Consider the following 72,089-nt stretch of genomic DNA (forward strand, 5'->3'; position numbering starts at 1 on the left):
CAGGCAGATTAAGAAGTGATATAATGATGACCTGAGGATACTCCTCTAGAAAGAAAACTGGAGAATCTCACTTTTTAACTTAACAGAAAAGGTCATTATGCACAAAAGATGGATCTCAGCAAAGTCAGATTAGCATTCAAGCACACAGCTCTTTTGAATGAAGGATCTTAACTGCTGAAAGAAAAATCTTATCTAGGAATACAATGGATTCTCTCTCCTGTGAAGTCTCTAAATCAAAGCTGGCTGTCTTTTTGAAAGCACAGTTACAATTCAGGCAGCAGCAGTGGATTTTATATTGGGAACACTTGGCAAAATTCTTTGGTCCTATGTTATGAAAGAGGTCAGGCTACATGATTATTATCATTCTTCCTGGCCTTAAATGCTATCAATCTACAAGACATGGACTTAAAAGTCTTACTCTAAATCATTTTACATTCATTTGACTTCAGTAGAGCCATTTAACATGGTTGAAGTTAAGCATGTGCTCAAGAGCATTGCTGAGTAGAGGAGGACTTGCCCTCTTATAACTGACCAAATGCCAAAGTGCTTTGTTGAAATGGTGTCACAAATCTTTGGAGGTCATCAAAGATGCAAATAAGAAAATCCCTCAAGTTTGGTTTTTTCACAGTTTTGAGTTCAGAAGCTACTCTTTTGCTTACAGTTCTTTTTTCCCCCACGTAAATCATCATGTACTGTGCAATGGAGCTGTCTCTTCCTGGCCTGTTTTCCTGCTCCAGGATTTAAGGACAAGTCTGCATCCTACATGAATCAGCAGAAGTAATCCCAGATACATTAGAGGTTTGTATGGACGGGCCATTTCTGTGACAGCGGAAAGGCTTTTACCTTCTGGGAGGCAAGCCACTGCTTTAGGAGGCGTGATTAGCTCAGCCTAACCTACTTGAACAAAGTATTAACAAAGCTACAGCTTTTATTAGTGTAAACTGTAAGAGACTGAATCAGATCAAATTCATGCTGCATGCCGTGATTGTAGAGGGCTTTTCCATCAGAAATAATAACATTTCAAGCACTAAAACGATAGTTTTATAATATCCTCATTCACACAGATTGGTTCTTCATTTCTTCAGTTCAAAAGGAATTCAGAGGATACAAAATTATATTTAATATAAGGACTTCCTGACCTAAAACAAACAAAGAAAAAAATCAGGCCTCAATTTTCAGTGTGTGTTGTGTTTTTTCCACTTTGGTAGCCATATTTTTATGTAGCATTTATTTAATTTCAGTCAAGTAAAAAAAAAAAAAACACCCCATGCCTTTACTTTCAAAAGGCACCAAAACTCACAAATTCTATGATAAATCTTGTTGTGCTTCTTTAAAGGGTAGCTCAATTTTTTAAAAAATGTGGTGAGGTGTATTAGTCAAGTCCTGAATTTCACGTCAAAAACAAATAAATCACCAGTGAAAAGCAATCAAGTATTTGGTACTGAAAAGACTTACTGTAATGCAAAAATGAAATACAGCTTGTGAAATACTACAGGAAGTGCTTGTAAAGTTCATTATCACTTTTCATATTTTCAGCAATTTCAAAAGCCAGAGAGAATGAATATACTTACTTTTTATCTCAATCTTTCACTTTGCTTTACAGTTCCTGCCAGGCAACTTGATCCGTAAGGCTGAACTGTAGAGGCATTCCTATTAATTTAGTTATTCATCTCAGCTACAGTGTGCAGCGTTGATTCCTTCTTAGGCTGAATGGTTAAAGTGAGTGTTTGCAGCTTTGATTTACATCTCGCAAATTGTATTATTTATAGAAGTTTTGCCCTAAAATGGCTAGCTAGCAGAGTTCAGCAAAAGTTAAAATGACTTAAGCCTAATGTTAGATTATGCATGCTATAGAGCGCTGACTTTTGTCTCTGGAGAGCTTGGTTCCATATTTACAACAGAGACCACAAAGAAGTGCAAGCCAGAATTCAGCCCCAGTTAAAGTAACCCACAAACATCTCATTAAGTCATTCAACACACAATATCAAAAGCTCAAAATATGGCTACACACTTGCATTTTCCTGCTCCCTGCACAATTTTAGCTCTGAAATGGTTTTCTACTGTTTCAGGAAGTGAAGGCACATTGTGTCTTTGATACCCAGGTCAAACAGATCCTCAAAAAATGTAAGAGCAGGGGATGACTAGAGTCAAGTACTGCTCAGTAAACATGAAAATTAAGAGCTGCTTTTTAACTAATATCACCTCACTGATCCAATTTTACAGCACAGCCCCACAAACTGAAAGAGGACAGGGAAAGTTGGAAACTGGAAAACTGTAGAAATTCCTTAAAGGGAACAGTTTTATGCCAGCTTCACCATTAAAGGGAATGTAGTCAGCTCTAATCATATTAGGATTTTCATTCAGCCCCAGGATGATCTCTAATTTCTGTGACAGTCTTGTGCTGGGCTTCACCACAGAGGTGCTGAATAAGTGAGAGTCTCCTCAGCACTCTCTCATCCTGAAAGGAAAGAAATGAAAGGAAAGAATACCTTATATGCCAAGTCAGCTGCCTGGAGACACAAAGTAAGATTTTCGCTGTCTTGGATAATTACATATAATTATGTTTTTCCACCTCAATGTTTCATTTCAGACTTGGCCATGAGAGAAAGTTCCATATTTCATTGCTGCCTTTCTTCAATTAACAATAATAAAATAAGGTTTGGAAATGTCTCCTCATTCTGGATTTACAAAGTCAGTATGGAACCAGGCTAAATTATTTGAGTCGAAGAGAGGGTTCTCTCCTTAAAGTTATGCTTGCAAAAAGAAGACTGGTTCATTGCACAGTGTGCTTGCCAATGACTTGTTAGACCTGAATTACTTTCCTAACCTGATCAACGTGTAACTTCTTACAGGTCTAGTGAGATTAATCACATGGTGACAGACATAGAGTTGTCCCTTGCAGGATATCCTATAGGTGAGGTGGAAAGGACTTGACCTTCCATAGGGGGTTCCTAGGGGAGGATGGCAAAACACATTTACAAGAACTTTCCTCCTGCCACTAGATCTCTTAACAGCTGATTACGTATTTTCATCTTAGCCTTTTTAAGAGTATATCATAATTCACCCTTTCTTCATAGCAGATCATTTCCCTAATTGACCCAAACTTTTTACTGTGGCCTGCAGACTTCTCTCAGCACAGATGAGCACAAAAAACTGTCTGTTGGGGGATCAGGCGCTTTTTCTGTGGACACTCATACGACATTTTTACTCCATGGGCTATTCGTAGTTCAAGAACATAGGAAAGCACAATGCCCTTTTTTCTGAAGGGAACGGTGCTTCTTTGGCATATTTTGCACATTACCAAGCTACTGGGCATACATTCCAAGTGAGTTCGAATGTCAGAGCTACTACATCTAAAGGGCCACATTAAAGAGATCCAAAATCAGCCCAGTCTTTTTATATAAAGAGCAATAAAAGCTCTCCAACTTAACCTAATAAATTACTGTTATAAAAACAGTTTTATGTAATGTGCAGAAGTCTAAGAAAAACTGTTTTAATGGTTATATAAAAGTAAGATTTGCAAATCTGTGAATATAAGTTAATGTTACGCATTTTTCAAGTAAAGGGGAAAAAAAGAGTGACTAAAAATTGCCAAAGTAAAATGCAGAATAATGGACTCTCAGTTTCATTTTCATTCAATTAATTACCTTGAAAATGAAAAGTCTGTTCTACGAAGTTTGTTTTAAAAGTTGGATTAGTTTAACTTTGGAAGTCGAGTACTAGGAGTCAAGTGCTGCGCCTGCACGTTCCATGACCAGCTGAAGGAGATGAGAACAGACAATGATTGAGCAGAGCTCTCATGAGTAGCTCACCACACACACACACAAAATTTTGACTATGTTGCTGTCAATGGGGATTTGGCTGCTGACTTAAATGAGGTCAGGGTTTCCTAAAAAACTCTAAGTCAAATTTGTGAGAAAATAAATCTAAATAATCATCAGAAAAAAATGAAGTTTTGGGGGCTGAGTTTGTTTGAGATTTAATTCCATTAATAGTTTTTGGCTGAAAAAGTAGGAATTTGTTTAAAAATTGTAAAGTATTGAATTAGCTTCAAACCCCACTTTTTCTGCTCAGAATGAATGAAGGTTAAATAATGAATAAAATTGCCCATCTGAAGATGTTTCACTGTGGTTTGTGAAATCTTTGTGTTTACACAAATGATGATTTATTTAATTTCCTTGTTTGTCATTTTACCCCCAAATTTCTCTTTCAGTTTGACAGAAATTGGCAATCTCCTTTTCTTTTTGATGATAAGACTGAGAAGTCCTTTGTCACAGAACTTCACATAACTCATATATGATAACACACATGCACCTAGAAACACATTTTTTCAGCTTAGTGCTGAAAATTGCGAAAACTGACTCCTAAAGTCAAATATTTGATTAAGACAAAATAAGATATTCAGTAACAAACCCATGAAATAACAATAAGAAGGAGGTTCAGAATTAATAGGTATGTGGCTTAAGCCTGAATATGCATGGTAAGTCACAGTGAAGAGAAGGTGACCTTCTATGCCTAGGCACTACGGTGTGTGCACATGCAAACACATCATACCTAAAAACCCGGAGCTGGCTTGCCTACCTCTTTTGAAAAGCAACACCTTTTCAAAACATCCTCAACCCAGCCTCCACTTTGTGTTCTAAACATTTCTGGAAGCACTTTTTTTTTTCTGTGTTGCCATTTTTGCACCTAATTTTCAGCCACTTTTTAATAAAATGTAGTGTACAGCCTATATAGACATGTTCTGTAATTCTGCGTACAGAGCTCAGTGCAGCAGCGTTCCTGTAACTGACTGGCATCTTGGCCAGGGTGCAATGCAAATATTAAACAATATTAGATGGCTGGGTTAGCTATTGCTGTGATTATCCTGTGATCTAGACACCTTCTCACCGTCCAAACTTTTAAAAAAGTTTCCATTCTTCATGGTGCTACGTATATTTTAAACACCTGCTGTGCCTATTACCTTCTATCAGGAATTATATTTGTAGGTGTTAACCAAGCCCGTGCAGGCCACCAGTTATAAAAATACTGCACATTGTTATCTTGTTTTCCCTTCTCTGGTGGAAAACAGCTTTAGTCTCTTAAATGTTTCCCAAGCATTGTCCTATCTCCAGAGCAATGGTATACTTTCTGTGAGGAGACCCAAAGTGTCCAGTTTTACAGAGGAAATGGAGCTAGCACCTCATACAGTCTCCGAACACTGGAACTAATTTGGATTTCTCTCCTCATTCATACACTCAGTCTTCTCCCCCCACTCTGCTCCACCTGTTTTCCCTTTCTACTGAAGTCATACAATGAACTGATGACTGAAAATTTTCCTATCCACAATCCTTGCAATTTCTTTCCAAGTCAGGGCACAGCATGATAGCTGCACTTAACTGTATTTTGATTTTTGGCCCAAATTCAGCATGGTACCACCCTGTACAATCCACCAGAGTCAGTGAGATTACACAAAGAGGAATTCAGTCCACTACTACAAAGGCTTCAACTTCTTTTCCCAAGTCAGAATGAACACTAATTGCCTAGAAAACTTTCATTTCATTTGTAGTATCTGGCAACTTTAACTCTCTCTTTCCTTATTTTGCCTGTTTGGTGTCTCCACCCGCTGTGCAGTGCTGCTTCAGTTCCTGAATCATCTTCAGCGTCATTCAATACCTTCAACGTGTTGGACACTCACAACTTCATTCCCTTCCCTTCCCTTCCCTTCCCTTCCCTTCCCTTCCCTTCCCTTCCCTTCCCTTCCCTTCCCTTCCCTTCCCTTCCCTTCCCTTCCCTTCCCTTCCCTTCCCTTCCCTTCCCTTCCCTTCCCTTCCCTTCCCTTCCCTTCCCTTCCCTTCCCTTCCCTTCCCTTCCCTTCCCTTCCCTTATCAGCTCACCAGTTCACTTCCCCATACATAATCTAGTTACCTCCAGGCAGTGTCTCCCCACTGGGGACCTCTCTGCACTCCCATAGCTGGGAATCCTCCTCTTCTGTCTTTCCCTGTGCCCAGCTAAAAACTACCAGGGTATCCTTAAAGTACCTCTCCAACTCACTGGCCACTCTGAAAACCCAAGGTGTCTCCTGTATCCCGAACAGTGATTTCTTAAAACATGACGCTCTCCTCCTACCGGCTTTAATGACCAAAACCATTTCTGGCTCATGCATCCCTTTGTAGGCACTTAACCCTCTTAGTGTGAGAATCCCAGCAGCACCAGGAAGCCCCAGTGTGCCTGGTGTTTCACACAGAAAATCTGATGTGGAACTTAGCAGGAGAGAGTGCCTTGCCCCGAAGGACATACAGTACAGTCTCTAGAAGGGGTGGGAAAAAAAAAACCAAACTCAACAACAATGGAACCAAGACGATGGCTGAGAAGAAAGACCAAAATACAGGGAGGTGATGTATCCCAGAGGGTAATGACAGAGGCAACCTTTCTGGGGCCTAGGTCCTCGCTTCTCCAGCTGAACCGCAAGTATCAATAAATAAGATTCACTTGCATGTGACTAAAAAAACAATCAAGCCACAAAACTCACAAGCCAAGCTCTTTACAGCTGAATTTGTGTTTGGATGGCATTGAGCTGGGGCAGTGCCCCACACATTGCTCAGGAGTAAGGTAAGTGCTGAGGATGGGCCGAATTCAACATGTGCCACATCTGTTATTTGCCAAGGAGAGGCTGCTGCATCTGTGGTTTTGCCACCAGCTCCTCAGAGCAAACACGTTCACTGCAATATTCCCCTGAGCAGCAGCTGCAAGAGGATCACTTAAAATTGCATAAAGCATTAATCTGAACTCTGAGACAAGTTTGGTACCGCACAGCTGGACATAAGCCAAAGTGTCCCATGTAGTAAAGGGGAAGGGGGGAGGGAAGAAGAGAAAGAAAGGAAAAAAGAAAAGACAGTCCTGTCAGTGGTTTTAAGCTGCCACATTTTTTTTTTTTAAATGGAAAAATTGTTACAAATGGGTTCTTCAACATATGTTATTAATTTCATTGTACTGGCTTCTTGCCGGTTAAGCATCAGTCCTGGTTTCTTTGCTTTCAGTTTTAACTAGCAAAACTCATGAGGTCATTAACGAAAATGGACATGAACTTTTTTTTTTCTTGCACACAACTGTTATGGAGCAACTGACTCTTCTGAAGGCTTTTATTTAATAAAACTTCAGCTTCTTTTTTTTAATAGGGAGATGTGCTCCTTAGCAAAACCTGGTGTTTCTACTATAAACAAGGCAACATGTGAAGGTCTTCAAACACATTTACTGGTACTGGCAAGAGTAACAAAATCAGAAACTTTAAAAAACACTCATAAATGTTAAGTAACATTTCATAAAGCTACACTGTGATTTATTTTGCTCAATATGTATACGTGCGAGAGACCAAAGCTGTACTGAAAAATAACAATGAAAGAGAATGTGATTTGATAAAAATATCTACATATGGAAATGTTGATTGAATGTTATTAATGTTTGATTTGGCTTGCAGAGAACTGCAAAATCCACTTGAATAAAGAATGCCATTTCATGGATTTCTGTGCAAAGCAGCATCTCCCACATTGCGAGAGCTGCGCTGAGCCCTTAATCCAGCGTGTACACTTGCTGTAGGTGCAGGCAGGGAACACAGGCTCATTTGATGAAAGAACTGGTTTATTTTGCAAGTGGAAACTGGCATTATTCACCCCAAGGAGTGGAAACAGAGATTTGGAGCTGCCATGAAAATGGTGCTCTTACTGGTCTCTAAGGGTGCTAGTGGCACTGTGCTGTTGCACCCCAAATGCCTGCAGTCTCCACTCCCTGTCTGCTTTCCAGCCAGCCCGTGACAGCCAAGCCCATTGTGAAGTCCTCTGCAACCACTGCTCCCAGTACCCATCTCCAGGACTAAGCTGAAGCCTGTGCTTCGTAACAGCAAATGAGAGGAGAAAAAGTCCCCCCTAAAGGCTTGGCCACACTGCCTCCTGCTTCCCATCTGCCACATACATGTTGGATGGTGGGCGTTGGACCAGCCTTGGTAGAGGAAGCCAGAACCAATGTCCAGCAAACCTTACGTATCGTACCTATCTACTTCATTTTACCTGTAAAGAAACTGTCCTTTAGGAAAGGAAAAATAAGTCTTGCAACAGCAGGCATAGCCTCTATGGGTTATTAGTACATATGACAAATTGAGTACTAAATAAATAAATTAATAATATTCATATTCATCAGAGCTGCCAATATGCACAAAAAACAAGGCTGGAGAAATGCATGCTCTTATTACTTTTATGCTTGTCCTTAATTCCCCTCCTTCTCCCCTGTTGTTTAGTACATGCTCCTATTACATCATGTCTAAAATTAGATTGCAGGATCAGGCTTTCTTTGAATTATTTAGTGCTACTTTCTTTAGGCGAGACCAGGAATTCTGCACGAAATGCCTTTTTTCACTACTTTTTATGTCTTAGCCTGATCCTGCTGCTGCCGAATGAAAGAATGTCTTTTTCTTGGCTTCAGAGAATCTTGGGCTGGGCCAGGCGGCCAGAGACCACAACATGGCATACTTGTTAGATAAAGGAAAATGTATGTGTGCATGTATAAATAGCTGATCTGCCTGCTAGAGAAGATGAAATCATGCTCAGACATTTCCTTTCTAATTAAAAAATTATGATTCAAATGGAACCAAAGTTCTCCTATGCCTGAGCACCCCTGCAAATTACACTAGAAAGAGATAAAAGAGTACATCTTCCTACTCTAAAGACACAGATAGTTAAGGATATGCAGATGTAATCTAATAGCCACGGCTCTTGTTACACACAGCTATGCATGCATACACACAAATGTATGCACAGTTTCCAAGAAAGTCTCTGGCAGTATAGGCTTAGAAAGTACAGTTTGGCCAGATAAAGGCTGGAGATCACTACCTTAACCGTCTACCTCTTCCAACAAACTATTTCCATAGCTTCTCTGTAAGTACATTAAAATGTTTTATTTGGTGGAGAAGGATGAATGAGAAATTAAAACTTCTACTTAAGGGTTTATGTAACTTCAGCTTGAATCCATGTTTTACTCAGAGATTCCTCTGTGCCTTAAATTAGATGCCCATGTTCCATACATATTTATAAATGTAAATTTTCCCCTCCCCTCAGATGATTTGTGAGAACAGGTACTTTGAAGTATAATGGGGCATTTCTAATAGATTCCTATCATTGCATGCTCTGTTCAATTCCTGGTTGCTTTTCTTTCGCCCTCAGGAATATTGCTGGTCTTGAAAGTCTCCCCAAAAGTATCTGGCTTCTAGATCCCCTCAGCTGATCATGGCAAGGACAGGCCAAAGTAACAGGTGAAAAGGTGGTTCTCTCTCACTTTAGTTTTGATTGTCTCAAAATGCATCCATGAGAAGACAGATGTTTAGGTGAGGTTCGAATTTCTATTAGTTGATCAAGATTTACCTCATGTAACTTTAGGCACTGAAAGTTGATTGGCTAAGGCTGTGCCTACATCAGCATTTCGGTTGCAGGCAGCAGCATGGTTCTGAAGTGAATCCTCGGATCATCGCCCCTTAGTGCACATTGGTTAGGTTTGCAGAGCAGTTTCAGTGGGTTGAAGTTGGATTCCTCTGGAGAGAAATGAGACCAGAAGCTCTGCTTCTAAGAGCAAAACGGTTTCCAACTCCTAGCAGGGACATAAGGGTACTAACCCCAGACTGGTCCTTTGGACAGCTCTGAACCACAAGCAGGAGCTCAAGCAATGCATGCAGTGCTGGTGCTGCGGCATATGCACCAAAGCTGCTTTGGTCTCCTGGTCTGTTGCTATTTCATTGAGATACGTGCTAATCTGACACAGCCCAGCTCTCAGCTGGCCACGTCAAACCTCCTCTGTGGGCAGTAGAAATAAATAAGCAGAGGCAAATCATCATCCTTAACTGCAACAGATACCTCATAGAATCATAGAATCACAGAACGGTTTGGGTTGGAATGGACCTCAGAGATCATCTAGTTCCAACCCCCCTGCCATGGCAGGGACACCTTCCACTAGACCAGGTTGCTCAAGGCTCCATCCAACCTGGTCTTGAACACTTCAAGGGAGGGGGCAGCCACAGCCTCTCTGGGCAGCCTGTTCCAGTGCCTCGCCACCCTCAGGGTGAAGAACTTCTTATATCTAGTCTCAGGACAAGATAAATGGAAGGGATAAACAGCTTAGACGTACACAGTGAACTTTGGTGTTGTGAATGAAGACAGTCAATGCATGGCCCACATGCACAATTCTAGATATACTCAGCAACAGGTGAGGCACCAGCTGCAGACCACTCACATGTGGTGCACAGAAGGAATGATGATGCAGCCCTACATGAAAGGAGGGGACATGACTCTCAGGGGAACCTGTGCTCAGGGTCTGATCCTGGGACCCCACACACAACTGTGATACAAGTTTGGAGCAGGACTTGTAGAGCTAAATTCACCCAGGAACAAGAAAGGACTTCTCTGTCTCTAGCATTGTAAAGGATCTGCCCATTCTTGACGCCTCCTGCACACTTGACCCTTGTAAGCCTCAGAGGAAGTACTGCACTTCTCTCTCCAAGTTCCTTACAGCTGTCAACATTTTACTGAAAAGAGAAAAAAAACCCTCAAAGGAACAAACATTTTATCTAATTAAGCACATATAGAACCTATTTGCATAGATAGAACCTATATCATAGAAGTTATATAAAACCTACCCTATATGAATATTATAACATACAGAATAAAAATTCTCTTTTCTTTTTTATTTAAATTTAGCTGCTGTGTTTCAAATTTAGAGAAGTAGTTTTATAGTTTAATTTATCCTATGACTAGTTATGTTCTGTTTGAGAGGTTCTACATTATCTATTTTCTGGAGCTTTAACAACTCAACCTAGCCGTTGCCAAGTATGTAAATATTGCAGCAATTACACTTTCATTACCCGTGAAAAACAGCTTTGTAAGGTTTTGAATGGATGCAGTTCTTTGCTGCTGAAAGTATTTTTTAAAACCCAGGAAAATATTTTTTGTTATCCCTTACTGTAGTAGTGGTTAATATGCACTCTAAACATTAAAGTTTAATAGAAAAAAATGACAATATATTTGATTGATTATTTTATCAAAACATTCCTTTTCTGATCTCAGAGGAAGAGTGAAACCAATTAGAAATACACCAATGATTTCATCATCTATCAAAGATTTATTAGATAACATATTTCACAAAGAAAATCTATTTGTCACATATGCTTGACTAATCTATTAAACAGGCATGACTTCAAAGGATACATAGGTGCAATAACCCGTTCACACAGAACCAGTGGTAGGACTGGGATGTAAAACTTGCAAAGTTAAAGAAAGTGGCACAAACATATGCTACAGAAAGGAGAAATATCTACATATGTGGCAAAAGGCGAAGTCAACTGAATTTGTATTCTGGCTATGCATAGTTACATACTGGTTCTGGCTATAAATTTTTTAATAGATGTGCTGCTCCTTCAAGATCAAAAGTTTCTGAGGAATGTCCTGATTTTAAAAACATTTTATTTCCCAAGGGAATGACAAGATACATTTGCTTTTGAGTTTTGCCACAAAAATACATCTTTGATTTTACATGTTATATACTGGAATATAAAGATTAATATCTGAAACAGAAGGAATTGAAATCTACAGTTTCCTTGACCTACAGATGTTTTTAACAGCTTGGTTTACAGGATATATTTTAATTTTCATTCTGACTTGAATCAAAATTAATTTAATTATATTCAAATTTTGCAGATTTAAATTCTGACAGGTTTGGTTACTCAGGCATTAAAGCACTTCTGTTTTAATAGTGTCCTTTCCTCATCCCTAGGTGGTGTGTAGTCAAGAAGCAAAATGAGAAAGCATTGGCCTAGGTGGTACCATTTTGTTTCTGACTTCAAAATACAGCAAACATGACAAATACACTTTCTTCTCTGTTATGGGAGGGTATGTCCTATGATATGCACTTTCAAATTGTACGTGGTACTATTGTTCTAACTCACAGTCATGATATCGGGTATGATAAAGTGGCCTAATAACTCATGCATTGTACCTGGGACAATATTTAAACACTTGAAAACTAAATTATTCCTGTTCACATTGTCACTTGGTCTCTTGCATGTTTAAATACTTTGCTGTTGAAACGCTTTCTGTCATATTTTGGACTGTACCTCATCTAATCTAGGACACTGAGCACTGAGAAATACATTGTCCTTTCACCTTTGAACACTTGGAGTGAAAAGCAGAAAAGTGAATTACTCTCGCCCTAACAGGAAGTATATTAGCGTTGCCTACACAATGTGTCATTTGTCTGTGCAGAAGGAGGATCACAGTGAGGACAGTGAGGCACAGTAGCTTAATCTCTTGAGCTAACAGCACAACTTTCATGCACCTTGACATTATCCTTTCTGGCCTGAGAAGGAACGGTTCAAAATTAAATGAAACAAATGAAAATACTCAGGCTCCAAAATCTGTATAGATTTCCTGTTCAATAACACAGTGTGAGTGAGTGATCAATACTTTAATTTGCTCATTTGTGAAAATGTTCCTTTTTAGATACTGGGATCTGTGAGTATATTCATAGACACCTTTGACAATAAAAGTCTCTCTGGTATTCACTGCATAGATAAGTATACTGAGAAAAAAAGGGAAGATCCTGACAAGCTATATGTATATAGGGTGTTCTAGTGCCATGATTTCAGCTCATCTACATTTCCACTCAGGAGAGCTGGTGATGATTGAGAATGTCTGAAGCCAAAGAAGCACCAGCACCTGAGAGAGCGAGCTTGGTCAGGCTGTGAAGGGCTCTTACAGGACATGGCATCAGCAGCAAGGAGGTTGCACTGTCAGAGGACTGGATTTAGAGTGTGGGCATGTTCCCACCGTGCTCCTGTTGCAAGAATCAGTTTGCAGATTGCCTCCTGGAGATCATCAGGTTTTCACTGGAAGATACTGAAATACATGGTCAGATTTTGTTTGGGAACCAGACGCCACTGACTTCAGGATCCTAGATCTCATTTACCCTTTTGGAAATGCTAACCTGCCTCTTTAGCTCCTAACATGGAGTCCAGCTTCTGCAGAGCTCAGCAAACAGGGCTGGAAACCAGGAATAATCTAGAAAACATACGTGAAATCTGAAAGAGAAAATGTGGCCTTCAGCAGAGAGGGACTGCCCTGCGATCGCTTGTTACATTTTGCTTTTCACTCTCTTCTAAAGATGCATTACTTTCCCAATGTTCAAAATAAAGAGATATTTAAATTAATCCAAGTAATAATTTTTAATTCCCATTCATGGCAGTGAATGGGTGAAAAGAGAGTTAAGTAGTTTCAAACTTCCCTGCAGCTCAGCCTAGCTAGAAGTCTTCATATGCCTCCTGCTCCTGCAGACATCCCTGGTTTTTACGCCTCCTGGAAAACTTTCACTGGCATGGGATGCTGTAAATGCTCATTTCAGTGCTGGAGGCCTGATGCCTGTCCCTGGAGAAAATGTCCTGACTCATCTTGGCCAGGGTTTGAACACACAGCTTTTGGACAGGAGCTTGAGCAGATTAAAGCATTAATTTGTCTAACTGCCCCAGCTGCTGGGCTTGAAACCTTAGGGCATCAGCTTAGTTTACTAGGCATAGCATCTCTATGTACTTTTATTTCACTGCTGTTTTATAGCAGGGTATTGTCTTGTACAGTTCTCCTTATCTACACTTTTAATGGGTGTTTATAGTTTGTGGCAAGCAAATAAATAAAACACCCTTTTAGAATTAGAAGACTGAAATGTAATACATATAAACCAATCAAGGCAATCCTACAATCTGACAATGATTAACCACAGCAGCAGCAAAGCAAACTGCTTGTATGTATTGGAATTAAAAAAAACCCCAAACAAACAACAAAAAACAAAAACAAACCAAAAGCCCTTCCAACACTCTTTTTCATACATTAGTAATCAAAACTACTAAATATACCATGTGTTAGATTAAGCTGATTGTCAACAATCAAACAGATTTCATTTGCATGAACTTCGAAGTGACTTTATGTTGACGGCGCAGCGTATGCGTGTAGTCCTGAGGCCCTTCGGCAGGACTATGCCACTAGCTTGCCTGGGTGTGCTGCCTGAGCACTCGCTCAGCTTTGCCTGGAATGCTGTGGGTTTGCAGTCCAGATGTATATGTTGTTAGTGGTTTGGGGATTTTTTTCTTTTTTAAGTGAATGGGGCTCAGGGAAAGCAAAATAAATATAGTGTTTGCATGTAAAACCATGGGAGATTTTGAAGTAGAGTAAGATCATTAAAGTAAGAACAACTTTTCCACCTCCAGTTCTCTTAATTGACTGGCTCAATATTTTCTGTCTGAAAATGATTTATCAACAATGAGATCCTTCACAAAAATGTGCCAATTACCATGAAAACTTGTTGAGAAAACAATTGGGTCAGTTCTGCTAATTTTCCCTGTTAAAATGACTCATCAACAGGATTGTTCAAAAGTTACTGGTTAGCAGTTTTTCTAGTTTGGAGAGAAGGAGGCTGAAGGGCAATCTCATTGCTCTCTATGCCTTCCTGAGGAGGGGACGTGGAGAGGAAGGTGCTGATCTCTTTTTGGTACCTAGTGATAGGATGCATATGAATGGTTCAAAGCTGTGCCAGGGCAGGATTACAGTGGAGATGAGGAAGCATTTCTTTACAGAGAGGGTGATCAAACACTGGAATAAGCTTCCTAGAGAGGTGGTCAATGCCCTGAGCCTGTCAACGTTTAAGAGGCATTTGGACAATGCCCTGAATAACATGCTTTAACTTTTGGACAGCCCTGAATTGGTCAGGCAGTTGGACTAGATAGATGATCATTGTAGGTCCCTTCCAACAGAACTATTCTATTCTATTCTATTCTATTCTATTCTATTCTATTCTATTCTATTCTATTCTATTCTATTCTATTCCAGCATAAAATAAAACTAAAATCAGGATGGAATATGTTATTTAGAATTTTATTTTCAAGTGAATATCACATTCAGTAGAGTTGAAGAAGCTGAATAATAAATGGACATCCAGATCAATATGCTGAACATTTTTACTTCAGGGCATTTCCACCTTCAAAACTTTCCCACTTGTGCCCAACTTTAGGCAGGCTGGTAATTCTGACTTACCTACGTCCTTGGCTATGGGCAAACCTTTAGATGTGTCATGGAAGGTTGTAAAAGTATTTTCTGTTCCTACGGCTATTAACGCTGCTCTGCCTTCTGGTTGTAGTGGGCCCTGCCTTTGCAGATCAGAGATTTCCAAATAATATTAGTCACATTTCCAGGCCTCGCCAGAGGCAGAAATTTCTGGAAAACTCAAAATGTGTTATTAAGCACATTCCAACTCTGCTTAACACGTCAGGAGTGTGGATAGGCACCATGCTTTTCACTGAGCTCCAGAATATCCTTGGGTTTGTCTGTCATCATTACGGGCCCTGCAGTCACCAGCAGGAGCCTGGGGGAACAGGTGCAGGGACTCTGCACCAGACCACGGTATGGAAAGCTGATGTGCTCTCTGCCATACAGAGCACTTTCCATTAGCAATTTGAAAATCTCATAATTACTTCTTACTATCTGCACTGATTTTCAAAGTCTTTTCAAACCAAATTTACGTGTGCATCTTTCATAAAATAAAAAATACGTTACTCCTGTGTTCTCAGGTGCAGTCCCCAAAGCATATGTTCTCCTGCCCTTGTGCCTCTCAAGTCCAGACACTAACACTGTGGACTGTCTCTCACATGTGCTCTTTCCCTATACACTGTTTTTTCATTTCCAACATCTGCCTCTGCTCTCTTTGCTCACTTCCCCACACTAGGCAAAACTCAGAGTAGCAGAGGGTTGGGCTGGCTTGGAGAATGACAAAGCTGGGACCCACTAGCAGCTTGCTCCCACTGGGGTCCCTCAGCTCCAAGTCCATGAATGGTCCAGAGGGGGCAGACCCTGGGACACAGAAAGACTGAGGAAATGGCAGAGAAACAAGCGTCCTTGTTAGGAATAGGCAGTCACTCTTCCTAGAGAAAAAGGAGATGGAAAAAGGAGAAAAAAAGCTGTCCCTGCTTGTAATGCATTGTGGGATTTTCCATGTGGTTGATGATGGGGAGTGCTACCTCTGCTAGGTATAATATACTTGTGAAAAAGAAGTTTACCCTTGCAAGTCAGCACAAATTTACTTGGGTGACTTAATCAGTCTTTCTTCACTATATTGGTTTCAATGCATTTAACTTCTAAGCCATTTAAATTGCAAAATGAGTGAGACTGTCCGAGCTGCCAGCTGTATGTGTCATTAAGTACCACAGGGTCATTGTTCAAAGAACCTTTGAGTGGAAAGTTATATTTGTGATATGGGGCAATAGATAGGGTAAATAACTTTTTTTTTTTTTTTGAATTTAATTGGCTAGAATATTTACCGAACGTGGGTATGGTCAAACCGAAAGTGACACATGAACGGTCTTTAATAGGAATCTCGATCTTAGAGAACATCTGTTGGTTTCATAAAGTTTTGGGTGTACAACAAAGGAATAAATAAATTCACATATGTACAGCTACAGATATAGATAGATAGATAGATAGATAGATAGATGGATATATATATGCATATCACCATGTAAGTTCTACATAGTGAATATATAGAATTGTAATTCGGCCAGAGGAGAACAAGGAAAGTATGGTGGTGAATGTTTTTGATAGCAAATGGTTTTCACATCTTCCCACTCTTGCCAACATTTTGCTGCTCTTAAGGCATAGGACTTACTCAGTTTTTATTTAATGCTTACATCACTAGAGTCCCATTCAGGAGAACATCTGCATTGAGTATCTTTACTATGAGTCTCAAGCATGTTAACTAGTCAGTTTTGTTGCAATGTGAACATGCAGAGGATCAGATACAGTCAGGAAGTTTAGTAGCAGATTTTAAAAAATGCAGTTCCCAACAGTCTGGCATTAAGTTGTTCCCCAAAATGGGCAGCCTCCCCACTTTCTGACAGTACTATTTGGTGCTCACAAAGGGCTTTTACAGTTGGTTTCTGAAAGTTGGAGGAGTGACTACAAACAAGCTTTTCCTGCTTTTGGGGGTTCATTGCTCTCATGCAGCTGTTGTTTTAGCCTCTTGTAGAAATAAATTTTAAAAATAGGCACTTCCTTACATATAACTGTTCACAGTATCTGGAATGACAGGGTGGGCACATTACAGTAAATGGTGTTTAGAAAGAAATGTTGTGAAAACAAAGAAAGCCACATAGGAAAACACTGACAAAACCATACAAATATGTGGCTTATCTATTTTGACTATTTGCTTTCTTTATGTTTTGGAGGTTTTCACAGAACGCATGTGACCCTCACTTTCAGGCACACAGTAAGTAGTTTCAGGATTCCCCAAATGGAGAGAGTAGTCTGAAAAACTGTGAATATAATTAGATATGGAATACTTTTAACAGCTGGAGGGATTTCACACTTACAGTCCAATTTACAAAACTTTGGGCTTGGCACAGTTTCAACACTAGCACTGGAAGTAATAATTTTGCTGGCATTTTTTTGGCTCCTGAAATTATTTATGTCTACACATATATCATTTTAAAATCACACACACACAAAAAGAATACTTCTACCTGGTTAGTGATAAATGAGCAACTTTAGAAGCAGTGTCAGAAAGAAGTCAGGAAAAAACAATCCCACACAAGGCCCATACTTAAAAATTACAGCTAATTTCTCTCCCTGTTTATAAAAGGTCTTGTGGAAGTTTCCTGTGTTACTGAAAGTGTTTCAAACGTTCTTCTGATACTATAATGAGTTAATTTGTATGAGATTTACAAGGAAAAAATATAGCAAGTAGCCAGCACATCAAATACAGTAGCTAGGAAAGCAGATTTATCAAGTATGTGAACCAGATACCATTTCTGAAATGAGTTCTAAAAGAAACGAGAACAATAACAACACAACGAACAGATGGTTATACTGGTTATGTTCATGTCTCTTCTTGTTCATGTTTTATTAGCAGAATAAGAAGTCTATACAGGCTCTGAATTATCTTGTAAGCTGCCATCTCAGTTGTTCTTGTTCTTATAGCTCCCGTGCACATTTTCCTTTCACTTTTGAGGCTCTAGAAGCTAAAAAGTTCACCTTATCAGAGTACGTTAAATATCAGTGTTCCTCTCAAAGGGAGAGGGTTATAGCTTATAGCTCTCCCTAAAACAATATCTTACTGAATTGGAGTAATGACTGTGTAGCATCCCATGGCTGTTAAGTCTCAGTTATAAGAAAAATACCTGTTTACTTCTTTGACAGTCCGTAGATCACTAATACTGATGAAGAAAAATTAGAGTGAGCCAATGACTCTGTGATAATACCCATAACAGCGCTTTTCAAAACATGTGCCATTCCTGGAAAAATATACCATGTAATGTCCTGACAGTTGTGCACACTCACATTTTGCATTACATAGATAAATATTTCCAAAATAGTTTTTACAGAGATACAAATGTATGTTCTATTTGCAGCCAGTGAAAGAGGAAGATATTCACATCCTTCTTCTAAGGTTTGCAGAATAGGTTTCTGGCTGCAGACTTCTAAGGTACAGACCTAGTCTCCTCTTGAAGGCTGTGGAATAGGCACTTGAAAAGAGGGACTTCTTGTGTTGTACAACCTCCTGCAGGTACATGGTTATGCACTCAGAATCAGTCTCCTGGAAATAAGTGACTTAACGAATGGTTTAATGCATTTACAGTGATTTTTTTTTTTTTTTTTTTTACTTTATTTCCCACCTGCTTTACATTGCTGGTAACTCACACACTGCCTGCTATTTGGAGGAAGAGGGGCTCACTTGCTCCATCCACTAGGGTCTAGCCTGGAGCCTGTGGGATTTAGCTTTTTACCAAACGTGCCAATAAGAGGCATGATTTTGGTGATTCAGACAGCTACCACAAGGAATCAGTGTTGCTGCAGGTCATTTAGTGCCACACACAAAGTAACCATCCCATAGTGAAATCTCTGGCTTCACCAAGCCTAGGTGGGCTTCATATTGTCAATGAAGTGCTGAGAGGACTGAGATGCCTTCAGCAGTGCCCCAGGATGCACGCTGCCTGGGCTTTGTTCATCCTTTCAGAGAATGCTGACCTCTTATCAAGCTTTCAGCTGCGATGGATTTCATTAAACTATTGCATTACGAACAAAATTAGGTTTTCCCCTAAAGACACAAGCATATTTCTGCTTCTCTCCCCATTCCATCCCTCCGGAAACTTTTAAATTTTGCAAAACTGAATGCTGTAATGAAAAAACCTTACTATTCCAATACTTTCCTCTATACTGCCAAAACATCTAAGTCTACTATTAATCACCAGGAGGGCTTGCCCCAAATTCCAGTTAATTACAGCAACAAACATGGGCTGTAAGCATTCATTAACACCTTAGGTAGACAGGAAGGAGGACATAAGGACAAATTCCTTGTTGATCCATATGTTTAATATATAGCTGGTATGTTATGTTAAGAATTACATCTTAACACTGTGGTATGTTTCAAAAACAAAAACAATTTGGGTAGTCTGAAAAGAGTTGCATTTGAACACATATTGACAGCAGGACAGTTTTATTGCTAGAGAAAAGTTACTACCAAAAAAAAAAAAAAATCCATAAAGAGTTATTTGGGTAAAATAGATATAGGAGTAGGAATTTCACAGTTCTGCAAAAATAAAATAAAAAAAAAAAGAAAAAAGCATATATTTGTAAATTTATGTCTGTCACATTTGGATTATTGAAACATTCATGCACCTGATACAAAGTCCTCTAAAACCAATCTCTCCCCAACCTCTGGATAAAGTGTGTAAAATCAAACACACAGATAGCTCTTTACCAGATTGGGTTGTAAATAACTAGACTACCCGCTCCTCCCCATATCAGATAGCTTTAGTCTCTTTCCATGGGCCTTTGCAGACTTCATCTTAAAAAGACACTTCTAGCAACTCCAACAGGCAGTTGAAAAGGAGCCTCCAAGGGCTGTAATCTTACTACAGCAGCTTGAATTTGGGAGTCCCCTCACCTGCATCCCCCCTAGCATCTACCAGCTCCAGGTACCCACCCTGACTGTGCCTCTGTGCACTTGGCACAGAAAATCAAGCCAACCTTGCCAAGTTTTCTCACCTCTTAGCACAGACACCCTTGTAAACACTACCTCTCCCTTTCTGTTTTTATTTTAGCACCTGTAAGGGGGGAGGCGAAATACAAGATTTTCCCATGCCAAACAAAGGATGGATTGGGTGTCAGCTGACAATCGTCTCTACTAAGGAGGCACCATCAGGAGCTGGCGAGATCAAACACTGGGAGGAAATATGGTTGCAATATTAATAAACACCTGTCTGGTATTACTGTACCTGCTGGACTTCTCTCAGCAAGATAATCAATCACCTAAACCTGGCAAAACAACCTCCTAAGCCCCATCACCATATGCATTACAAGGTCAGTCTGAACCTGTTCCAAAACCTGTGCTGGAGACCCTGCAAACTCTAGACATGGGCTTTTGAGGCAAGGAGAGATGGCAGTTCCTGTCCCTCCCTGCGACCTGGGTCAAGACAGAAGCACACGGGAGGGTGTGAGGCTTACAGGGCACAGGTGCTGCCCTGCCCTCCACTGCATCGGGGAGGCAGGGGCGCAGGCCTGGGGAGGTGCCTGGCACCAGGCGCTGGAAAGGCTCATCCCCTCGTTTGTGTGCATTGTGGTCCAAGGTGTCTGGAGTGCTAAAACTCACTGGGAAATGTCATGGACACCCTCCAGTTCCTTGGGGGAACTCTGGGATTACTTCAAACACATTATTTTGCAGGATCAGGGCCTGACTTGGCCATCCACTCCCCTTTGTATAAAAAGGTCACTCTCTTGACCTGGCTGCAGCCCCTGTGCGAACCTAGTGCTGCCAAAACATGCTGCCCTCCCACTTTTATCTCACTGTGTGGACAAACCCTGATTTGCTTACAGAAATAATACTGGCCCATTAGAAACCCTTCAGTCGTTAAAAATCTTGATTCAGTGTTTAAGCCTGAGATCAGGATGAGGCCTAATGCGTGTGGAGTGGAGATTATCCCACATCTGCCAACCGTGGTACGCCAGCATCTGCTGTGCACCTGGTGGGGGTTATGGTCAGATCCACCCTACACATCCAGTACAGCAATTCCTATATTCCCTTCTCTTACTCAAGTGGCAGAACGTCATCAAATATATATTTCTAAGACAGATTGGCCCCTAATTTGATAGCATGCACGGCAGCCCCAGCTGAAGACAGTATGTTAGAAAAAGCAACTGTGACAGGCTCCCGCAGCCCACATGCAGGGCTGCTGCTGCTGGAGGTGCAAAGCCTTGGTCCGAGCTGTACCACCCAAATACACGTGCCCGGGTGAGGGTGTGTGCATGGAGCGTAAATAGTCTTTTGCATTGGCCTGATGTGCAGGCTTATTGTCTCTTGAGAAATGGCATGAAGAGGCATCTGCAGGAACTGAAACTAGCAAAGGACATAGGTTAAGATACAATTGTTTCACCAGATCCCAGACTTTATCCATTATCCATATTTCTATCCATATCCATACTGTCTATGTCACTCAAATGAGCCCTCTGTTAGCCCTTCCTTCTTCAGCTGCACACAGGAGTAGTGCAGTAGCCCCATGGCAGAATATTCATTAACACAGAACTAGTGTCCTTTGTTTCCCTGCGTGTGCTGAGCATTTTTGTTTCATTTGCACGTGTGGTCTTCCAGGCTTCTTTCTGCAGGTTCAAGCCCGCAATAACTAACTCCCCTTCATCTGCAGTATAGTAGGCTGCAGCTATTGTAATAAAATAGCTGTGATCTTCAGCAACTGCAATAGAACATTGTCTTGAGATCAATTTCCTTTTACAATAAAGTCTTGGCTTTGCCTCAGCATTTATGAAGTGGTGGGAGGCCGTTATCCATTGAAATTATCTCTTTCATATACTATACCATAAAAATATGGCCCTCTATGTGTAGTGTTATAAAGGTATTTGACTGACTGACTGACTTTAACCACCCAAGAAGAGTAATAAGTTCAGTAATCCTCTGGAAATGCACAGCCTGGAGTACGTTATTGCAGCTAGTATGCAGCGTACTCTACAAAAACAAATCACAAAAACAATTAGATTTGTGCATTTACAATCCTTGATTGATACAGCCTTGACATAAATCACAGAGTCAGAAAAATACACTGCTGGATTAGCAAACCACATTATAACAGTGTGGCTTGCAATGTTATTTTGCTGAGATATTTATGATACCAACAAAATCAATGACAGTCTGAAGCAAGTTACTGTTGTTACAGGGTGCTATGAATAGACTGTGCATCTAAATTTTTAGTGTGTAGAAAACAAACACAACCAGGTTATAACTTGGAAAGGTATCTCAGCACAGATTCTTGGACCTGTGTCCAAGAATGGCTAGCCCAATGAGGCCTAAAATTGCACTTGAAGAGAAGACTTTTATCAACGCGCTATAGGTGTATTCTGGTGCCAGTAATGGACCGAGGAGGGACACAGAAAAAGATCTTCTTCAAGCATGTAGCTTCACAGAAATGGTGTAAAATGCAGAAACTGGTGGAAGTCCCAGCAGACTTCACAGTATGTAGCCAGACTGCTTTGAAGTTTGACCACGGTTCACATCATTACATAGTCAACTCAGCAACAGAGGCATTATCCATCGGGAAGCATTTCTACATAGCATTACTGTTAGTCCTCCTTCACACTGCAACTCCCGTTGCCCACAGCACAGTATCTTTATTGTATCCCTGCATCTCTACAGAAGTGAGCAATCAGCAGGAATGCAGACTGAAAGCCTTTCTAGACCCACAATTCTCCTTGAGGCCATCATACCTAGAGAGCAAACATTAACAACAATACTGACTGAAGGAGTAGATATCTTCCAAAATAATAATACTACTTTTATTATCATTTATATCAACCCAAAACTGCAGTGTGCCATATCAGCCATCTTAAGGCCGTGAGAAGACATCAGGAAGGAGGGGAGCAGATGCATTGTATGTTGGTTTCAGAGTGCTTTGTAATTACATGAGAATATTTTAAGACACAAGTTGTTAAAAAAAATCAGAGAGCTTATCCTGTCCAAGTCACAAATTATCCAGTAGTCAGAAGGCTAGTGTATCCAGGGGGTTGCTACTTTCAGCATCAGCTGTGTGAGCCAAAGTTTTACAGGAGGAGACAAAGCAATTGCTGGAAGAAATGTTCAGAAGAAAAATCACAAGTGGATATTTGGAAGTTGGTAAGTTACATGGGTGAGTAAGCAGGACACAATGCCAGTCCATCCAAGGCCACATCATCTAGTTTATACATAGCCTTTAAAACTGTCCAGATGGTTTACAGTTCCCAATAAGCATCTCCTGTATTTAAGATCAGTCACAGCTTTTGACTCCTGGTTTTGAGAGCAAATAAATGGTAGTCTGCATTGAGGGTGAATTAGACAGGGACTATGTGAGATAAGAGGTTGGCTGTGTTTCTGCTGTTGTGGACTACAGCCAAAGAAGGAAGGATTATCACTACTAATACAGCATGGGACTTTGAGATGGTCTATCAGCTGGAGCAGAAGAAAATGTAATCCAAACTCAAAATGCTGAAGGGTGGTAACTAACATGGCCTGACTTTGACAGTGTCTGAGCAGGGGTTCTGCTGGAGATCACCCTTTCAAGTCCATGCTAAACTGCTCTTTCTCCACAATTTATGCTTCAGCAGCAGGAAATGAACATTTGAAATTTGGCCTGCAGTTCGAGGTAAATAATGCACTTTCCTCCCTTTCTTTTGCTTCTGCCAGAATACAGAACCCTGAGGAAGAGGAAGGATTTTACTAGCAATATTTATTATTGAGTCAAATCTCTTCATATTTTTACACTTTGAGGCCAGCTCCATAGCCAGCATAAATCAACATAGTTCCTTCAGGGTTGCATTGTTTTGCTCTGCTGATGAACCAGTCCAACAAGAATAGAAGAAGAATAAAAATAGAGATTCCTGATTGCCAGGAATAGAAGAAAGTTAGAGTAAAAAAGGCCAGGAAAATAGAAAGTGTTGCTTATGAAGTTTGTGTATTTTCTCAGTATTTGCTTGTTACAGTAGAAGCCCTGCAGGTCAGCTTTGAGTAATTGAGAAGCTGCAGCATGGGATCAATTAATCTAGTACTGTATTTCAGGAAATAGTTTATCCATCAGTTTCTTTACAAAACAGCCTGACAGCTATTTTATATTCTACTCATTCCACTGAATCTGCGTAGAATTGAAATCCTGCAGCCATCTCTGTTAATTTTAATCCCCTGGCTTCACTAGACTGGTTATAAAGCTGATGACTGTAACGTGTCAGTGTAATCAAGAGTGAGGACTTGGTTCTTGCTGAAGAAGGTATTCTTAATATGATTTGATAGTCTCAACATTTTTGTTTCTGGACAATTTTATTATGTGAAAATGATCTACTCTGTAATAGGTGTGGTCAGCTGAACTGCATGTGGAGAAGATGCTCTACATGGTGCCTGAACGCCAGCGCACAGATGATGGAGATTCTCTCTCCATCCTCCACACACAGATGTGCCTGAGGCTGTTTTAAGAGAGAGCAGTTTGGTTAAGGATGGAATACAGCCATTTCCCATAATGTAATACAGTCAGAAAGATCCCCCCAAACAATTTTTTATCTCCCTTTTTTATAGAGGTTTGGCCCGGCTGCTTTAGCGAGGTTTCATTTGCAGAGCATTTTTCTCTTAATGACAGTCCCCAGAGTAGCTTCAGCTGTCTCAGCAGTATTGCGTCAGGAATTGTGAAGGAGCTTCCAAATTTTGTGGAGACTTAGGCCATGAGTCCCTCAGAACCATGGGCTCTGGCAGTTTTCCAAAGAGCTATAAACATAACACATCTCTGGCTACACAATCAGTGATTTTCAGGGCTGTGTACAGAGGACTGGATCTCATGATGTGATGGCTTCTGAGCTGCTCCTGTGTGTGGCAGCAGTGGCTTGGCCGCGGTGTTTAGCACTCCATGGATCCAAATGGGGTGGGAGCATTCTCCATCCTAAAGAAGCTATGTAAAGCTAAGCAGGGGTGTTTGTGCAGGTTGTAATCACTGTGATATTCTTCAGAGCCATTGCCCAAGAACTGTGCTAGAAATAAACCTTGAGTGCACACGTTGCACAAAATCCTACTTTATCCACTACTACTATACTGAAATATCTTCTCTTGACCTTTGATGGGAGATATTTCCCATTTTGCTCATCATCTTTGAGCTAACTTGAGATCTGTGGTCAGATATGCCTTAGACCAGGTTGGTAAATCTACTTGGTTCTTTCAGAACTTGAAGAGGTACTACTACTGTACACTAATGACATGCATCTCTACAGATACGTCACTCACTGTGTCTATAAATTAATAAGTTCCTATTTACCTGTTCATGTAAAGGGAAGAGCTCAGATAATAACAATTTGCAATCAGTTTTCGGGATTTGATTACCAGGTGTTGATACTTGCTAAAAAAATTAAGTAGATAAATGAAACAATGGATTTTGACAACATAAACTTTCATTGAGGGGCACTGCAGTGCCCAGATGTAGGCACTTCACTGCTAAAGGAAGAATAAATTTTAGATAGTCTTTTATTACACGAGGCAAACAGCTTTACTTTCTCCGTTTAGCACATATACGCAAAGTCTGCCTTTGTACCACAATGCTACCACTCTCTTGGCAGCAATATTAAAGAGGTCCCCCTGTTTTGTTGGATATTAGTACCAGGCTGAACTCTGAAATGTGATTTTAAAAATAGAAAGAAAGTTAATTATTGCTGGGAAATTTTAATTGAGGCTGATTAAAGGAAGCAACAAAATATATTGACTACTAAACCTCACTTCGTGTTTTAAGTGTGACCTGTAATGGACTCCCCCAAATCATTACGTGGTCCCTCTAAGCATTCCAGGTTTTTCATTTGAAATTCATTAAATGTTTGTGTGTCTGATTTTTGGGGGGTTTTCTGAAAAGTTTTATAGTCACAGCTGCACTAGTTATGGATAGTTTTATAGTGCCTTGCCCATCAACTGGCCCACATGTCCAGTCCACTTTGTTTGATACCCTACCTTTCACAAGCATTCAGCAGTTCTGGAGGTGTTCTTATAAAGCTGCCAGTAAATGTGCCAGCTGGACTCATTTATGTACATGAGCAGCCTCATTCCGGCTGCCTTACAAAGAGCCAGTGGCAGTAAATCTGTGGTCAGTCCATATATGTACTTTAAAGTATTTTTTTACACTTCTGAAAAGAAAATAATAAAATATTGCTAAGCTTTTTAGTAAGTTATATGTGGTCTTCAGAAGAACTTGAATACTCCGTGGTGAAAAACAACCTTCTGAGAGTCCCTTTTTCTTTGCAGTAAATTCTTTATGCTATGCAATTAAAGCCGTTAGAAAAGTCTGCTCTTAGAAGCACACTGATGGACTGCATTTTTGTAGAAAATCATGTGAACAAATTGCTCATTATTTCCTTTTGTGACTGGTGCAGGTGCAACATGAATAAAGGACTTCTTGAAGGCTGCAAACACCTTCTTCACATTGCCCAGGGAGGTTTGGCAGTAAACAGGGCTGGTTTAAAAGGTTCAGATGAGCGGCAGAATGAGAAGGTGCACACAAGCCACCATGAATAATACATGCAACAGTAACCTCGACAAAAATTAGCACAGGTGAAAGGACTTACAAAGGAAGGAAGAAAAAAAAAAAAAAGAAATAATAAGAAGGAACATTTTTTTCAGCATCTTCAGATTTACTCTGAGACATTCTCAGTGTAATGACAGCATGTCAAGAAAGGGAACCGCTTCTCGCTGACCCCACTGGCCCACCTGCCAGCATCACATGACTCAGAAGAGACTCTTTCCTCTCTTTTCCCATCCTTTTTCTGGATCTATTCACAGTTCTTCTTTGCTGTGTGGGAATGTCTCAGTGCTGACTTCATTTAGTGCAAGGATTTATTAATGTTTACAAATAGAGATTCCAGTCAATCCCATCCAAGAAGCTTCCTGCTATGAGGGAATTTACTTCAGCACTTCTAGTTAAAGCAAAGTTGCCGTGATTTCCATTTCTTTAGGTTAATGAGAGCTTTCAGCTAACCAACTGTGTTATTGCTATAACTCACTGGTGTTTTTTACCAGAGCTAGTTTTCAAATTAATTCTCTGACAACAAGCCTACTGAACACAATTTATAGCTTCATGGCAACAGTGGACTTTCCTGCTTTGTGTTTTACCACAGGAATATTTACAGCATGTGTCACTGTCTCCTCTATTACCCTACAGACCAGTCTTTGTAGCTTTTCCTATGAGATAAGTAAGTGGGTTCAAGCTTCAGCAAGGAATATAGCTGGGATCTTACCAGGACAGCTATCATGGCCATCCTTTTCCAGTCATAGTTCTGTGCAATAAAAAGATACTAATACGCATTATTGGTGTCCGTGCCCTATTGCAGTCCTAGGACACTTCTGCTTTCTGACAGCGTACCTTGGTGTCTTCCTCCTCAGTCTAGAACTTGTTTTGATGGTTACTACCAACTAAAAATAAAATGGTTACAACCGCCATATGGTATACTGCAAAACATAAGAAGCATTAAGAAATGAAACTCAGAATTTCCTAAAGCAACCTAATACTCACTTTGGTTTGGGGATGTATTTTTGACTTTGTTAAAATGTATTTTCTGCAAGCAGCTGTCCTGTGTTCTGGGAGCCCTTTCCAATGCTTCAAATTTCATAGCAATTAACAGTTGCAGGGAACAGTCAAAATACAGTGCTGTCAACCCGTACAATCGTAAGTCTTTCCTAACCCCATAGCTTGTAAGTCATGGAAATTCATGCTCTAGGAAGCTTGGAGCCAAGCTGACCTGAGGGCATGGAAGCAACCAGCTGTGCTGCCAGCAAAGTGACCTGAGTCAGGAGCTATGGCCAAGCCTACAGATCCTCAAGCCTCTTCACTGACGGTCATGCTTCATGGTTAATCCAGGCATCAGTAGCCTTCTGCTCATCACTTGCACGTCCAGGGACAAAGTCTTTTTCCCCAGCTTTCCAAAGGAAGGAAAGAAATACTTCAGTCTGGCAAATTGAACAATTCTCATTTCTTAAATAGCACCAGTAAATCTGTATCAGTTCAAAGTTTTGTTACACGGTCCCTTCATTAAAAGTGTAAGAGAGGTGACAGAGAATTGTTTTTCTTTGTCAACAGTTTCCTCCCAGCATCAGAAATTACTTGGCAACCTGTTTCATCAGGTGGAGAATTCATAGCCTACACATCGTACTCAGATTGTGCCGTAACAGTTCAAAACCACTTCCAAAATCACTCCTCTCCTATGGTTATTTACTGCAGAGATAATGAATAGGTTCTCACTCTCTCTTACTTTCTTAAATCAAGCTAGTTGGTTTTAACATTAACTCCCTTTTATTTACCTTTCTGCCAAATTTAAAAGATTTGACCTGAGGTGTGGAGCTAGACTTTTCATATCTTCTTACTAGTGCAATGTTGTTTGGGGACTAGTTACATTATCATAAAGAAATGCAATAGAAACTTTGTGTGTATGATATTAAGGGTGCAATGTCTAGACAGAGATCGGGTGCCTCTAGACCTGTGTCTACTATAGGGATTGATAGAAAAATGAAATCTCTTAGTAAAGCTTTCCTAGAAAACCACGTAAGCATTAATGGCTTTATTTATGGTGCTAGTATTTTAAGCATAATATAATTGTGACTTCAGCCATTTAGAATAGCAAATGAGTCAGGGCCTGATGCATGACTCCTACAAGAAAATGCAATAGATTGTCTTGTTGGTATTTTGGGGCGCAGGCGGGGAGGCTTTCTTTAAAAGAATACCTCTTAATCTGCTTATGTTATTAATAGAAAGGTCATCAACTATGCCTAGTACTGATATTTTATTCCTAGTTTAACTGGAAATTTTAAATGCTTATGTAGTGTGCCAATTAGCTGCTGAAGAGCAGCCAGGAGTGGCAGGTGAACATGGCAGGGCATGTCAGAAGTGACTGAATTTTGGAAATGGGACGGCTTTCTTAAAATAGATCAACAACATGAGTCATAAAGAGGTTTCAGGGAAACTCTAACTCCTACTGTTACACCATGAGGTAGAAACCTCTGTAGGGTCCCAAGGCTGAATCCAGGAAACAGCAAGGTTGTGAGTATTGGAAAAAGCCAGTGGAATAGACTGTCAATGGTTTTGTACTTTTTACATTGCTGTGCTTTATCAGAGTATATGAAAATACTTTGTGTAGATCAAGTAAAACATATTGTATTGATTTACGTGCCTCATGTTTGGGAGGACAAATTCTGAGCAGCCAAAGAAACTATGCTGTATTTGAACAGTTTTGGTTTGTATGGAAGTGTGGACACCAAAAAAAAATTGGAAATTTGAGGAACCTGAAAAATGCCCTAGAGCACATATTTATGTTTGGAAATATTGCAAGAACATAGCAGGGAGCTGCCTGTCCAGAGGCCAGGTCTTACAGAAGAAAAACAAAAAATATTTACAAAAGCTTAATGTGAATATGATGACTCCCCTAAAAGCCTAATATGAATAAGATGCAAGGGACAACTTGCTCTGGGGTCAGCATGGCTTTAACTTAAATGTCAGTGTAGTAAAATCTATGGCTGACATTTTCAGAAGGGGTCATTGGTTTGGGGTGTCTTCAGAGCATTACCTTGGTACCCAAATTCAGCATCTCAGTGTGTGGCATCCCAAACCAGCAGCTGCATTTGAATCATGTTCTTATTCTTCTTTCAAAAAAATTCATTGCAGTGTAGGGGCTGTTAGATCATAGTTCTGTTCGTCATTATTGCTGACTTGCTAACATTTCTCTCATGCAACTTCTGCTGCAGTGGATCTAAGGTTTATTATTATGACATAACCTGGAAAACATTTTAGCTTTTTTTCTTCTCTTGGCAAGAAAATGCTCCCATTCTGGGATGAAAAGATAACACAAATGAAACAAGACAAGGATCATTTCATTTGCTAATCTGAAGTGAGAGATTAATGTTGTACTGTGGACCAGTTCTAAAAAAATGCAGGGTTTTACTCTGTTTTCAGAACAACACCTGCATCTGCTGAAGTGTGGGGAGAGGGAAAGGATCAACACTGATTTTCCAGTCTCTTTTATGGAATAAAGGTAGTGCTGTCATGTTTTGCAGCTTAATGACTGTAGGATTTGCATGTCACTACATCTTGTCCACTGTCACTTTGTTAAAATCAGAGTGGAAGAAAGCAAGAGAGAGCCCATTAATTGCTTCAGCTTATTGGTAGTAGACATGCCTTTGATTTTAACTTTTTATTTAAAAACTTTAAACAAAGTTACTAACTTTTGCTAAACTGTAAGGACAAAGGGTTTCTTCTCACTCTGGCGAGCAAGGGAGCAGTGAAATATATTGAGCCAGTGTTCTCTCTGTTACATTACTCATTACTACTGGGTCCAACCAGTTATTGAGCCCAGCAGCTGATAAACTGAGATGAGTTCAAGGCCAGGCATGAGTGCTTGCTCAGACACTACTCTTCAGCTTTGTTGTCCAGAATATATGATGGGCCTTTCTGAAGCAGAGGTTTACAATTCAAAGGTGCTCTTGGGACCCAGCATGCTCCTCACTGCCATGCTGTTTGTAAAAGATGTGTTGTCTGGTGCTGAGCATTGCAGATGAAACTCCCACCTGGAATCTTGCATTATTAGTGCCTAAATTAAGCTTTGTGACAGGAGATTATCACACAATAGCACAGCACTAGCTCTAGGTCTTGGGTGACCCTAGACCTGGGAATGGGAACTGCAAGGATGGACCAGAAAGGGAATGTGATAGTTGTAGCATGCCAGCCTCGCCCCAAATCAGCTCTCACAGCAAAAACACTAAGGTGAATGAAATATATTGCAAGCCAAAAAAAAAAACCACCCCCCCCCAAAAAAAAAAAAAAAAAAAAAACCAAACAAAACCACTACTACCAAAAAACCCTAGAACAGTTCTTTTACTTAGAGAGAGAACAACCTGTATAGCTACCAAAACTTTAAATCAGATCCAGTGGGCACTTCCTGAAAATGCAGTTTCCCAACTGGCTTAAACTGATCAAAGTGAGTTTTGCTGCTGGAAAGGGTGTTACTGCCATTTCGCCTGACTCTGCTCACATACTTCCACAGCCGCCATGCAAGGCTGTCTTCAGGTTACCACATTCTTTCTGAGGCTACGTTGAGATTTGACATGTATAACTCCCATTCCTGTCTTTGAAGCTTCATAAATTAGATATTTTTAAAAAATGACTAATTTTAATGCATCTTCCCATGAATTACCTACTGTCTTCCATCTTACCTTCAGAAGGCTAATATATTGAAGCTATAACTCAGATGAGACATTAACTTGTAAGATAAAACAAAGCACACCAGCTACGTCTAATATTCAACTCAGCTCAAAGTCAATTTTTTATTCACTGTGAAGAAAATGCTCTCTGTTATCTGAGTTCCAGCTTCAGTGTGTAAATTGCTATACACTGAAAATCATATATTCAGTTTAGACCAGGCTCTGGTCTTACTTCCTTCTAAAAGCAAGGCTATCTTCAAAGTTGGATTGCTCAGGTCTGTGTCTAGTTTTGTTCTGAATATTTCTAAGAACAGAGACTCCACAGCCTCTCTGGGCACCGGTCCCAGTGCCTGGCCACTCTCATGGTGATATCTAATTCTTACTTTCATCTAAGTGGAATAGCCTTTGTGGCAACTTGTGCCCATTACCTCGTGACCTTGCGGAGGTGCTCTTCTGAGAAAAGCATGGATCCATCTTCTGTATAGTGCCCTATAGGTTGCTGCAGGCAGTATTTAGAGACCTGAGGCTTCTCCAAGCTAGACAGACTCAGGCTCTCACCCTTTCCTTACTCATTGTGTGCCACAGCCCCCCAACCACACATGTAAGTGATCAGCTGCACTTTGTGCAAATACTTGAAAAACATCAGGTGGTTCATTACTAGCTCTTGAATGAGACTTGACACAGAAGGAAGTAAAGAGCCTTGGATTCAGGGTGAACATTGCCAGACAGAGGGACATGTGATAATGTGAAGGGGGAGAGTGCTCCAAAATATCACAGAGTCACAAAATCACAGAATGTTAGGAGTTGGAAGGGACCTCGAAAGATCATCTAGTCCAATCCCCCTGCCAAAGCAGAACCACCTAAGAATAGGTCACACAGGAATGTGTCCAGGTGGGTTTTGAATGTCTCCAGAGAAGGAGACTCCACAACCTCTCTGGGCAGCCTGTTCCAGTACTCTGGCACCCTCACCATGAAAAAGTTTTTCCTTATGTTCATGTGGAACCTCCTATGCTCCAGCTTGCACCCGTTGCCCCTTGTCCTGTCATTGGACATCACCGAGAAGAGCCCGGCTTCATCCTCCTGACACTCGCCCTTTATGTATTCATAAACATTGATGAGGTCACCTCTCAGTCTCCTCTTCTCCAAGCTAAAGAGACCCAGCTCCCTCAGCCTTTCATCATCAGGGAGATGTTCCACCCCCTTCATCATCTTTGTGGCTCTGCACTGGACTCTTTCAAGCAGTTCCCTGCCCTTCTTGAACTGAGGGGCCCAGAACTGGACACAACATTCCAGATGGGGTCTCACCAGGGCAGAGTAGAGGGGGAGGAGAACCTCTCTCGACCTACTGACCCACACCCCTTCTAATATACCCCAGGCCTTCTTGGCCACAAGGGCATTGCTGACTCGCGGTCATCTTGCTGTCCACCAGGACCCCCAGGTCCCTTTCCCCTGTGCTGCTGTCCAACAGGTCAGTCCCCAGCCTATACTGGGACATGGGGTTGTTCTTGGGTATGTTATGCAAGTTCTCTTGTCTTGTGCCAACCTGGGCCCTCTGCCGTTGTCACTGCTTCCTACAGCACCTCACAACTGCAGGAAGAAATTTTTGCATCTGTGGTGCAGTATGGCAGTTGCCAATGTGGATTTACACAGGATGAGACAGACTAGACACAGAACTGCTGGCAATCTAAAGTTTTGCTGTGAACAAGCAGGGATCTCCTGTCTATAACCTCATTTAACCTCACAGGAACATTAAATATTAGAGAACTGGGAAATCCTGAACATCCCCATAAGTGTTTCACCTTTAACCTGTTGGTGGGTCTGATTTTATTCAATCTTAAATAAGACCAGGTTTGCCTTATATGAGGAGCTAATACGATAACTAAGCGCATTTTCAGCACAAAGGTGCAAATATCTTTTTCATTGTTCCCTCCAAGTCTTCCAGAAGAACCACACTGGGCAAGAGGCATTCAATGTCAGCATTTCAGGGGTTCACCGTTAACAATCATGGCTGTAGATAAAAGACTGGTTGGCAAGTGACACCCTGTCACCCACTGCTGTGTCATATCCAATATCTTACATTAAGGAGGCTTTAGGGGAAATAATAATAATTCTGAGGGGAAAAAAATTAATAGAAGTAGAGGTTTGGCAAAAATAAATGTTTTATCAGAAACAGCCCTTGCCAAGCATAACATTTTCTCAGGAGCCAATCTTGGCAAAATGAATGTTTTATCAGGAGCAGAAGTTTGGAAAAAGTAACATTTTATCAGAAGTGGAGACTTAACAGAAAATGCCTTTTTATCAGGAGTGAGGACCATGGCAATTTAAGGAGAAAGGCTTGCTGAAAGTGGAGTTTTATCAGGAGTTTTGCTTAAGGAAAATAGTGTTTCATGAAGGGCAGGAATTTCCAAAAATAATGTTTTATTAGGGGGAGGAGATGGGTGAAAATAACATTTTATCAAAAAGAAGGGGGGAGGGATGGATTCAGTGAAAGTAGTGTGCTAACAGCTTCTACTTTCCAATATGGGCAGCTTTGCTCCTGGAAAAACATTATTTGCACACTGAGTGCTTGTCCTAGCTAAAATGCTGGTTTTGACAAGCTGTGCTGCTGATAAAATGTTATTTTTGGCAAACCCACCTCTCAAAAGATGTTTTTAGAAAGCTCTCTTCAGAGAGAAGATGTGCAAATTGACTACAATACCTGCAGCAGAGCCAGGTACCTCTGTGAGACAGATTTTCATCTGTTTATTAAATCTCCATGGCTTCCCTTCCACCTTTTGCTTTACAACGATGATGTTGATGCACAGCACTTTGGATCCTGAAACACTGTTCTCCTTCCAAATGTAGACCTCCTGCATCATTTTGTTTCCCTCGGCTGCTCACTGACTCAGACTAGTTGACTCTTCTCCAAGTGTGTGTTATGCATTCTTTCCCACTGGGGCTCTCTCCCCACACCTGGAAGATTGCTTATGCCTTATTGCTAACTCCTCCAGTCAGAGTTTGACACAACTGGGCTTTAGATGTCCCTGAATGCAATGAAGGACTCAGTGGCAAAAGCCACATGGAAAGGTCTTCATTGCATCTTTTTCTGGTGGTAAGAGGCCAATCACAAGAGACCAAATCTCCTGCAAAGTGCACTTTCACAAAAAGGGGCAGGAGAGAGGAAGGAAATGACAGGTTGATCACTTAATACATCGTCATACCTCATCACATCTCAAAGCCATGCTGTACAATACATTCATCTGCTCCCTAGTGGAGTTCTGAGCAAGTACCCATGTCAGGAGTCTCCCATACATGTCATCTATAGTTATCAGTACTATAAAGGAACTAGGACCATGCATGAATGTAGGACTACAGCCTCTTAACAATTTGTTGCTTGAATATAAAAGTTGAGATGGCATGTAATACACTGGAAGAGAAGAACATCAATCACTATGACCGGATGGATGGGATTCTCCACAGACATTGCAGGAATTTGCAGGGCATCATCAGAATCACTCACTGTTTGTTTATAGTGTCACTGAGCACCAGTAGGGAACCATGAGAAAGGCTGACTCAAGAGCTATTTTTAAGAAAGGTGACAGGTGTGAGCTGGTTGTCACAGGCCACTCTGTTGTTCTCCCTTCCAGGTACTGTAAGACACTTGCACAAGGAATGAAATGGCTGGCCATTTTGCGAAGAGGGGGCTCTGAAGATGATTTCAATTTGAGCTCTTCTTTCAAAGCTGTAAGAGAAAACGTCCTGTAAGGAACTGGTGAATGAAAACAGAGACGCATATGTGGTGCAGTGTATTAGCTACTTCTGCTGAAAACAGGGTATGGGACATGTGAAGCACATGGAAAATCCCATAGAACCGACCATGAGTACCTTAATATTCTTACTGTCATAATGAAAAAAAGGATGTCCTCCAGTGTTTCAAAACTTTCCCAGTGCGCATCGGCCTTTCATCCAGGTCCCACTGAAGCATTTCCACATATGAATATTGTAAGTTGATGTCATTGCATTAGAGTGATTGTGCTTCATTTTAGCCAAAGTCACCGTGCAATAAGTGGTTGACATATTACTTAGAATCGTAGAATCATAGAACAGTTTCGGTTGGAAGAGACCTTCAAGATCATCAAGTCCAACCTTTGTCCTAGCTCTATCGATACCATTAAACCTTGTCCCTAAGTACAACATCTACCCATCTCTTAAACACCGCCAGGGATGGTGACTCCACCACCTCCCTGGGCAGGCTGTTCCAATGCCTGACAACCATTTTGGTAAAGAAATTCTGCCTAACATCCAGCCTGAACCTCCCCGGGTGCAGCTTAAGGCCATTTCCCCTTGTTCTATCGCTTGTTACTAGGGAGAACAGACCGACACCTGCCTCGCTACAACCTCCTTTCAGGTAGCTGTAGAGAGCAATAAGGTCTCCCCTCAGCCTTCTCTTCTCCAGGCTAAACAGCCCCAGATCCCTCAGCCATTTCTCATATGAGACATGCTCCAAATCCTTTACTAGCTTGGTAGCCTGACTCTGTACTTGTACCATGTTCATCTGTATATTGTTGAGCTACTAATGATTTGTCACTGTATCCCCTGCTGGTTTATACTTGGACTCCACATGTGAGAGAGGAGGAATTGCCTTTTAACAGCAAAAAACTCATGTAAGATTCAGTTTTTCCATGGGTGAATGCATCTAGGTAGTTAAGGCTTTCAGAAGAAACCCTAGATGTTTGAATCCATCTTTTGTGACTACCAACAGCAACTGGAAGAGAAGTTACACACAGAGCAGGGTAAGGTGAGTAACGTCTCCTCTTGGTACTAAGTAGCAGAACAAACTAGGGGATTGGAGGGTATGGGTTGACTAAGGAGGGTTCAGGAAAACTACATCTGGGTCTCCAACTACTGTAGTTCACTTCAGATTCAAATTAATCTCATACTCCAAAGCAACTCTTACCTGAACCCATTGACTAAATTTGGTTTTCAACTTGAAACTCTAGGAAACCACTGTCGTGGAAATCTATTTGTATACGGCTTCCACCAGAAGCAGTAAATTCTTTTCAGTTCATTGGAGATTTTGCCCAGATGATGTTAACCCAAAGTTGCCGCTGTGGCATTTCTGTACACTTGCCCCTGACAGAAAGCTTGGCTTAGTTTTTCTGGACACCCCATTTGTGTCCTATGACTCCCACCAAAGCAGAGCATTCCCCCAAAGGCTCACCTGCAGAGCTGGGCTGTTCCCCGCTAGCATTGTACAGGTATAAGTTGCCCCTGAAGTAAAGTGCCCTGCCAATTTCAGCCTCCATGCTAAAGTGTCTCTAGTGAGCACTCTGCTCCCCCTCTGTGGCTCTGCTCGTAGCAGAGTTTACTCTGCGCTTCCCTTAAACAGGCAAGAGAGCAACAGGTGCAACAGCAAGAGAGCATCTGTCCCGGATTTTTTCTGCTGGGTTTTTCAGTTATTATAAAGAACTTATTAATAACATTAGACTGTTGTTGTTTTTTTCACTTGATTTCCAAAAGGTGATTTGTAATATGGTGAGAGTGATCTAGCCCTGTGCATGTATTGAGAGAGGCTGGAACTATTTGTTTCAGGTTACACGAATACTTTGCTTGAGCAGAACCAAAGCAACATTTTGTCTTGGCTGCAGAACCAAAAATAAAAGAAAGAAAAACCTATTCACCACGTAAACCTAACCCCAATGTCAAGTAGCTTCTGTCAGAAATTGTTCGCGGGGCTCCTTCCTTGCATAGGATCTTTCTGTGCATCCCCAGCTGCAGTCCTATCATAGTCTTCCAGGAAACACCGTGACAGAAGGACCTGCAAGACCTTAGACCTCCCCACCAGAAATGACTCTCAGCCTGATGCTGTGTTTATTATAGTAAGCTATGTCATTGACCTCGGAGGGACAAGGGCTTGGCTCCCTGCTATTGAAATCACCACTGATCTGTGTCTAAGAAGCTGCTGCATTAACAGCTAGGCAGAAGATTTTAACAGCTGCGGAACAATTGAAAGGAGAATTCATAGTAACATTTAAAGAAAAAATGTCGTTACATTTTTTGGAGAACGTAACATTAAAATTCAGCCTTTGCTCACTTTCATCATAATGGTATCTCAGTTGTTTTCAGACTTTTCTAAGTTTCAAATAATAGTACTTCCTCCCTCTCAAACCTTGTATTTCTCAAACTCTTAGTGTTGTAATAACCCACAACGCAAACTTTATATTCTGTTCTCTTCTCCTCCCTCATTCAGGCCTTTTTGTCTTCCCTAAGAAACCGCAACACAAGTAACATTCACGACTTGTTTTTTCTGCCTATAGTTGTCTCCGAAGAAAGTAAAAATGATGCATTTAAACGGCTGATAGAGACCATAAAGCTTGGCCTCTAGCTTTGGAAAGCTTCATCCTCCCTCTTCTGTAAATGCTACTTTCTTCCTGTTTGTTTGTTTGGGTTTTTTTAAAGGAGCTTTAACTGCAAGGAAACTCCTTCAGGAAGGGGCCTACCATTTTCTGAGAAAGTTCAAGCAGTTTCACAGAATCACAGAATGGTTTGAGTTGGAAGGCACCTCAAAGATCATCTAGTTCCAACCCCCCTGCCATGGCAGGGACTCCTCCCACTAGACCAGGTTGCTCAAGGCTCCATGTAACCTGGTCTTGAACACTGCCAGGGATGGAGCATCCACAACTTCCTTAGGCAACCAGTTTCAGTGTCTCACCACCCTCAGGGTGAAGAACTTCTTCCTTGTATCTAGTCTAAACCTGCCCTCTCCCAGCTTCTAACCATTACCCCCTGTCCTGTCACTGCAGACCCTTGTAAAAAATCCCTCCCCACCTTCCCTGTAGGCCCCCTTCAGGTACTGGAAGGCCGCTGTAAGGTCTCCCCGGAGCCTTCTCTTTTCCAGGCTGAACAAGCCCAACTCTCTCAGCCTGTTCTGTTTTCAGCCTAAGGATCTACTGGACATGACTGTTGCACAGTATTTCTGTAATAACCGTAGCACGTTGCTTAGCAGAAAATACCGAAGTGAGCGATACATACATATAAAGATATTTTTTGCTGTAAAAAAAGCTCAGCCTACGGGCGGGATGGTGTTTCCCCTTGAGCTTGCTGCAGGCAGCAGAGCTTGGTGCCCCTGCTCTGCAGTCCCACATCTCCATCCTGGGCAGCAGCCCCACTGCACACTGTGGTGACTACAGATAGGATGGCGTTTTCCCCTCTTCCTTTGAATGTGCCTGGCTTCGGGGCATTAAGTGAGACCATTAGTGTTATTGAACTTAGCATTTGGTGGTTTATATATGATAAAGGGGTTATTACACAGTGATCCCTGTATGTTTAGATCAGCTGTGGCAATCAATCAATGGACACTTTGCCTTTGACAGCACATGCTTCCATAAAAAAATTCTCTGGCAGAGCCCTGTTAGCTAGTAATGACAGAGTAACCTCTGTCAAGTAATATACTTGATAAATTTTGCATGTGCTGTTGACTGACAGAAGCTCCGGCTTCCTGTCTGACCAGCACACACGGGCTTCAAAGAGCACAGAAACCCCTTTCTTCTCCCCGAAAGGAGCGCCTGAAATCCATGCGGGTAGAGTCAGACATGCCTCTGAGGAAGGAATAAAACAATGCCACACAAGGGAGAGACGCTTTTATGCCTTTACGAAGCTAAACTTGCTCTTTCCCCTCTCCTTGCCTTTCCCTGTCACCCACAATTACCCGAGACTTGCCAGCTTCACGTGCTTGGCCATGCAAAACACCCGCCTGGGCAAGTGGTCCGGGCTGAAGGGGTAAGCCTCCCTCCCGGTCCTGCTGGCCAGGACTGCCTATCTCTGGCATCGGTGGGGCTGCAGCCGTCGCCCCTTGTTTAGTCTGGGTGGAGGCGGTAATTGTCTGCAGCTGCGGCTCCGGCTGCCTCGCTTGCCTTGAGTAGCTCCAAAGGTACGTTTGTGATATTGTCGGGTGAACAGGTCTGCTGGGCTTTTACCTTGAAATGCCCTGACCATGTGCAGAGATGCACAAGGGGATTTCTAGCCAGCCACATTCCTGGTGTCTTCTCACCATTGTGTCCAAGCCAGGGAGCCTTTAACCCTTCCTCTGTCAGCTGCTCCTTCAACATCGGTTTGCATTTCACCATAGATACTGATGGCTGCCTTTAGCAGGTTATGAAAAATTAAATTTCCATGTGACCAAGCTCAGCTCACATGAAGGAAGCTTAAACCTGTTTGCTCCCTCACTAACCACGTGTATCTGTTTGTTTTGGAGAGAAGCGGGTTTCATCATTTGCTTCCACAGGGACACAATCTGATTACGTAGGATTAAGCCTGAAAACTACCCTAATGCTAAATTCAGTGATACATAAAGACTGTTAAGTGAGTATGTAATCTCAGCTCCCACACTTGGCTGTATAGGGCAGACCTGTGAGGGAGGAGCTCGCAGCAGCACCCCACTGTCAATTACTGTATGGACTAATTGGAGTGTAATTTAAAGGGATTCCAAAGCCAACTTGTCAACAGGTGTTCTTGAGAGTATACTAATCAAAACAATCCTGTTTATGGAAATGTTATTTAAAACCAACATGTAGGCTGCAATAATAAAGTCACACAGTTTCTTAATTGCAACATCACTTGGTGAAAGCTGGCCAGAATGAGAAAATATAAACCTGGACCCCAACTGCCTCTAAAATGCTCCTTTAGTATTCATATAGATATCTGCTAATAGCAGCAGGAGTTCTTCTGGGACTATCAAAGCCAAACATGTACTGAAATAGAATCTAAAATACTATCTAAATGTGACTTTTCTATGTCTGTATTTTTTATTTGTTATGAGCATACTTTAGGCTTTCAAGCAGAACGCAAAATGATGACACTGGCAGTTAAATAATACTCATCATCCATCTGTCATTCATTTGGTAAAGGACCACTACAGAAATTATGGTATAATAAATCCTAAAACTATATTCCTCCTTTCTTTCCCTCCAACTTAAACTTGGAAATCATATCAGAGAAGTTGCATGTGGAGATTTTAATTATGAACGGAAAATAATATCTCCACAATGAATAACCATAATGAAAAGTGCTAAACTTTGGAAATGTAAACAATATAGGAATTCAAGCCAGCCTTAAAACTTCTGAGACACAGAAGATTTAAAGATGAATATTTCTTCTGGTGGGATGTAGAAATCTTGATGAGATCATTTTATTTGGTGAAGTATGTGGTTGCACAGAAATAGTGCTTCATTTATTCACAATGGGAAACCATTTTCATTCAGGAAATCTAAAAATTGTCATTTCAAAAACATGTGTTTGAGGAATACATTCATAGTCAGGTCAGAAGTAATTTCTGATGGAGACAGATCTTTTGGAAAAGCTCACTTCAATAATTTTCCTTGCTAAGTAAAATATTGAGTGTGTTCATGTGATGACTAATTAGGGACATTTCATCTAAGTATTCATTTTATGGAGCTTGAAACAGTGAGGAAGGATTGTTGTAAGTGAACTTAAACTTTCCCTTAAAATATAGGCTTGGGGGTAAAATTCTGTTTTTTTCTAAAAAGAGTATAAGCAGCATGAATATTTCAACCCATAATTAAAAGTTTACTGTTGAGTACATGCCTATTGTCTCTCCTGCTGCATTTATCATCTTACAGAAAAAATTCAATTTACTACCAAAGTGTCCTCTGCTTTAAACAGTCTTAACATTTTGAGAGAGTTATAAACTGTTTTTCCCCATCTTCAGTCTGCAAATGTGGTTGGAATACAGTTTTAAGCAGGATGAAGAATTAAACAAACAAAAAATAATGAAAAGTCAAAATATGCACACTGCGCAAAAACATGGTCAAATACATTTTGCCTTGTATAAACTTCACCCAGTCTATGTGGGTTTTAACATATTTCCATGACTTTAAATAAGAAAACATCTTAAGCATAGCCCATGGGAAACCCAAGCTTGATTAGTTTTACCTTTTACTACAGCCTGCAGAGTGTAAAACACAGCACATCAGAATTGAATTTGTCATCTCCAGACCTCACAGGAATTTTAGGAACTAAATAGTTAGGAAGCATCCTGGTACTTCTCTTTGCTTTAATCATAGTAGAAGTTTCAATTTAAACATTCAGGAAATCTCCCTTATTTAAAGCAATCAACTCATTGCTGACAGGGTCTGGCTTTACTGTGTTTAATTTTTTGGCATCATGCAAAACTTGATTGGTTACAGCCAGTGTGTGAACAGGTCCTCTCCCTTCTCCTCCTCCCCAGAAAATGTAAGATATCCCCAGATCTTTGCTGTATCATTCTGAGCTCTACGCATCCTAGAATGTGTGCAAACCAATGAGATATCAGTGCAAAACCTCAAATGGAAAATGCACATAATAACTGATACAGCCAAGGAAAACCTTATTGCCAAATAGCTCTCCTACATCTTTTGGCTGCAAAGGCTTAGAATCCATTTTGTGGTCCAGTTATTTAACTTTTTTGACCTTTATTTTGCATATGCCTCTTCTCATCTGATTAGTCGTAGATTCACAACACATTTCTGAGATTGCAGCCTACTCTGTATGAAAGAAGAAAGTACTCACCTTCCTTGCATCTTTGAGCTATGGTGTTGGCATTCACACAAATTAGGTTGCACTCTTAAAGAAGGAACCCCTGGTGAGCCCTGAGACTGTATCAGGTCCAACAATTTAGGATAGGCATTGATGTTTGACTACAAGGTGAGATGTAACTCCTGATTAAAGACTGTTGGTAGGTTGGGCCATAAGTAGGTTATAGTATGCTATACTACGCTGTTGCAGTTCCCACAAGTACTTCTGCAATATAGATTTTTTTTAAAAAAATGTATTTCCTTATACATTTCCTCAACTTCACCCTCAGATCTAGATCCGAATGCAAAACCTAGGACCAGAAACATGGAAGGTATTGGTCTAACTCTTTGAAAGACTTAAACTTCTATCTGTATCTCTGAAAGCCGTGGAAACTTTCTTCTTCTACAGGCAGGAAATTTCTCACCTTTCAGTTGTAGTGGAATTGTTACAAGTGCTACAACTTATAAATGAATCAACATAATTACAGGTATCAAAGTCAACATGATAAAATATCCATAAAATGCATAAATATTGGTAACTTACACGAATAATAAGACTCTAGACCCTAAATCAGGAAAAGTTTTCAGCATATTGACTACTCAGGCTTATTTCTTCGATACCATTTTCCCAGTTTGAAGTTGGTCTGTCCTCGACACTGCCTTGAATGGGGGACCTGTGTTCATCCAATCACAACTAAGAAGATAATGTGAACTAATCAGAACAGTTCAGAGGAGTTGACATTTCCTAATGTGAAACTCTGCTGCATTTCTCACCTTGCAGTAGTTCTGTAAGTCTTGCTTACAGCTGCAGTGGATTATTTCTTGAGGCCAAAGTCCAGGTAGCTCACAGGCTAACATTTCAGGTCAGCCTGGCTTCACCTGCAGAATTTAACCTTTGCAAATAAGCATCTCTCTTCATTTTTCCTTCTGTTTTTTCCTGTGGTCATGTTCACAGATTCTCACCTTTTGCATTGTTTCTGCACATGCTCTTCAGCTTCTCTTTATATCACCCTAAATGCAAGTTAGCATAGTTCTCTGTTCCCTGTATTGTCCCTGTCTTTGCATTTGGCAAAAGTTTATTAAACAGAACATTACAAATAACACCAGATCATCCTCATCTCCTGCTACCTATGGGACTGACTGTGAGCTCAACACAAGTAGAACGTAAGAGTGGTATAAATCTTAGAATGTGCTTCCTCTCTTGTTACATGGTACCAGGCTGTGAACTCACACATGGCTTGTTCAAGTACTTCTACTCTCTTGTGTGCCTCTTCTCCTCATAGGAGCTAGATGAATTCAGCATTGGTTTGCTTAACTACTTTTTCCAGCTGTTGATGAAAAAGAAACCAGAGTCCCTCCTTCAGGCTAGCTTGAACACCTCAAAAACCAAGGGTAAGCAGCAGTTCTCAGCATGTACCTTGGCAAAGCTGGGCAGAGTAAAGATCAGGACCAGTCTTCTGGGGAAGCGTGAAGACTCGCTGGTACGTCCTCCAGTACGTACTTGACATAGATCAGTACAAAAGAATTGCCTTACAAGTGGGAGGGCAGGGAGACTCCTGATGCATTAGAGGGTCTTGCAGCTTGCATGGGGTGTGAAAAGCAGGCTGCCTGTTCTCTGCAGCCATGCCCTTGCATGAAGGGCAAAGACAGCATCTGTTTTCTTTATGAAGGGTCATCCATTACAGCAGTACTTCCCAAAGCAAAACCAAAATACATTAAAAAAATATTTCAGAGAAGACAAAAGAAAAAAAAATCATTCATGCAGCTTCTAAGACAGATCTGTGTCATGATCTTCATGTGGTTTAAATCAGAAGAGCAAATAACACAGTTAATGATGTTAGGCTGAAGTCTAAATCTGATCAATTGCACCTTGGCTGTGGTGCACCCAGATGAGACATCTAACATGGTATCCCTGTCAGTTTCCCTCAGATACTTAGCACATGCCACTAAAGGTGAAGGAAATGGACATGCTGAGCGAGTATCACTGCATTACTGGCTATCTGCATTTTTTTCCTTTAAAAGTCATGAACAGAGAATGAAACGCGAAGGAGTATAGCCATATAGCAAATAGTAGATGGCTATATTTCCTGAGCGAACATGGCTGGAGCTACTCAGTGCTTCTAGTTCAAGCTTGTGTAGCTTATTTTCCTATTAAGGCTTGATCCAAAGCTGAATGGACTCAATAGAAATATTTCTTTTATTAACTTCAGAGCGTACTAATGCGACTGTGATGATATATGTCTTGGTAAGCACAACAAAGGAGCCCATCCACATGAGACAGCTATCATGGGGCTATTGATGGAGAAAGCCTGTGCAATGACAGGCTCATGTTTGTCACTGGAGATAAACTATGTACTAAACATCTTGGCAGAACCTATATGAAAGTTTTGGCCAGAGATAGATTCATGTCTATTAAAATAGAATTAGTATTATGTATCCTAAGTCCTTTCACACTTTTGGAGTAGAGATGAACCTCCTGCTTTATGACTCTGCTGACCAGTTTTGCATAAAATGTCCAAAAATTAATTTAGGTTCCTGTTTCCAAGAGGCTTAGCCTCAACTTCTGCATTCAACAACTCGGTAGCTTGTTATTCTTTGTTCTGAACCAGTAGTATTTGGCTCTCTATCCTATATAGATAATATTGAATTGAAAGGTGTGAATCTGACAGAATAAAAGAAATCTAAGCAGAGGTTAATAAACAGAATATGCATCACACTAGGAATTAAGCCTCTATGGAACAGATTTACAGTATGGTATTTCTATGAAGAAATATATCCATATTAAATAACTTGAGCTTTAGAAAAAGAAAGCTGGAATCTTAATAAAAGCTAAAAAAAACCCTCACATTGTAAAGATGGAAATATCTTAACATGAAGGCTTGTGGGGTAAAATTTCAATGCTCCCAATAATTATTACATAAATCTGGATTAAATTCTCTGAAATCAATGGATTTGCTTTGTTAGTACAACTGGGGAAGAAAATTGGCCCAACGGATAGCCGATGTTAATGCACATCTATCCAGGCAATTTCAAAATAAAAGAAAGGTCTGAGACATTAGATGCAACCTCTTATAATGATTAATACGCAAGTAGATTGGTAGGTGCAAACTTACATCTCAGATATTGCGTTTGGATTCCAGAACAATATCAATAAATTTATTGCAAATACTCAAGATTTAAGAGAATATTGCCCTTAAAGCTGTATAGAGAATAGCAAATAATATTTTTAATTATTTTTGTCATATTCTTTGCTGTACAGAAAAAGATTTTTCACACACTAAATAAGCAACATCAAGACACCATATAGAAAAATTGCAATCTACAATAATCCAGAAGCAAATTATGAAGTAAAGAGAAAGCTGAAAAAGGGTAACACAGGAAACAGGTATATTAAAAGGATCACAGCATAATACTTTTAGATATTTTTTGCCTTTTTACGTTTCCTTAAAAGAAAAATACATATGAATAAACTGATTTTTGTGAGTTACGTAGTAAATAGAATTAAAAAAAATACTAAAAAAAAAATTTTAAACATAAAATAGACTGAACTACTTTAAGCAGTCATTTTTGTAGTTTTCATTTAAGTCTTAAGGGTATAAGCATTTTTTCTTTGTGTACATGGCTGAATGTGCATTTGCTTGCTAAGAGCAGAGAGGAATTAGAAATTCTTCTTGAATATTAGACTTGACTACCTGTGGAATTTATTTCTCAAAGTATTGAGTGCCTGCTAGAATCAAATTCAGAAACAAAACATACTTTCTTTTTTCAGATGTGTATTTCTGTATTTTCAGCCTGTTGTGGGACAGTTAAAGCCAATTTTCATAGGCTTTGTCCAAGTGAGTTAACTTTGTGGAACTTCCCACTGACTTCATGTTGTATCACTCAACACCTCCAAAATGCAGGCTCTGAGGATCTTGCCTGAAATAAGCTCTCTCCAACAGTCAGGCATGCAAACTCTCTGTATAAAAACAGAGACTTTTAAATGGATTAAGTTAATGAGAAGAATCACCATCAGTAACTGAGTTTCTCAGTTCCCTTCAATGTCAGCAGCAGTAAAAGAGGTCCTGAAATCCCAGGATATCAGGGAGTAAAGCATTTTTTGTAAGGAGCTGTAAAGCTGCCTGCTGAGAACCTGGTCAGAAACAAAGAAAATGGCAGATGGACAGAGAGATTTGTGGGAACAAAGCTGGGCTGGGCACCACTTTGGTCTAAAGGACAAACCCAAAAAGGGCTGCACCTTGTGTCTCTGGGGATGGCAATTCCCAAAAAGATTAAACTTCCTCAAAGGCGTCTTTCCTGCCACCGCTTTGGCCACAAGCTGTACAGTTTACCCTCTGTGTTGAACTGAGAATACAAAGAACTCAAAAGATGGGGGCAACTGAAAAATGTGGGTCACATTCCTCTGAGCTCCAACCTTTGCCCATGAGGTCCATATACTAATAATTCACTTTGTAGTAAGACATCTTTATTAAGGTCAAAATAACACTGGAAAAAATACATAAATCATTCTTAAACTGAAGAATAATGTCAAGCAGGGGAATAAATATAAATTGACACATAAATTACAACCACAATATATGTATAAAATCAGCAATACAATGTGATTTATGACAATACAGCCTGTGATCCCACGATTCAAGATGCTAGTAGGTCCAACAAGCATATATAATTATAATAAAGCCAGGTTTTCCAGAATGACCTCTTTGGAAAACATATTGTTATTATTAGGTTGCTAGTACATTCACTGGATGTAAATCAATCTGTTCACTGTAGGTGCTGACAGTGGCAGTTCTGGACATGACAAAATTTTATGATACCAGAGCATCAGCAGTCCCACCTGCAGTATTCATTTATTATTTGTATGTTTGGGGTTTTTGACCAAGGCAACTCCCAAAGATGGTAACTTTCTGCATTCTTAGTGCGGCCTTCCCCTTATTATACAGCCTTTTCCTTTACCCCTCGCTCAGTATTAACTACCTGCTGCTTTGCATGTCATTAACTTGGATTCTTCTATATGAGTCAAAATCGCAGTCAGGTTAAAAAGACATTTAGTCTTCTTTTTATTACTGGCTGGAGAGGTTACAGTGTCATTAGCTGACTTCAAGGCAATGAAACATATAGCCCTGATATTTTATTACAGTGAGACCTTATGGTATATTTGAGAACGGCTTTGGGAAGACCTGTGCCAACAGTCTTCTAAGTCAATGATGCAATTTGTTGCTAGAAGGCTTCCTTTCACCAGGGCACAAACACTTATCAAGGACTAAAGTTTAGCCCATTCCAACAACCCAGCTCTCTGGGAGAGGCGTCCTTGGCTTGCCAGTGTTATGAAGCTTAGGCATGGGTTGTGCAAAAGTGGAGGCTATGGGGACATCTTTTTGTGGCTCACTTTTATAGATGGAGTTTGCAGGGGGGATGATCAACCCAAATACACATCAGTTGGAGGGATGAGGCTGATAAGCAATTTAGCTGTCACTGGCCTCAGTCCCATCTACGCTAAAATTTTTTTAAATTGCTCTGAATGCTTGCCTAGTGCTGGCATGTGAAACAACACTGTGTACACGGCCCAGGGGATCAGTCACGTCACCTGTGTCACACCAGTGTCACACAGAGGGCAAAGGAGGCAAGATTGTCTGCAGCAACATCCAGGCAGGGTGTCTTAAGTATCCCCGCTCTAACCTGAGAAAGTAGCAGTAGATAATCTCCCCTCTTGGCTTTCCAGAACCCTTTGGGTAGGCCATAGTTAATTTGGCATGGCTGGAGGAAGGACTCGCATGCTGTGAAGCTGGCTTTCCCTCCCCTACTTATATGTCCCAAAATGCACCCACACGCTTGTGGTGTCTCTTTGCTCCCTTCAATAGGAGGGAGTTCCTGGGCTTGTGCTGGTGACTCCCAATGAGTTCAATGATTCAAACTGGGAAACAAAAGAATTAGAAAGGTCAGTCAGTATTACCACCATCTTTATTCTCCCGAGTATCCAGAGTTGTTATTGTCTTCATGTGCTATGGTAAATGGACTCAGTAAATAACTTAGGCCATGCCCTAATGAGTACTTCCAAAGGAGCCCAATTTAATTAAATTACAAGACAAAGACATAAAGGGAACACCATCCTGCTCTAATTCAGAACAGTTATGAATTTCATTAGTGAATTCTAGAATGGCTTACAATTCTGCACTTTGGTTTTGGAGTTCTGGACAATATCCAAAGTAAAAAATAAAAACCATTTTCTTGTCTAAATACACCCTCATCCTAGCTTCCAACTACACATCAAAAGATCCCATGATTTTCTTTTCAAAAAATTAAGGTCTTAGATGTACAAAACATCCCTCCCTGCGTTCCCATAATCCTCTTGCTGCCTGCTCTGTGGCAGGTTTCACTGCCCGCCCAGTACTGGGGTCAGCTAAGCAAAGCAGGTCAAAATACAGCAGCTTGACTTCAGGGACTTTGACAGTGACCTGAAGGGTTCATTTGCATTTTGGGGGGTTCTTTTAATTTTCTTATAGGCTGTAGTGAATCTCTTTCTTATAGCTGTTATTTTGGGAAAAAGGAGTTGCATTTTTGTTTTTCCTGAAAAGTTTCACTAGTAAAATGCACGAAAACAGAGTGAATGAAGCTGTAGATAGAGCAAATTAATAAAGAAAACCCTGCTATGGCCTTGAAAAACTTCATTTGCTCCCCCACTCCCTCTTTTTTTCTTGTTTCATCAAATAAAAGAAGTTATTTCTTTCTTCCTTGTTCCTACTTTAGAGTTGTTTTTTTTTTTTTCAAGGACAGCTGTTTGTCATGCTCTGAAGGTTAAAGTTGGACTTAAGCAGCTTACCCTGCAGAATGAAATGTAAAGTGAGGATTTTTTCAGCACATAGACAAGTATTTTATATACTGTGATTTTGTTAGGAGGTTATTTTTTTTAAACAGTTCATAAAGTGACTGTGTTGTGACCGGAAATTATTTCTAGAAGTCAAATACTAGCTACTTTTTCCCTCCTGTTCTCATTTATACTTTCTTTATAAGTTTAGTGAAATAAATACTACTGAAAAAACCATCTTTTTGGCTTCACTAATAGGAACATAAGAACAAATTAACTGAAAGTTAGTGAAGTTTCACTGCGTTACCCGTGGCTGTGTCGATCTTTCTGGTCTTTGGGTTTTTTTTAATTTCATTGTGGATATTGTGATTTTCTTTCCCTTGTCTTTTAAAACTTTTTTTTTCCAGCAACACAAACTGAAGGCAAAGGTACAAATCTTTGAATTCCCTGTGAAAAAAGTAATCTGGTTTCCATCTTTCTTTTCCTTCCTAATGATGATGATGATCTTACTCCTTTTCTGTAGTTGAAAACCACATTCGTGGCTACCAATCAGTTGCAGGCTTTCAGCCAAGAGTCACTCGTGTCTTCAGCCTTCTATGCCACTAATGATCCCTAAAATCCCTTTGGGGTTACAATATTTACACCTTCACCCCTAGATAGCTAAGGAAAAATAAAGTGGGCAGAGCCTGCTCAATTATTTTGGCATTTAAACTACTTTCCCGCACTGAGAGTGCAGGCATATCAGTTCCACTTATAGGAAAGTTAGTCAGTAATGAAGTCATCAGTGTCTCATGTCAGTGTAACGCACTGAGCTGTCAGAAGTTGTCTGGTGGCTCTTGCTCCTCTCTGTTTTCCTCTGTCACTATTCTATTCCGTCTTCCAACTTCCCTTCCACTCTGACTGTCAGGGAAACTCAAGCTAAAGGCTGTTTCACAAACTCCAGCTGTGCTACTGAGATGTTTAACATCTTCTGTCATCCCAGGCATTGACATGAATGAATAAAAACATGGTCTTACAGCAGAGAGAAGTAAGGGAAAAACTTGTGGAAGCGTAACAATTTTTAAGGCTTACCAGCCTTAGTGCATAATTCTCATTTAGTCAAAACCTGGTCTAGAGCAGGCATACGTCCTATGATATTTTGTAATGCACAAAGGCACAGCTGAAATTATCTCTATCAACACAATCTTAAATTTCTCTTATTTAGAGCAAAGTAAAGCAACACATTTGCACGACTTCACATCATCCTCTGTGCAGGCATTCTAAGGACCTAATTAAGATTAACAGGAAATTTTGAGAAACAGCCAACAGAAAACAAAGCACCAAGATTTAAAAAAAAAAAACAAAAAACACAACAATTAAAAAAGAAAAAGATGAGGGGGAAAATAAAGGATTTTTGTCACTCTGGAGTAATTTAACAGCAGCAAAACCAATTCTGTTCAGTAATTTTTAGACTTGGAGAGTTACTGTGTTTTGCGAGATGGGAAGCAAAAGAAATGACAAAATCATGTGCTTAAAATGGTGTAAAAATAAGTGAGTAAGTGTTGAAATGAGAAAGACTCACTTTCTACCTGCCACATCCATTGTGACTCCCTAGCTATTCTCTTCTGAGAAGGAATCAAAATGCCCATGGTGACTTACTGTCATAAAAAAAAAAAAAAAAAAAAGATAATCTGACAGATAGATACTTTGCTGTTTCCATTATATCATTAAATCAATTTGGAGCTGCTGCAACCCGCTTTGCCCAAGGAAGGATATATTTCTCTGCAAGTCTTGTTTCCTAGCTTTATTAAACTGTGAATACAAGAATCACGCATGACCTGCAAAGGGTATAAGGTCAGCTGGGTTACATCACTATTGGTATGTGAAACAGCTGTCAAAAGTCCAATAACAATACACTCTGGGAGATTATGGAGCTGGAGGACTCTAACATATGCAAAGCACAGAGGGTGATTTTTCAAAAAGAAGTGTGTACTGTCATCAACATTGGAGAGTGGAGTAACTAAATTCCTTCAGTGAGTTTTCAAAATGTACCTTGTAGCACTAAGATGAAAGCAACGGTCTTAATTCAGACTTCTTTTTATTTAAAAAACGCAATTTTTGTAGGAAATTATTGACAGTTTCAACTTTGTAAGTAGCTGAGTCCTGGTAAACAAGTTATCAGTGCTTTTAATGTCCTATTAAGCACTATCTCCAGGCTATTCAGAAGTCTGTACTACTTCTGCAACTCCAATACTGTGAAACAAACAGTCAACTTTCACTGCTAGTTCACCCAAATTTTGTGACAATTTGTGATGCGTTTGCAAACGAAGTGTTCTGATCAATCGTACAAAGACCACGTAACTAAAGTAAGAAAATTTCCCCATATTAATAAATAATTCAATGTAGTAATAATAATTATACCATAGTGGAGAGTTCAGTGAAAATTAGAAGCAAAAAATAGACAGTAGATATATTAATTAAGCCAGAACAGCAAAGGCCCATCATACAACGTCAGTCGCTAGCTTTCGCTGAGGAAACTGTTCAAAGTGGCTGATGAAATTTCAAGACGACTTTTCAGAGTTCTGTGTAAGTCTTTGCAATGTGATTTTGCTACACATTAACCATTGCATCAAAATTGGTGGTGTTACTCATGCCCTTAATTACCCTCTGAGAAAGCGGCTTTCATTTCTTAATTGCCAGCAGAATCCTAATTCAACGTTCTTAGAGAAGGTTGTCATTTTCCTTTCATTTGTAATCTGCTTTATCAAGCTCTTGTCTTCTGTCTTTCTCTTTGTAAATACAGTAACAGTAAAGACACCATACAGTATACCTTAAAGTGTTATCCAAAGTCTATTGAAATCCTGATCCTTTAGGCCAGTGTATTTCCCGTACACACACATATCTCACCAGCAGCTGTTCCCAAATATATTGAAGTCTCTTATTTTCAGGTTTTTCCCACTGCTTTCCCATGCCTTTCTTTTTTTCCTACTGACAACCATGTCACATAAAAATGTTGTCAGATTAGCTTCTAACAGCTTTGAAATGTATCGTGAGACTGGAAAAAGGCATTTCAGGAGACGACTTGTTGCTTATGTTAGCCTGGTACTTTCTGGCAAACAAGTTATGAAAAAAAACAACCATTAATCTTTGATTTTTTTGTTGTATGAGTGACACACATACAAACCTCTAAAAGAGGTACAAACTTTTTTTTTTAATATTTTTGCTATGAAATGGAGGAAGACTGTGTGTCTAAACTAAAACTTTTAATAAGAATGTGCATCTTATCAGAGTATTCCGTTTAGAAACAGCGTAAAGCAATAAATGAACATTGTTGCTACATTAATGATTTTTAGCTACAAAAGGTGCAGTAGGAAAATAAATACAAAGTACTTTACCTACATTAACTTGCTAGAAATTCCAGGTCCTCTGTTTGAGCAGCAATGAATGAATGATAATAAAATGCAAGGCACTTACCATATCAAATAGTTTGTAAATACCATGTAGAATCAATTGCTGGAAACTCTTTGGTAAATATTATAAACAAGAAACATATTTGTAGAGATTAGGCTGACTTACTGGCAGAAAGATGGGTTACATTTGTAGGTATCCTTTGCAAAGAATCATTCAACCAGCTGTACCATGTATATATTAAATATTAATATATATCACTAATGCTTACATATAGCAATGAGATGTTCTCTGGGGAGAAATGAAATTTTACAACACATTTGTCATTTATTTTTCTTTGTCAAATTACTAAATGTGATTCACCCATTTTAAGCTCCAGCTTTTCCAGTAGAAATGTGTGAATTTATGTGGCCTATTTCCCTACAATAGCAATTTTCAGACGAGGATTTGGGAGAATGTAAAAGGTATCTAAGAAAAGCAAATCTAATGGCAGAAGAGTTAATTTTACTGTGCAGAAATTCTGTCTTGGAAGGTTTTGAGAAAAGATCCAGGTAACAGAAAACAGTAAGATTACTATTTCTGTATCAGTAAGACAGAAAATTTATCCAGGTCATAGTGCTGTTTATCATGAAAGTACAAGGTTAATTTTAGACACTCAAGATGGATACTTTCACAACAGAACAATGGAGACTTTTCTTCCAAGTAACATAACTCAAAGATATTTTCCTTACAAACTGAATTATACTTTTCTTATTTTCATCTTATTCTTCCTGATTGTTCTCTCTTTCATCATCACAGTATCCCCACTTTCTTTAGTGTTATCACTTTTCCAGCATTTGCAATGTGTTATCATGTCCCCTCATTAATCATCACCTAGACATGCTACACACTGGTAGCTGTTTTAAGAGTCCACTCACTGTAGGAATACTCCCAGCCTCTTTCACCAAGAAAAACTCTTCAGGTCTTAACTCTGGACTTTCAAAGCCACTTGCCTTGTCCCAAGTTTCAGCAGTGCAAATACCTATGATAAATACTGTCATTATTCATAATGATAAAAAATTGAAGTTTTTAAACAGAGATTTTCAGACTGGCTTCCATCCTACATGACTCAGAGAATATTTTTCGGCAGACAATAATTTCAGTGAAATATGCCAGATTTTTTGTGTGATGAGGAGATGATTAGTATCAAATTATGAGACTGCTTTTGGCCAAAATATTGGGAAAAATAGAACATGTTAAAGTACTGAAAAGTTTTCTTCAGTATTTTTATTTTCAGAATTGTCCCAATATTTAAAAGGAACTGCAAGGAAGTAGAAAGAAGATTAAATTATTCTGAAAATTATACAGCAGGGGCTGAAAAAAACTTCTAAGATTTCTGATTTGAGTCATGTGAGACACATTCCCTGGCCTAGCTCATACTTATATATGTCTTACACCTGAGTGCCTCAGCAGCAGGATGTGTTGATCCTCAAATGTCCTGTAGGGAAGAGGAGTATTACTGCCCCATTTTACAGATGGGATGGTGGAGCAGAGGGGGACAATGCCTCCTGGTTCACAAACGCTGCCACTGATGGAAAAGCATCAGTCCTTCCTTCCTTTCATCTCACCCCAGCATTGCCCTTTTCTGTGTGCCAGCAGAAGCATTTGTGCCGCCACCAATCAAATCCTAAAACGGAATACTTCCTGTGTTAAAAATGTAATATTTTCCTTTTTTTGTGGAGTGGAAGATAGCTGGGACATGCCCTGCCTTGAGTCCTCATGTAGCACCTCCACCGACTGCACTGTTGCTTTTGATGGCAGCCCTGGTCCTCCTTACCACAGAAAAACATGTGGGAAAGCCTGTATGGGACTTTATCCCATGTGCTTTAAGCAAAGATGTCTCTGGTAAAGCAAGAAAACTGCAGCTGCACCTCCCAGACTTAAGGTAGTAACTAATGGTTGGATCAGCCTTCCCCTCAGTGCTGAGCTGGGAACCTCACTAGCTTAAAGGTTAAGTTTCTAAAGCTACAGAGCACCCAGAGGTAGCCAGCAAAAATTTATTAAGTGCATAGGTAATATGAGCAATCTTATTAACATCCTTCCAGGACTAACTCTAGCATTACTAAATTTACTGTATGCCAATAATATTTAAACAAAGATACTCAGATGATCTGTCTTTTATTTTGTTAGTGAAAGTCAAAAACAAAGGATAAAGGGAAAAACTGAACCCTTTATAGGAAACATAACTGGAATTGTTTAAGAATAATTGAATGTGTAGCTGTGGGTGTAGTCTATAATGTAAAGTAGCAGCAGTTGTAACATTTCATCTCTCTAGGGCAGAAAGAAGGGTGGGTTAGAAAGAAGGCAATAGGTGCATGACAGCATTTTGCTGGCACATACATACACAGAGACACCTCTTCTATCTTGTGTTGAAACTGTGGACATTTGGGGACAGTGACTCAGGCATATAACAGCCCCGTGTCAGAGTGGAGTTATTTTTTTCACAGAATCACGCAGAATGTTAGGGGTTGGAAGGGACCTCAAAAGATCATCTAGTCCAACCCCCCTGCCAGAGCAGGACCACCTAGAGTAGATCACACAGGAGCATGTCCAGGCGGGTTTTGAATGTCTCCAGAGAAGGAGACTCCACAACCTCTCTGGGCAGCCTGTTCCAGGGCTCTGGCACCCTTAGAGTGAAAAAGTTTTTCCTTATGTTTATGTGGAACCTCCTGTGCTCCACCTTGCACCTCCTGACACTCACCCTTTACGTATTTATAAACATTGATGAGGTTACCCCTCAGTCTCCTCTTCTTCAATCTGAAGAGACCCAGCTCCCTCAGCCTTTCATCATCAGGGAGATGTTCCACCCCCTTCATCATCTTTGTGGCTCTGCACTGGAATCTTTCAACTCTGCATTTTACTCCATTCACCTTGTCCACACCAAAATGCTGATGTCACTCTCTGTGGGATGATGAGGTTGAAAAGAGAGGTTTGCGACAGCTTTTCACCTTCATTCAGCTTTCTCATTTTCGCAGTTTACTGGTGAAGACCTAGCTCACAGGCACAGAGGTTTTCAGAAAGAGCTGGGGTCCATGAAAGCATCACGCTTGTTCCTCAGCCATTGGTTAGCGATCTTCAGCTAGGGGACCCCTCTCCAAAGGCATGCCATGAACATCACTACCCACTATTTGTTGCTACAGAGCCAGATTACTTCGTTTGAAGTGATTACGGTTAGGCTATGTGGCTCAGCTATTCAAAGGTGCTCAGTTCATCCCAGCACCCCTCACCTGCTGCTTCCCTCCTTGTGCCCAAAGACACTGTTGCCACAAAGAGTTAGGTTTGGAACAACTCCACTTACTGCAGCAAGAAAAGATTAAGGGACGTGCCCTGCGAAGACCAACACAAATATCTGGGGGAGGACCAAGCTAATGAGGATTCATTAGCCCGGCATAGCTTGGCAGCCTGGCTCCTTGCACCTCATCTCGACTAAAGCTGGTACTCAAAGCCAAGGGCCAATATACTGCCTGACTCTGCAGTGAAGACATACTTAATGGGGCTATTACATTTTCCACATAAGGGAAATCCACCACTATTTATATCCAGCTTAGTACTTCAGATTCAGGCAGAATACTTCTGAAACTACATCCATCCAATATTAATAGCATCTGTCTTGCAGATTAACTATCACATTGTGTTTTTATTTAAACATCATCACTGAGCAATCACTCACTAAATTATTTAAAGGAAACAACAAAAAATTGTTTTAAGGTCACAAGAAGGATGTCAGCGGGCCAGTATTACTAAGCATTTTAAAACCTGGAAGATTTCATTTTAAGGAACTGTAATAATGCCTTTCTTTGGCATATGTAATTTTATATTTTATATTTATGAAGATGGACATTTCTGAAGTGTTTAATGAGCAGCAATATAGTTGCTCAGTTAAAATGCAGAGCCTTATACCATTTTTAATATTATCCAGTAAGTAACTCAGTGCCATATGCTTCTGTAGTTTGACTGCCAAAGAATGCAGCAAGTTGCTTCAGAGGCTGCCTCTGAACTCCACAGCCCAGCCAAAACCATGTCTGTGGTACAGAGCTATTGATGTCCTACCAGCGTGGAACATAAAAATGGCCCCACAGAGAAGTTACACAGAGGCTCTGCTAACTCCATTGAAGGGGATGTGGCTTGGAGCAATGTATGGAATCAGGGAAAAGCTTAAATACTAGACATGCTACACTGGAAAAAAACAGTACGATTTTGCAAACAGTGAGGTGCTTACTCCTCTTGGTTGCCAGACGACCTCTGCTCCCCAAAGCATAAGCCACATACTAAACTCTCCTGTATTGTCTTAGGGTACATTAAATGTTTGGCCTGGGAAATGGTGAGACAGCCATTCCAGTTTTAACTACTGCTACCTACTTCTCATCTCGGCAGGTATAGGTGACTGAGCTAGAAATGGATGCATGAAGGGTAGAGAATGGGAAAAGAAAGAAGAAATTATCAGCAATAAAGGGGGAACATGAACAGAAATGGAAGAGATCTATTAACTGTACACGTGCATCTATTTTTACTTGCTTTGCACTGTAGAGGTTATTTTGTACAATGTTTATCTGTTAGGTACAGTATTTAAGTCTTTACTTTTTAATTGTTTATCATACTGGGGCAAGATTAAGCTCCCATTTTGCACTGTCTGAATTGCTTCCATAAGTTGCAACCACTAAGCACTTCTATTCCCTTATTTTTTTAGCACCGTGCAAAATAGTTCCGTTGTTCAGTAATCGTGAGAAGCCAAATAACATTCCACTGTTTTCATTCAGCGTTTGGGTGCTCATTGATCAGCCCTACACTAATGGGAGCCCCAGTTTAATCTAAAAACCAGGCCCAAAGATGCGTACCAGGACCTCCTTAAGGTGCAGTTCCCACAGTGCTGTCATCCAGCTAGGACTGCAGTAATCAAGAAACTCATTACAATAAGAAATTGTTTACTTTATAAGTCAGTTCATTTTGCTGTAGTAGTGTGGATTTGATGGTAGAAGTGTGATGTGATGAGGGCTCTGAGCTCAAGCCTTGTTGTTTTTCTGGCTGCAATAGCTGGTCTATGAAAGACAGAGCCTTTCTACAGGCTTTGCTTTGTTAAACGAAGACAGATAAAAATCTTCTCTGTCCTGTCAACAAAGCAGCTGAACCTCCTGTGCTTAATATGATAGAAAACAACAATTAAAATAAAATTTACCTCACACATACACCAGTCTTAGCCTATCTGGACATTTTCTATACAATTTAACATTTTTGGCCTAAAAACAATAATGGTTGAGAAGGGACATAAATGGAAACAAAGGAGCAACAAATCTGAAACAGATGTTAGGAAGCACTCCCAGTACAGGAGAGCTGATGTGCTGAAAAGCTACCTGGGGGCAGGACATTAAAAGACGCCTCTCAAGAAAGCCTGTGAGGAAGAGCAGAACAACGGAGGAAGGCTTGATCCAGATACCTCCTCGTCCTCCACACCTCTCACTTCACCACCTCAGGGGATTCTGCTTTTATTACACAACACAATTCTGTGGCCCATTCAAGCCCACTTTAGAACAGACGTAAAAATGTGAGGGAAAAATTCTGAGTGAATTTCAGATGAAAAGGGTAAGAAGGAATAAAAGCACTGTTGTGTTCTTCTCCCCTTTAACAGAAACAGGCAAGTGTGGCCCAGGACAGGACTCTGAGGGCATTAGAATCCACCATCCAGTATCCATCCATTCCATTAACACTTTGTTCATTGAGCAGGTAATTTTCACAGTCTGGAAGATGCATGGGAAACAAATCTTTAACCAGTGCTGATGACTATGTCTGTTGATGGCTATGCAATTTATAATGTGCTTTTTAGGATTGTCTCTAAAATACCAAAATTACTACCTGTTGAATAGGGAACCCACTATGATTAGCCCACTCAGCTCATTCAGTTATCCTTAATGTTTAATACTTAAAGAAAATATTTTGCAATTATTGACTTAATCCTTCAAAACCAGGGGAAAGACAACCCTAGCAAGGGGGAAAATTAGTCAGAAGGTAACATGGATTTCTTTGTCAGGGACCTCAGGGCTCAGTCCTGGATTACCACCCTCAGTCTGTTATGGCTACCTTCTTAAACAGGGAATTCACATGTTTCTGTCTCTTTTTAAATGCAGACAGGAGCACATAGGGGAATTCATTCCTTCAGGAAACCGGGGGGTCTGTACTGAGTGGTTCAGGGGAGGACTTTCAATGCTCCACACTCCTAAATTCTGTGGCTGCTCCTCAGACCCTGTTTGTTAATCCTCATGGACCATGTGCTAAGGACAGCTGTGATGAGCGGCTGGGCGGTGAGCTCTGCATTGCTGAGCCTGGAGGCAGTCTGACCAACTAATTACACTATAGTGCTTGTGAAACATGAGTGACTAAAAACCAGAGCTTTAGCAGCAGTATTCTTGATCATCAGCTCCAGAAGACAAAACTCAGGCAACCCCAACTTACTGACATTTCTAGAGCAACCAGTTCTAGTCCACCCTCCCAGCTAGTAGCAGGAAAGAGTTGTGCTTGTTTGGTGTGGAGTTTTAACCAGTTCCTGGCCAGAGGCTGTTCAGCATTTTTTCATGCCTTCATGGGACATGGGGCAAAATGCAGAACCGATCACTTACTTCTCTTTTGCGAAGACTTATTAAATATTCCACCTGCCATTGAGAATGGGGTAATTCAAGGAAGAGGTGATTTGGCAGGCAGAAGTGGATATCACGTTTGCAACGACTTCTCTTTCTGTCCGGTAGATGGGTTCACGTGGCTTTAGACCAGACAAAGATGGTTAGTGTGCACTACTTTTTTTCCATGCATCACACTCTCCAGCTTTCCGATGCAACATGGCAATCTGCCACAAGAGAAGGCACCAATGGCAAGTGTGGCTTGACTAGCATTTTCTCCCCTCTGCCAACAGCATGGGCTAACACTGTGGGTGCTTTGATAACACATGGTGGATCATGGTCACCCAGTCTCTTCCCTTCATACTAGGGCTACGTTCTCTCCTAATTAACAGTTATTTTGTTGTTTGTGTTCTAACTTGTTTCTCACTTCATGTTTGCCATTACTTCTCACTAAGGGATCAGGCAGTAAAGAAATGGTAGGGGAATAAAATACAAGAGTTTCTAAAAAGTAGCTAGTTATTGACCTGAAGCCTCCAGTGTGTAGCAGCTTCATACATGCAATTTTGCAGAGGGTCTGAGTACTAGATGTGATAGTGTGTTGATACTTTGTCATTAGTATGGTAATACTCTGTCTTTATAGTGATTATTAATATAGATGTGATTTTCATTTTTCCAAAGCTTTACCTACTTTTATCTAGGTAGAAATATTTCTACTTTCTTCCTGACCCATAAATACTCTTGTCTAAACTACAAAATTCTGTGCTACAGAAGAAAAACAACATCAGAATTCAAAGCCAAAAAATTCCGTGTCCACTGAGAAACCCATTTATTTTCTTGTTGAGCTCAGTCCACTAAACAAAACATTTGCATTACTTACAAATCAGCAAGCAGCCAACATGCTTAGAAATAAACGTAGCTGTGTCAAACCCTTCTTCACATCCTTCCTTTGTGCCTGTCACTGCAATGAAAATCCTTTGCAGCTGTCATATGAGTGGGTGACACAAATGATGCCTGGAGGGGATATGCTCTAATTATGAAATGTTAACTTTTTGTGACAGATAACACACATGTAGCCAGTCAAGTAACAAGGGTGTGTCAAAGCAGGTTTTGCATATACACTATATGATCCCCCTTCAGTAACTAAATTCTGGATAACAAAATAACAAAGTCCTAGTTTCTAAAAATAAACTCTCTTCTTATTAGGAGAATTATTTGCAGAGGTACTGTGTGTGCGCTGCTGGCACTTTGTCAGGGCGTGTTCAGACTGACTTCTTCCTACCTCCTTCAGACTCTTCCTTCTGATAGTTCATGCACCTCCTTTGAAATCTCATGCAAGTTCCTACTTCTTTGGTGTTACCAGTTTTCTTTGTTGTCTTGTCTTCTGAGACAGCATATGCTGCCTTGTGGGGCAGTAAGAGGTTATTAGGCCACAGTTCTTTGCAGGAATATGTTTTTACTGCTGTCCTGGCATGGCCTGTTAATCTCAGGATCATCACACATTCTGCTCTTCAGGCCAATCTCTCCTGTTCTTTGGAGAGATTGCTTTGGTAGAGGTTTGCTTTGTGTTTGCTGCTGCCTTCATTTGTTGGATGCTTTTCTGCTGAGCCTCTCTGTTGTTCATATGCTTTGCTTCCTCTAACTCCCCTACATGGAGCAGCTGCCAGTTGAGCCACTTGTTATATTTGGATAAGGAATTGGCTGGATGGTTGCATCCAGAGGGCAGTGATCAATGGTTTGATGTCCAGATGGAGACGGGTGATGAGTGATGTCCCTCAGGGGTCCGTGCTGGGACCAGTGCTGTTTAATATCTTCATCAATGATATAGACAGTGGGATCGAGTGCAACCTCAGCAAGTTTGCAGATGACACCAAGCTGAGTGGTGCAGTCATAGAATAGAATCATAGACCAGTTTCGGTTGGAAGAGACCTTCAAGATCATCGAGTCCAACCTTTGTCCTAGCCCTGTCAACGCCACTAAACCTTGTCCCTAAGTACAACATCTACCCATCTCTTAAACACCTCCAGGGATGGTGACTCCACCACCTCCCTGGGCAGGCTGTTCCAATGCCTGACAACCCTTTCGGTAAAGAAATTCTGCCTAACATCCAGCCTGAACCTCCCCGGGTGCAGCTTAAGGCCATTTCCTCTTGTTCTATCGCTTGTTACTAGGGAGAACAGACCAACCCCCACCTCGCTACAACCTCCTTTCAGGTGGTTGTAGAGAGCAATAAGGTCTCCCCTCAGCCTTCTCTTCTCCAGGCTAAACAGCCCAGATCCCTCAGCCGTTCCTCATATGAGACATGCTCCAAATCCTTTACTAGCTTGGTAGCCCCCTCTGTACCCTTTCCAGCACCTCAGTGTCCTTCTTGTAGAGAGGGGCCCAAAACTGGACGTAGTACTCGAGGTGCAGCCTCACCAAAGCCAAGCACAGGGGCACGATCACCTCCCTGCTCCTGCTGACAACACTATTCCTGACACAGGCCAGGATGCCATTGGCCACCTTGGCCACCTGGACACACCGCTGGCTCATGTTCAGCCGGCTGTCAATCAACACTCCCAGGTTCCTCTCTGCCTGGCAGCTCTCCAGCCACTCCTCCCCAAGCCTGTAGCGCTGCTGGGGGCTGTTGTGGGCAAAGTGCAGGACCCGGCACTTGGCCTTACTGAAACTCATGGAATTGGCCTTGGCCCAGAGATCCAGCCTATCCAGATCCCTCTGTAGAGCTTCCCTGCCCTCAAGCAGATTGACACTTCTACCCAGCTTGGTGTCATCTGCAAACTTACTAAGGGTGTACTCCATCCCCTTGTCCAAATTGTTGATAAAAATGTTAAACAGGAGTGGCCCCAGTACTGAGCCCTAGGGGACACCACTCGTGACCGGCCGCCAACTGGATTTGACTCCATTGACCACAACTTTCTGGACTCAGCCATCCAGCCAGTTTTTCACCCAGTAAAGTGTATGCCCATCTAAGCCAAGAGCTGCCAACTTCTGTAAGAGAATACCATGGGAAACAGTGTCAAATGCTTTACCAAAGTCGAGGTGGATGACATCCACAGCCTTTCCCTCGTCCGACAAGCAGGTCACCTTGTCATAGAAGGAGATCAGGTTTGTTAAACAGGACCTACCCTTCATAAACCCATGCTGACTGGGCCTGATCACCTGGTTGTCCTGCATGTGCTGCATAATGGAACTCAGGATGATCTGTTCCATCAGCTTCCCTGGCACTGAAGTCAAACTGCCAGGCCTGTAATTTCCCGGATCATCCTTCTGTCCCTTCTTGTATATGGGCGTTATATTGGCTGACTTCCAATCTGCTGGGACCTCCCCAGTCAGCCAGGACTGCTGATAAATGATGGACAGTGGCTTGGTGAGCACCCCTGCCAGTTCTCTCAGCACTCTAGGATGTACCCCATCCGGCCCCATAGGTTTATGTACATCAATGCGGAGCAGCAGGTCACTGACCATCTCCTCCTGGATTGTTTTGCTCCTGGCCCCTGTCTCTTGGCTTGGGGGGCTGACTTTCCCCGGTACAAGTGTTCCTATTACTGAAGACTGAGGCAAAGAAGGCATTAAGCACCTCGGCCTTATCCTCGTCTGTTATTACCATATTACTTCCTGGATCTAGTAGGGGAGATCCTCAAGTCTTACTTGTGTGTTTTCCAGATAGTTCAGCTTCCAGGCACTGAAGTGGTAAATGGCTATAAATTTGCAGCCCTTGAAAGTGAGCCATGAGGATCTGTGCAGGGCACAGCAATCGCTCCAGGCAAGGGACATGGAGGGAAGGATGTACCCCATGATGAAATTATGTGGTTTATGCCAATACACGAGTGAGTTAGAGCTATCGCTCTGTCACAGTTCATAAAAAGGTGTTAAAGAAAAAAATGTAGAGCTGGATTTCACTGGTATAAAATTTATGCATGCAAGTTAGGTTTTAGGCCAGTTCTTTACTGAAACTAACTATGGAAAAGACAATTTATTCACCATACCTGGGATGGAATAAGGGTACCCAGAGCTCCCTTCCTTGCCTGCACAAGCTACCTAAATCACCTTGTGAATCACCAGCAAACCTGGCAGGCTGCTTCTCCTTCCTCTAGAGTAGGCAGAGGCAGAGGTTCACAAAAGCAGAGTGGGAAATGATCTGCTGCTCATGCTTACGGATATCCAGCCTCTGTAGCTTCAGGAAGCTGTGGAGCCACTTGGTCCTTTGTTTTTTCTTTTTGTAGGAAAGCTGTGTGCTGGCCTTTCCCCCCATAGAATCAAGGCTGCCGTCTAACCATAAATTGATAAGTATTTTCAGTATGTCCCAAACTCTGTCAAGGTACCCCAAAACATAGTGAAGGTGTGGAGAAGGATGAGGGAGGGAATGGAATAAGTCCCAAATAAACAAGCAAATAAGCAAGCCAAGAAGCCTATCAAAGGAAAAAACAAGTTAATGCACAATGCCCTAAATCCACTCTCTAGAGCAGGTTGATCAGTGGTCTCCAATTTTTTGTGTTCAGTGCCACATGGTGTATGCAAGCCATGACAAGACTCTGAGGAATCAGGGAAGCTGGAGTCTGGCTGGCATATGAAATCATTCCTGAAGTGCCACTGCCTGTGACACGAGGGATCGTTCCAACATCTTTGCTTGCCTTCAGGACTTTTTTGTAACAGGTGCAGCAGATGAACTTCTCTTACAGCCTTCCTTGCGAGTACGAGACCAACCCGCCGCCAGTCCAGGATGCCAGATGCCAGACGAAGGTGGCTTTGCTCATACTAGCAGGACTCAGGGCATTCTTGTGAATGAGCAGTGGGGACCTACTCTTCTGCAGAAGAAAATGTTGAATTTCTGATTTACTGTCACTGTGGGACTGGGAGCATGAAAGGCTTGGGCTTCCCAGCAGCTCTGTCCTGGCCTATGAACTCCACAGCATCCTCCAGGCTGAGAAGCACCCTGAATTGCAAGGCAAAATGCTATAGCTGGGACTGGAAATCTGCTGCAGCTCTGGAGTGTTTTATGTGCTCCAAACCCTGCAGTGACCTGACTGATTAAAACAGTGGGGAAGGATTAGCTCCAGCTCAAATCACATCTCCCATGGGAAGAGGCAGAAAGGCTGCTGAGGCAGGTCAGTCAGGGCGGTTGGAGTCACGTCGCAGGCTCTGGTCTCAGGTGGGTGGCAGGGAGCCAGTACCAGCCTGCAGGACTGTCACTCCTCTCCTCCTCCCCAGTTTCCAGCTCTCAACCCAGAAAGGAGCAGATGTCCTGCTGGTCTCTGAGAGCAGCCAAGGCAAGTCGGACCGTGGAGAACAGGCTTGGGTAATTGTACACAGAAACGATTCACAGTTCAGCTATTTAAAAGGCTGAAGTAAAAGGGATAAAGATGTAACTCTCCAAAGGACAGATACTAGCACTCCATAATATGTCCTGTGGTTGGTTTAATAAATGGTTTATCTGGTTTTCAGATTCTGTTAGCTGCTGGAGTTACATGACTTATAAAAAAAAAAATCCATAAAACATGGACAACTATTTTGTCACTTGCTTTTTTGACAAAGACCTAAAAATAAGGATTTTGTTTGGAAAGACAGAATGGTGGTGAAGATTTGTTCATTTAGGTTTCCCCTTAAAAATCAATTTCACTAGAAGCAGAAGAGGAAGGTAAACTGCCTACATTTCCTAACTAGGAATAATATTCATAACAGAATAATAATAATAATATCCATACAGAAGAAATCCAGAAACAAGAGTTTGGGCCTCAGCAGCCTAAAAACCACTTACCATTCTTTCATCACAACTTCAGCACTTCTTGGACGTAAGAAGTAACATTCGTTATTTGAATGTTGTGTAGCATTTGATAGACTTAAGGGCTTATTTTCCCCTGTCCTTCCTGATAGTCTTCTGAGTTAGAATAATGGCCTATTATTTGGGCAGAGAAGCATTCCTGAAAAGTGTTTTCTTTGCTTTTGCACATGAATTACTCATGGAAATTAACAGCTGGCATTTTAAGTCACCCTGGTACTCGGGGGGGGGGGGGGTGGGGGGGGTGGGGGGGGTGGGGGGGGGTGGGAGGGTGAAGATAAGATGCCTTCACCTTCAACTTTAAGATCTGTAATCTAAACGGGTCTTTAGAAAGAGCTTGGCTTTTCTCTCTACAGTTACATGCCAACCTTGGTTCAGTCTTCAACTACATCTATCCTTTGGGAACAATCCGCACTGAAAAAAAAAGAACGACAGATAAGCCAACAATATTGTATTATATGGTTACAATATATTTTTGTTTTCATAATTGTTTAAACATGGCTTCATACTGTAGCATGGACTAGAGCAAACCTGACTGTAGTTTTGAGGCTACGTTTGGACGTCTTTGTTACAGTAAAATACTGAACTTACGCTTTATTCATACTACAGAGATAGTAGCTGCATTAAAATATACGTGTGTCCTTGTTTAAAGACCAAACAGGTTTTATTCATGTGCCAGATGTTGTGGAATTTTTTGGTGAGCTTATGCAAGCCTAGAGCATGCATATTCTTTTTAGTTCTGACAGTATTTGATGCTGGTGCTATAATTTGGCATTTTTTTTTTTAGAAGGAGTGAGTTTTTGATGGACCACAAAGGAGGCATAGTGAGACTGAACTCACAGCCTGAAGATAAAGCTAAAACTGTACACACCACCATTTTCAAAACTACTTTTTCTTTTCCTCAGTACTGCTGAAATTCAGTAAATGACTCCTCATTAGCAGACATTAAGAACTGTTAGAAAGGTTACAATCATCTGATAATACTGACAAATATCTTGTTGAGCCATCAAATAGCACTGAAGTAGGTCTCGTTTATAACAGCAGAGTGCAGATCAGAAGTAAGTTGTTGTGACAAAGGATTTAACTCTTTGAAGTGTCTCATCTCCCTCTGTCCAAAAATGAGCATGGAATTTGAATGATCCCAAATTCACTACTGTTTATGATGGAACAGATTTGGAAAAATTCTGAAAGTTGGTGTTTTTTTGGTTTTAACCCTTGCTTTTATCACAAGTTCGTATTTCCCGTACTGAGATTTAGTCATTCTGCTACAAAATGAGACATCATGGTAAAGAAAGAGGAAAGGGAAGAAAGAAAGAAAAAAAAAGGTTTCCTGAACTTGAGGAGTATTCCCAGATGACATCTCGGCATCAACTGGAAAGTTTCACAAGCTGTCCGTGAACATCAGAGAGTAAAGGCTCATTTGGGCTGTTGCTTTGGTGAGTCAATCTGCTCACACTTCATCAGGAGTGTCAGGGGATCCTGATAAAATGATAACGATGCTGTGCACTGGGTAGAGGAGAACATAAATAAGCTACTTAATTCCATTTCTTTTAGCATTTCTTTATATCCATATGCTCGAATCATATCACACTAGCCCAGCTTTTGTACTCAGAGAGTTCCTCTGAATTGGATTAGGTAATATATTGAAAGCTGTATTTCTTGTAGTGCCTTTGGGTTTTGTGCGTGTGTGTGCACTATTTCCCTATGAGTGTGTTTTTGTATATGCAGAAAACAATTAAAAGGTGCTTCTCCCAGTTATTTTGCTAGAAATCAAGGTCATCCCCTGGGACTCATTTGCTATAAAAGCTTGTGATTAACAGATGAATTTATGTGTAAAACTCCAAGAGTATTACGGAAGAGCTATTAATTACCCTTTTGTTTTAATGCAACAGACAGTGCTGAATAAGCAGTCGGCAGGCAGAGCACTGATTTCCCCACTGAGAGCTCCATGTTAAAGTAAAGCTTTGCGATATCTCTCCTTTCCCACTGGAAAGGATGCTACTGACAGCCACCAGCCCCTGCACTGCTCCAGGCTGCTGAGCAGAGGGCAGCAAGGGAAGCACAACGTATCTCTGAGCACACAGGAGACCACTGATGCACCTTGCTTCAGTTTCAGATAAAGGCATCCTATTTCATTTGGCTCACCCAGATGACAAACATTAAAGGCAAAAAACCTAACTAGCCTGAAGAACACTACCCCAGGGAAAGAGTGGGTCCTGCAGCATCATGAGCCATGCTCCTCTTACCCTGCATAGGACAGCAGGTGTAGTGCTCAGTAGTACACTGAATATGTGAGCTTGTCAGGGAAGGCCTGTTTGTCTGAGATATCTGTAAAGTACCTGGTGTTCTTCCAGTACGTGCTGGTGAATTAATAATAGTAATTTTGATGAATTAATAATAGTAATTTTGAATTCCTTCTCTTTACTGCTTGTCACCAAGATGCTTGCATACAGACTGGTACGATACTGTGTACCCAGATGGCTTGTATACTAGATAAATATCTGTAGACCCAATACCCTGCGCATTGTTTACTGCTCTCATTTAATTAGCACAAGTTTTTGTATGTATTATTTCATAAATGTATATTACACAACTGCCAGCTCCACAGCTCTGGCCCATGCCTTTGCTACATCCCAGTGAGCAGCTCTTGCATACCCAAGCAGGGCAGTCAATGAGAGGAAACCAGGGTCAGGCATATTGCCCTTGGTCCATGTACTTGGAACTGGAACTGACCTTGAAAAACAGAGGAAAGAAAAAATTAGGAAGTTTTTTTGTCCTCCCTATGAGTTGTTCCATAATTGTACGGTTGCTAGATCTGATGCAAAGGGGAGTTCAGAAAATGCAGTTGGGGATCCCAGAGAAAATGGGGCCATCCCTTTTGGGTAGCAGCCCACAGTTAGATCAAATTATGCTGATCATGAAACTGTATCCTTAGACAGGAACCCACAGCTGCAATTGCAGAGAGAGTTCTGGAGCATGCGCGAAGCAAGCAGAATATTCTGGAAATGCAACCAGGAAAATTCAGGAGTTCACAGCTGAGCATATGCAGTCAAAGGTCTGCAAGTTGGCATCACTTGGGGAGATTTTCGTGCAGATGCCAAAAGGCAGCACACTGCTGAGACAAAGAACCTTATCCGTACCATGTTTCAAACTCCTGTTTCAAAGTATGGGACAATATATTGGACAAAGAGAAGGATGCAAAAATATATATCAGTGTATATTTTGCTTGAAGAATAGCTGAAGAAAAACTGAATTTTTCTACTGCTGCTTCCCAGGAACACTCATTCTCATGTCAGCTCTCACATGGGAAAATTCAGTTTAGGCAACAAAGTTATATGACTGGAGAGAGAAGTGGTGGCCTGACTGCATGCTTTCAGGTTTCAGATGCCACCTGCCCCCTCTGCTGTGGTTTCTGGTTACCCCTGGCTTGGCATGCTCCTGCTTGAGCTGCTGTTGACCACCAGCTTCCAGAGGTGATCACTTCCACCATGTCCTGGACTCCAAAAACCTCAATGGGGCCAGCACATTACCCTAGCAAGTCATCCCCTCCCAGTTCAGGTGATGAAGCAAGTCTCACAGCAGGTCAGCTTTTGTCAGACTTTACATTTGTGGCAGTTACATTTTTCCTCATCCCTCTTAGTTCGTCATGTCATGCTTCTCCACTCATCATCCTCTAAAGCACTGGGGCTAATATTATTTGATCCTGACCACGCAGATCAATAGTGATGGAATCAAAGAATCATAGAATTATTTAGGTAGGAAAAGATCTTTAAGACCACCCAGTCCAACCACAAACCTAACACTGCCAAGTCCATCACTACACCATGTCCCTAAGTGCCACATTTACACATCTTTTAAGTACCTCCAGCGATGGTGACTCAACCACTTCCCTGGGCAGCCTGTTCCAATGCTTGACAACATTTTAGTGAAGAAATTTTTCCTAATATCCAATCTAAACTTCCCCTGGCACAACTTGAGGATCTTTCCTCTTATTCTATTGCTTGTTACTTGGGAGAAGAGACCGACCCCCACCTCACTACAACCTCCTTTCAGGTAGTTGTAGAGAGCAATAAGGTCTCCCCTCAGCCTTCTCTTCTCCAGATTAAACAACCCCAGTTCCCTCAGCCACTCCTCACAAGACCTGTTCTCCAGACCCCTCACCAGCTTCGTTGCCCTTCTCTGGACACGCTCCAGCACCTCAATGTCCTTCTCGTAGTGAGGGGCCCAACACTGCACACAGGATTCAAGGTGCGGCCTCACCAGCACTGAGTACAGGGGCACAGTCACTTCCCTGCTCCTGCTGGCCACACTACAGGCCAGGATGCTGTTGGCCGCCTTGGCCACGTGGGCACACTGCTGGCTTATGTTCAGCGACCTGTCCCAGGTCCTTTTCCACCGGGCAGCTCTCCAGCCACTCTTCCTCAAGCCTGTAGTGCTGCAAGGGGTTGTTGTGACCCAAGTGCAAACCCAGCACTTGGCCTTGTTGAACCAAGTATTGCCTTTTAACACAGTTAATATTATCTTAATTAAAGAGAGTAAAACACTCCACAAAGATCTATACATTGATTCTTTGAAAGATTGGACGTTTTAGTAATTTTCATTGAAATAGTAGTATGGAGCCTCTTGCCTTCCTTTCGCTCACAGAACGTGATTAATTTCCCACTGACCCTCTTACTTTCCCTATCTCATTATCACACTGTATTTATTTCATGAGCAACAGTTACAGCTGTTCACTTTATGCTCCAGGTATCCATCCCACAGGCTAGGACATACAAAATAATCACAGAGACCTCCCCTACAGTATAAACATGCTGAAATGGAATCCCTGCTCAGTGGGAGGAAAAAGAAAAGAAAGACAAAGAGTGGACTTTTCCACTTTTCCAGAAGTTCAATAAACGTTGGCCATGTCTGACCAAGGAAGCATGGTAGGACCAAAACAGGGAGAGAGATCTTTCTTCCCAGCTCCTCTCTCCCTCCATACTGCAGTCCTTGCCTCAACACACTCTCCTAGACCTGTATGACTCAAATATTTCGCTGTCGTAATAACACAAAGAAAATCGTTCTGATTTGTGGGGTTTTCTTCTAGTCTGAACTGAGCAATGTAAAAGGGAGCTCAGTAAACGAAATCCAGAAACAAGGTGATGAACCATCACAAAATGCCTGACTGTCTTGCTCTCACTTACAGTAGAATCCCTTTACACTATCCTGCATGTAGAGTGAATGCATTTGTGCAGAGAAAAGAGGTGTCATGGGAACAGAATTCAGGTGATTGTTCCTCATATTTTCGCTAAAGCATGGTTGAATCACATGTTAACCCAGACTCTTATATGGCTATTCAGATAAGTACTAAGGAACTGATATAAATGACTAGGAGTGTACCCTTTCACCTCTTATCTGGTTCAAGGAAAACAAAAGGTACATTTTTTAAAAGCCATTTCTCACTGTATCAAAGGGCTCTGTGGCTGGGTTGTCACAGAACTCTGTGGCAACAGGCTTCATGATACAAATCTAGATGAAAAAATACACAGCAGGGGGATAGAGGAATTAAATGCATTGCAAGAATAGTGTGGATGAATGCTATGTCTACAGAAAACATGACAGGTGAATTTGTCTTAATTAATGATAAAGTAGAAATGGAGAGTGAGCCAACATCAGCAGTTGCTAAGTTCCTAAACATACAATAAATTTCTTTGGAAGACAAAAAACCTTAAAATTCAGTGCTTATTCTGCTGTTGGAATGATGAAAGGCTGTGAAATATGAGCATGCAGACTTTAGCATGTCTGTAGGTACTGTTGTGGTTTGAACACCCTGGTGCGGAGTATATCAAAATCCCCATGGAGGTCTATAACGGTCCTTCCACATATTGCACGTCTAGTATCTGTAGTACTCGGCAAATTTAGCACTGGTGTATCCCTAGCATGCAGGCTGAGGTTTCAAATTACTGGTGAGGCCTTCTGCTTCTTTAAATGTGGTATTAAGAGTACCTTAGAGTTCTGAGCAATATCACCCTTTTTTAGATCTGTCCATTCATCATAATATTGTGCCAGGGTTTGTTAGGTAAACTTGATTGACAGACACCCATCTTTATCCTCTACACGGCTGGAGGTCAGCACTGGTGGAAGGTAATGCTTTTTTAATTAGCTGCTAGGGTATTAAATTTCCTTTGTGTGGATTGCACGTTGCATTCCTGTGAGTCACTATCTGAACAGACTGTCTTTGCATTCAGTATTCAGTATAATACAGACAAGTGGAGAAGAGTCATAAAAGATTCATATCAAAGATGTTTATGAAATGTAGATCTTGAATCTAAACAACCCCCAGGTTTTCCAGCAGTGACTGTAAGACAAGAAAAACAACAGCTTTAAAATTATGATAAAATCCAATTCAAAGACACACTTTACACTCTGCACCAGGAATCAAAAAGCCAAAATGTACTGGCTATAAATTACGGGCATCATCTCAAGTCCTCTATAGATCCTGATTATTCAGCTAGAATCAAAAGGATCAAAAAATTTGTTTGCAGTTAGGGACAACAAATCAAGTGTTCAAGATGACAGTAATCTGTAGAATACCATTGGAACTAGATTTCTCTTTACCTAAAATCACCCAGTGCATAAATAGTTTGTGGCAAGTGGTCTAAAAATTTCCAACAATCCTCTAACGTGGTAGGGGTATTTGTTTGAGGAAAAGACAATACATATGAAAATTTATATAAGATTGATAAACTCACAGTAGAATAAAGATGAAGAGAAATTGCAGAAGAAATGGAACAACAGGGTGTTCATGAAGGTTCTGCACAGGTGGGCAACAGGTTCTCCATGCTCTTGAAACTTAAATAGAGTCATTTATCATTGTGCAAAATATAAATATGTGAAGCACTGCTACCAGGACTAAGCTAGACCTATGATAAAAGTTCACGTGAGACTGTAAAACTCAAGGACTTCCTTAGTAGTAGTCAGTCAACTGCGGCTTAAGGAGAAATAGCACGGTCACTGCTAGGCAGCTAGCACTGAAGATCCTCTTCAAAATGGGGTTTACTAGAACCACACGATGTACTTACTTAATATATGAATGCAATGGTGAATTTTTGGAAAAATGTCCCCTTTCTTTTTTGGTTATCATAACAAGTACCTGCTCCTGCAACTAATTCAATAAAGCTACAACTCAGGCAGGGACTCATTTACACTTAGATTATCCCTGCAATTCAGAAAAAGTTGAACCAAATGAGGCCATACATTCTGTGCATATAAACAGTGAAATCTGGCCTCGGTCCAGGTGGTGTTATATCCCTTAGCATGTAGAAGTATGTGCATATGTTATGGGCAAACATTCATAAATATACTTCAGCTTTCCCTTCAATAAGCTGACTCCGTAAGTATTTTCACTTGAACTGGGGAACTGCTACTTAGAATAACACTTCCTAAGATAATGTCCCAGTGAGAGAGAGAGGCATAGGCTCATGATAAATCTTGCTTGCACAAAAATTAGTCTGTCTGTAAGGGAAAGGGCACTGCAGACAGGACTGGAAACACTCTGATCTCCAGCTAGGTCCAGGTGGTCTTAGCCAACTTGTTAGCTACGGTGCAGAAAACTAAATAAAAAATGCGTAATAATGTCCGGGATAATCAAATAACATTGCAAATAGGTT

Source organism: Leptosomus discolor, chromosome 2, assembly GCF_034619465.1.
Source record: "Leptosomus discolor isolate bLepDis1 chromosome 2, bLepDis1.hap2, whole genome shotgun sequence".
NCBI lineage: Eukaryota > Metazoa > Chordata > Aves > Leptosomiformes > Leptosomidae > Leptosomus > Leptosomus discolor.